The sequence below is a fragment of the Cygnus olor genome, chromosome 1 (genome assembly GCF_009769625.2).
Source record: "Cygnus olor isolate bCygOlo1 chromosome 1, bCygOlo1.pri.v2, whole genome shotgun sequence".
NCBI classification, from domain to species: Eukaryota; Metazoa; Chordata; class Aves; order Anseriformes; family Anatidae; genus Cygnus; species Cygnus olor.
The window spans coordinates 206,701,064-206,757,286 of NC_049169.1; the positions used below are offsets into that span (position 1 = coordinate 206,701,064).

Here is a 56,223-nt window from a genome sequence, read left to right on the forward strand (position 1 = left end):
TTCAACCAGTCTGGGATCGGAGCTGTAGCATTGCTCGGTGGTGATGCACGATGAAGGTGGGCTGGAGCAAAGGTGGGAGCTGAAAATAAAAGCAGGCGAAATCAGGCAGGGGTCTATGCCATCTTCACGGGTCTGAGTTTAGGCAGAAAAAGCTGGAAGGGAAGGGGAAAAATAAACCTTTGGAAAAGCTTTGTAACTGTGCGAACAGTGATGGGGACATCAGCAAAGGATGAAGTGAGAGCCTCTTGTCTCTCCCCATTTCTTCCCAACTCTCCCAACCCCATTTTTGTCTTAATCTGGGGCCTCCGGGAGCGTGTGGCAGCTCAGCTTCAACCTCCTCAAGCACCAGCTGCTTTCTCTAAATTCATACGGAATTTCAAAGGAAAGAGAGGTTTCCTCTCTCTTCCCCTCTGTCTTACCCTAAACAGTTTCCAAACTGTTTAGGATGAGCTGCTATAAAATGGATCATTATAAAAATCACTAATGGCAGGAACTGCACCAACAAAGAAAACCAACTGGTGGGCAGAGCTCAAGGCAGATTCCTCCCAGATCTGGGAGGCTGATCATGCAAAGGAAGATCCAAACCCTGCTTTGCTGAGAGCAGACTCTGCAAGCACGCACCACCTGCAGCTCCTTTCCACTCCACTACCTGTTCAATACGCAATTAACTTTACAAAGTGCTGCACATGTCAACCGGGGCCAAGGTCAGGCAGGAAAACTGTTTCCTTTTCTAAACTCCAGATAGACCAAATGCTCTGTCCAGGGCTGCTCTCCTCATCTGGCTTGGACAGATTAAAATACCACCTCCCCGCTCACCTCTGCAGGTGCTTCCTTCCTTGCTGCAGGCAGCGGGTGAGCTGTGGGGAGCACAAGCTGGAAATATCCTTGCACTGGAAGTGCAAAGAACCCCCCCTGCATACCCATGCTTGAGGAGCAGCCCTTGGCGTGACGTAAAAGTGTCAACCTGACAGCTGCAAAGAATTGCTTGATTTAAGGCAGTCACAGCTCCCCAGCTCGCCCTGACCTCCCCGCATAACTCTTCCTCTGCTGAACGTAGGGCTCCCCTCGGCAGCCTGCAGGGAAGCATCTGGTGCCTTTTGAGGCTTTGCAGGGGTCTGCAGGAGGGACCTTGGCCCCGCAGAAGACCCCTGTCCACCTAGGCTGGAAGAGGAAAGCCCAGGGGACACCCCAGGGTATTCCAAATAGCTCCAACATTCATGCAATTGAATTACATCCGTGCATCTGTGGATACTCAAGCACACTTTCTTCCCTCCATAGCACTGGTCCCAAGGGCTCTGACAGGCCCACCATGGACCAACGAGCTGGGTGACATTCCAAAATGAGCTCCGCAAAGTCATCTGTAAGCAAGCCTCAGGCTGATCCTGCCTGGCACAGGACAGGTCAGACCTCCAGACCACAGGATCCCCAAGTGGCTGATGCTTGCAGGCAGCTCCAGGTCCCTGTGGTGCCAGCCCTGCTCCAGCAGGGCCACCCCGAGCAGGGGGCCCAGCCCCACGTCCAGGCGGCTGCTGGAGACCTGGTCCTTACAGCCCCAAATCACCAAGATGGGCTTCTGAGTTAAAAAGGGCTTCAGCGCAAAGTCACGGGTTCTTCACCTCCTCTGACAGCATCCAGATTTCTGAGCAAACCATCCTCCATTCCCTGTGCTGTTCACAAAGAGATAATTCAGAGTGCTGGAGACCTGGTGTGTCTACAACGAGGGGATCAGGGGAAGATAAATGGTGCCCGCTGGTTAGTGTGACACTTTAGTGTGACACTTTTTATATAGCCATCCAGACAGCAGATGTGGGAAGTCAGAGGAGATTTATCCTTATCTGGAGGCTCAGTGTAGAGGTCCTTCTGTTCTGATGTTTGGTCTTGTTATGAACCAAGCAAATAAGATGTTAAGCCTAGTTGGACTATTAGAACCAGAGCATGATCCTAAATAGCTGCTGTGCCCAGGATGATTGCAGCTGACATCTGTTATTTTATATAAATTGCTTAAATATACTTCTAAATAAAACAACAAAACTCAGTGGGTAATATCAAGTACTGTAAACATCTAAATGTGGCTGGTTAGATTCACTTTTTCCTCTTCTCTCCATTAGAGGGAACATTTTCTTCTTGGGACTTGCAGATAATTCCGAGATAACAAAAGAAGTTAATTCTCATGGAGTTTACTAAGAAAAACAAACCATCCAAGCGCCCTGTCCACTTTGTGGTTGAAACCAAATGTCAGACTCGAGTCCCCTGAACTTGACCCATATTGTTAATTGCTCTGGTACAAAGCATCATTTTTTTTCCCAGCCATTAAGGAGACTATTCCCGATAATAAAATGTAAACAGAGAAACTTCAAAGAACAAAATGAATGCCATACAGTAACTGTGTTTTATATGAACACTGGATTGCTGGTAGAGGATTTCTCCTTGAAAAATATTTTCCATTACTCTATGTGGTCTGGTGAACAGCTTAAGTGCCCTGGCTTACCTTTAGGAGACTTAGATAAGCCGAGAGATCTCCCTGCATAGAAATACACTGATCCTCTTCTCAATTTCATCCTTTTCTCCTCAAAATGATCCTGGTCAGTCTAATGAGATTGACCTTGTTTCTTGTTACTTATATCCTGCTAATACTTTTGAAAGCTTCTCTCAATGGTGTGTATATTGGATAAAGTACAGAAGAATAAAGGAATCATAGAGAATAAACTGAAATGCTCCAAAGCCAAAAATCCAGCATGCAGGGGCTGGCACTTCAAAATGCCTTTCAGGCAGCTACATTCAGTAGTGAGACCTGAGCGTCCGAGTGACTGATATCTTTCTGTGCCTTTTATTCTTTTTCAGCCCAGAACAGATGTTTATTCCCAACTTTATAACTGACATAAATGTATAATTAGGGTAGATATAAATGAATGGGTCCAGGAATTCACCACAATTTTTCTTAAACAAAAATTCCACGGTCTCCTAGCACAACAAAAGAGATTCCACAGATCTCAAATCTCCTCCAAGCTTTCCTTCTTGCCTAGGTCCCACGTTATATCAGATGCTCCCATGCAGACAGGCACCTCGTTGGAGAATCATCTCATGAAACTTCAGGTGACTGCAATGAAGATGTCTACATCTGAGTTAACTTAGCATCATCTTGCTGATGGATGTGTGCCAGGAAGAGAAAAACGGCTGCATACCCTCTGTTATGCCGGTTTTTACCCTGGTATGGGGTACGAATATATGAATTGTGTTTTACCTGGCTTGCATCTGAGCTCCAACTAGACTAATTCTGGATTATAACCAAATCCAAAACTGGTTCTGCTGGGCTTCCTCCTCAGGGATTTTCCAATGTTTCAGCTGAGGCTAGGTAACAGAGCTATGATATGTCAGAAATCCAGTGGAGGTGGGTTTATATTTATCATTGCCCTGTAACTAGGACTGACACAAAAAAGATTAAAGTAATAAAACCCAAAATAGATCATTTCTTATAGGATTTTTTTTTTTTTAAGGACCAAAGTTTTCAACTAGGATTTGCCATGACAGGATAAAGTACATTTTCAGACTCAGCTTCTTAATGGGCTACATCTGCTTAATGTAATTTTGCATCTGAACTGTGTGTCTTGTCAGATGCAAGCACAGTCAGGGCTGCACTCAGCAGTACTCACTTTCTCTGGAATCAGATAAACTCAGCCCGATACATCAGTTTTACTGCTCTCAGTATCACCCTGTTATCATTGTGAGTGATTTAGTCTGGGCTTCCCAAACTTCCCTATTCCTTCCCAATGAAAGGAATTGAACCTCTAAAGTCATATATACATATATATATATATATATATCTTTCCCTCTCTTTCATTTTCTTTCTCTCTTTTTCTCTTTTTTTTTCTTTCTCTCTCTCTCTCTCTCTCTCTCTCTCTTTCTTCAATGACATGCTGTATGAAGTAGTTCGGTTACATTTTTTATAAGTGCAGTTTTTTTTGCTCAAAGGGAAGTTATTTAATTAAGAAATTGTGACTTGGTTCTCAGCTGGTGTAAATCAGCAGCAGTGATTTATACCAGCTGGACATATGAATTCTGGTGTTTGGTAGCAGATTTTAGAAGGCTTACCTTGTAAAGTGCATTGGACTGTGCATTATATTAGCTACAGGAGCATTATGTAAAAATGCAGTTATGTTTGACACCATCTTTTTTTCATATCCTTTATATCCCCACATTGTCTGCATGGTTAAACCAGAGGAAAGATGGACTTGTTGTTGCAGAACAGAGCAGGAACTGGGTGATAATGGTCTAAGCTCCCTCTTACATCATGGGCAAGTCTGGAAGCTGAGGTGCTGAATATCCCATTTGAGGTACTGACAGCTCACAAGCCCAGCTGGAGCCCACGGTGCTTTACGGGGATCTAAGGGGCCTCCAGAGGCAAGTGGAGCTGTGACAGATGCAGCCTACAGGTTGGAAGCTCAAGAAGGAAGGAGGTGGGAATAGGTGGGAATACATTTGGAAATGTATTTCATTTCCTCAGGAAGACCGACAGATCTGTTCCTGTGGCAAATGGATTAAAGGAGTGACAATAAATACGTGGACCTCTGATTAGGGGCATCTTAGATCCCGGAGAACATCTGCTCCTCTCACAAGGCTAGCTATGTCTGGCAGAGGGTTAGAAAAAGAGAGTACACTTGGGACTGGCAATGGCCTAAACCACCTGGTAAACTTGCCCAGATTTTGTCTATCAGAACTGAGAGTTGTAGGGGAGGTGGCAAGTTCTGGTAAGCTGTGAGGACTAGAGTTTGCACCCTGATTTTCCAAGCATATAAGCCTTTTGGGACATTCTTCTTCTGTCTTCAAGAATGACTGTAAATTTGTCCTCTGTCAATACCTTGTGATCTCAGTGGCCAGTTCCAGTGAACTTCGTCAGGGGATTGATGTGTCAAGAGCATCAAAGGTGGGAGATATCCCGTCTGCCTGGGTGTGCCAACTCTGTTGCTGACTTAGTTCACCCTGCAGTCCCTCTATAATCAGTTGTAATAATATATAATGTATAATGTATAATCAGTATAATAGCATTTGTGTGCCTGTTTCATCCTGCTGTAAAATAGCCCAGAAACGCTCCAAAACAGCACACTGTCAGAGTACTCCAGTTATACTCACTGTACTTCGAGGAAAAACAAAGTAACTGTACTTCTTGTAGAGAGAGGTAAATTCATTTAGTAATAATAACCCCATACTCTTGGAGCTGACGCCCTGTCTCTATTCTGGCTAAACTGTCATTGAAATATGGTAAATCATCAGCATAACGTGTCAAAGAAAGGCATTTCTCTATGAAACACCAATTCATTTTCCTGCTCTCCTTTATGTTCACTTATAACCAGGGCTTCTTAAGTGTGTGCTTGAGAGTGGAACACCATATTATTCTTCAAATGTGGAGTCTCAGCTACAGCTGAACTTTCTGTTTGGACTTTGACCAAGGTGCTGGGCTTAGATCCCAGTTCTGGAGCTACCAGATGGACCACATTACTCTCACTTACAGAACCCTATCAGACAAACTGTTTCGACCAGAACAGGTCTGCTGCTCCTGGAAGGTGTGAGGTACTAATGAGCCATTGTGTTCCTGCTGCCGGTGCCATGCTTCTTCTGGTACTTGTCCCAGCTGGCATTGTACTCGTTTCTTACCTTCCTTGGATCAGAGGAATGGGGAAGGGTCTAGCGGAGACACAGCCCTGCTAGCAGATGGGGTAAGGCCAGTTGGACGTGTCTAAATGAGGACCACTGGCATCTCAGCATCACAGCAGCCTGAAGGCTTCATACGGAAATGTCTTAGCCCAGCCAACAGGCAGTGCCAAAGGGAGAGACGTGTTGGAAATCACACTCCTTTCTTGGACTCAAGTGCCTAAGTACAGCCCCAAGATACCTGCATCTTTGTCTGCACTTGACCAGTAAATAGAACAGGCTGGATCCTTTTCACTGGCCCCCAGGGCAAGTGGCATAGGAGAACTGGCAAACAGATGGCTTTTATCCCCCAAATAGATGACTTCAATCATTCTGACTTTTGTCAATGATCCTTGCCCTTTGTTGGGATGACCAAGCCGGGACGTTGTCTGGTCTCACCAGCTGGTATGGACCTCAAACACAACAGGGAGAAAGTTAAGATTTGAGCAGTCTGGAAGATCATGGGACAGATCTGGAGCCATTGCTCTGGCTGTAGCTGGCTCATTAACACAGACACAGCTTTGAAGGCTTAGGACTGGGTCCCCTTTGCTTATTTTCCTTGTCCCAGTGCCTTCCAGGAGACCTACAGATTACATATCCAACAGACAGATCTCAGGCAGTGATCCTGGGCCACAACACGGTCACAGGTCTGTAGAGAGAGAAAAAACCTTTTCTTTGGATTAATAAATGAATAAATAAATAAATAAAAGTTTCTCTCACAAAAACACCGAGTTGTTGACCACAGGCAATGAACCACTTTCATCCTCACTGGTGACATCAGGTCAGGTTTGGCTTTACTCATTTACCTTCTCGCCTAATAAATTGAAGTCTGGGATGAGACTAAGAAGTGGTGGGTCCCATACTACCTTCAGGTTCTCCTGAGCTGCTGCTTTTCCTCCATAGGTTTCTTCCACCCATTTTGATGAACAAGCAGGGAGGATGTATGTCCGGGCAAACCCTGACACCCCATGGTAGGCCTACGAACAATGACTGGGGCTCAGCCTGCATGCACTTGGAAGGGCTACAGAAAGAAGAGCCAAATCCCCTGCCAGAGTAAAAGAAGCATGCATCTCTCTTGGGAGGTAGTAACAGAGGTCACAAAAGCCCCTTCCTGCTATATCTCCCATGGGACAGATGAATAAGACAACTAACCAGGAAGGGCTAGCAGCAAACTTCTGTTTTTCCTCTCTCTCAGCTATGGCAGGAAAACTCTGTACCTCCATCATACTTCTTTACCATGTACGAGATCCCTTAATATCCTGCTCAGAGAGAGGAGTGAATGATGAGGACCAGAGGCTGGCCCCAAATGCCTCAGGAGCTGGTAGCTTCACTGTCTTTCCAGCTCAGCTAGCTTTGGGCACGGGGTTTCAAGAATAAACTCCTGAGAGGTTCATTGCATGGGGCTCACCTCGGTCACAGAGGTCTCTACTTCAACTGGAAGCCTTTGCACCTTGTCTGAGACAGTGGAAACATGCTCAGGTATCGCAAGGTGAGGGCTGCAGGGGAAGCAGAAGCCTCTCTATCATGAGAAGCTGAATGGAGGACTGGGGAAACAGCCCACAAGACCTTCATGGCACCACCAAACCTTGCTAGTGTCCAGTACTGAATGCTGTGCAAAGAGGGTGCAAAAGCGTGTGTTTGATGGCGTGGCCACCCACCTCATCATGCTTTACATCCGTGGGAAAGTATCTGCAATGGGCTCAGGAGTGCTGGTTGGCTCAAGGCAGAGCTCATTGCACAGCCGTTGTGGGGTTTGTAAGCATATGAACTCAATCATGACCCCGGTGTAGAATTGAGTGGGAAGTCAGGGGCCTGACATGACCGTGCTGCTTTGTGTGTGCAAAAAGGCAGGTAGTGGGTTTAAAAGTGGGCTGGAAGGCACAGGGCTGGGAACCACCGAGAAAAGAAAGTGCAACAATCAAGGGAAAGAAGGGAATGAAGACACTGATTGCCTCTCAAGGCTGTATTTTAAAATGTCACCTGATTGGTTTTCAAGCCAGAAAGGTTTCAGGTCCAGTGAGTTTCCAGTAATGATGGTAAAATAGGGAGGAGCATTGAAAGGAATTTGTAAACTTTGTATTTCTTTCCCAGTATTTTAAAGTTTCATGAAAAGGACTTTTGTCCTTCCTGGCTTGAAATCAAACTTGGGAGTAAAACTTGTCTATGTTCAACAAGAGAAAAGATTATTTTTTTTTTTCTCGGCAAGATTTCCCATACTTGGGTTTGTGACACTGGATGCTTTTTTTAGGAAGAAACATTTCTCTGTGTTTATGCAAAATTTCATGTTTCACACATTTTCCGGTGTGGAAACAGCCCTTTTGTGGGCAGAGTCCCCAAAGCCACAGGCTGCCAGTCCCAGGAGGGAATGAGACATTTATAATCAAAATACAATTTTGCCACTTCCACCATTTGAAGATAGCATTGCAAAAGGCATGGCCATCTTCCAGCTGATACATGTTCCATCAGCTGGAGCAGCACAACCACAGGCCAAGGACTCTTTTGGGTCTGCTCTTCTCCAGCCACAGCTAGTGCTACCTGTAAGATGTGCAGTACCATGTTCATGAAGCTCCCATTGCACCGCATTGTTATAACATGACCCAGACCATGGACCATCCATTGCCACAGACTGCAGACAACTAGAAAACAAGAGGATGAGTTAGCAGGCTCATAGATAGGTAGGGAGCACCCTGTCGCTACTAGCACTCCAGCAAAATCTGGAACTGTCTCCTGGCCTGAAACATTTGTTAAAGAAGTTGTAATCAAGCCTGGGGTTTCTGTATGGTCGCACTCAAAGAGCTGTAGTCAACTGCTCAATGTCCAGGTGGAGATCAGTAACAAGTGGTGTTCCTCAGGGGTCAGTATTGGGACCGGAGCTATTTAACATCTTTGTTGGTGACATGGACAGTGAAATTGAGTGCACCCTCAGCAGGTTTGCCAATGACACCAAGCTGTGTGGTGCGGTTGGGACACTGGAGGGAATGGATGCTATCCAGAGGGGCCTGGACAGGCCTGAGAGGTGGGGCTGTGCGAATCTCGTGAGGTTCACCAAGGCCGAGTGCAGAAAAGCACCAGAAAACAAAGCATGCCCTGGGCTGCAGCAGCAGCAGCGTGGCAGCAGGGCAAGGGAGGGGATTGTCCCCCTGGGCCCCGCTCTCGGGAGGCCCCCCCTGCAGCGCTGCGTTCAGCTCTGGGCTCAGCACAAGGACACGGAGCTGCTGGAGCGGGCCCGGAGGAGGCCGCGAGGATGCTCAGGGGCTGGAGCAGTTCTACTGTGGGGCCAGGCTGAGAGAGCTGGGGGTGGTGGGCCTGGGGAAGAGAAGGCCCCGGGGAGAGCTGCCAGCGGCCTGCCAGGGCCTGCAGGGGGGGCAGGAAAGCTGGGGAGGGACTCTTGGTCAGGGCTGGGGGGACAGGACGAGGGGCACCGGCTGGAGCCTGGCAGGGGGGAGGCTTCGGGGAGGCGTTGGGAAGAAATTCTTCCCTCTGAGGGCGCTGAGGCCCTGGCCCAGGCTACCCAGAGGAGCTGGGGGTGCCCCAGCCCAAGGCCAGGCTGGGTGGGTCTGGTTGCAGCCTGGGCTGGGGGCTGGGGGCCTTGCCCATGGCAGAGGGTTGGAATGAGATGATCTTTAAGGTCCCTTCCAACCCAAGCCATATGATTTTATGATTTTATAGAGGTTTTTCAAGAGAAGGAGACGTGACTTCATCATGCTAGCAAGTGTCAGAGAAGGAATCATGCACCAGAGTCCCAGAGGCACTCAGGAATCCAAAATATGCAGAGCCAGTCAGTGACAGGACTGCTGGAACAGGGAAAGGCGTAAGTATAGCGTGGCAGCTTGATCCAACACTAGTCCTGGAGACTCACTGGCAATACAAGCTGAGCACCACCAGCTTTCAAGGGATTTGGTGAATCCAACTTAATTTCCATGTGTCTTCTGATGAAATCTGTATTGAAGTCATTATGATTGCATGGGCTTTTCCAGATGTGACAGTAAATGTCTGCAGGCACACTTTTAACAGTCTGCAGGGCTAGGAAGACATTTTATGATCTAGGTGGACGAGGCTGTTTAATGTCTGAGGAAAAAAAATAATGGCAAAGAGCTGCCTAACAAGCCTTTTTCTGAGTGATTGCTAGCCAGGCTAATGTGTATTTTGTCATAAACCAGCTGGGACATTTGGGATGTATTAGCCAACTTTTGCATAACATATGCACAAAGATCTTCAGAAGATATAACTGCTATATTATTATGTTGTACAAAACTATTGAGTTACATGGTAGAAAATTTGCGTTTCTATAACGAGGTAACCCTTGTCACTAGTGGGGACATGGTTCATATGAAATGCATAGGTTTTGGGTGTGACATTTGTTGATGATATTTCATCTGTATTTCCCTTTCTTTCCCATCTGCAAGATAAGGTCTTTATTCCCCTCTCAGCATGAGGATCATTCAGATATTACAGTAATGAGAGACAGACACTTACCTCCAAGAGACTGGACCCAGCCCATTTCCAGTGACATGAGACCAGGGGCTGTTTCCCTGTAGTCTTGGCAGTGCTGAGTCTGCAACTCCCTTGTGGAATAAGACAGTTTTGTAATAACCTTGTCTGGGAATGGCGTTGCCTGCATGAATGACCTATGGAAGGGGAAGCCAGAAGACATGGTGGGCTTCTCTTCTGGGGTGACATTGCACTTGGAGGTGGGCAATGCTGCTGCTGTTGCATTTGATGAAGGAGAGCTGGGCAACCACCTACTTTCAGATTGCATTATAAAGCTGAAGAAGGTCCTTGTTGCTTCTAGGTCATGCAGCAGAGCTGGTCTAAAAATCCATGATTTTTTTTTTTTTTCCCAGATTCTCAAGGAATACCTTCACTGCTAAGTCAGAGAGGTCCAGAGCACAAGCCTGAGCACTGGCTGTCCACACTGCCTCATTGTTAGCTCCCTCCCAAGCCCTGCTTTCAGGGAGAGGAGAGCCGAGGTGTTTGGACACAAGCCATCCTGTGACACTTGGCCTCAGGGCCAGCGAACAGGCCCCGGCCAGCTTTATTTAGTAGAGGAGGTGTCGGTGATGAGACTGCACCACTTTTGGCTCCCTCTGCCCGGCGCAGTCCTTCAACACTGTCCCGGCAGGCTTTGCACCTTCAAACACCCCCACAAGTCTTTATGCCACATCTCAGAGCTTGTAACACCTACCCTCACTTTCTTACTATAAAAACATTGCTCTGGCAGGCTGCAGCACAGCCCACTTAATATTTCAGACACTTTGAACTGAACCCCTCCAATAATTGCTATGAACTAGGGCCATGGGGCATCACACAGGGCCCAGAGGAGGCCCGAGGCCAAATGCCATGTACTGCGGACCCGGCAGTCTGCTGATGCAAACCAGGCCGTGCAAATGGGCTTCAAGGCTAGATTGGAGCACAACCCTCCTTGCTTTAATGCTACAGGGGAGTTCGTTGTGGATTAAGGGGAGCTGTGCCCTTAGGAGGCAAAAAGATCTTTGCCAGTGCAGACATTGGAAATACTTTGTCAGACATGCAGTCATCTGACCGACTTCCCTGCTTACCTTCATGGGATGAAAATCATGCCTCGGCGAAACCTTCCTTTGGAAAGACACGTGGCAATAGTTGAAACCCAACAAGTCCCCATAAATACCTCTGGTTAGGTCCTGAACGCGACAGAGCCATTTAATAGGGTTATCAAATGCAAGGTGAGCCATAGCAGCCAAATGTGAGGTCATTCACGTCAGCTCAGCTTACCATGCAGAAGTGTCCAACTTCTGCCTGCCCTGCATGGAGAATATGCGCTGGGATAGTTCCTCCATCTCACCCAACATATGGCAATGTGTGCAGCTGCCATAACCGGGCTGTGTGTTTGAGCCCCGGCACCCAGCTGCTCACAGATGATGGGTTGCATCTCCACGAAGGGCCAGCAGATGTTGACTGCTCTACGAGAAAGAAAACCCAGCTTGTCCTTAATCCAGAATGCATGGGTTCAGCATTCCAGGCATACTTTGACACTGCTGCAAATATTAGAGCAAACCTCTAGGTCCCCTACGCAGCATGAGCATGAGTATCTTGTTATATATACATAAAGATCTCATGCCAAAATACTTGTGGTCTAAATCTGTTTGATAGCCTGGATGTGGTCTATGGGAATATGAGTGACTTGACTGCGTAAGAAGGGGTAAATAGGTGCCTCATGCACCAACTTAGCATAAAATTATGGACACACCTTGGATTCTGTGCGATCAATAAATAAGTGTCTGAAAGGTCACTATGTAACAAGACATCCCTTGCTTTGACTTGAGGAATCTGCATCTCTTCATGCAGATCTCATTGCAAGAAGTTACTCTGGAGATGGCGGGTCAGGTAGGGCAAAGAAGGCAGGCTTGCCAGCTGAAATACCAGGTCAGATATCACCCTGCAAAGTTTGGAAGTGGTGTGCCTTGGTCAAACAATATGAGGGGCTTGTGAGGTCTTCAGACATAACAGAAGGGGAACCAGCCCTCAGTGAGCCTGGAGGAAGAAGCAGCTCTTTCACCACCCACCTCACTGATGACAAGATATCACGGGGGACAACTGTGGCTTGTGTAAGATGGACATAACTAAATTTACTGACTCCAGGCAGGGAGGGGATACCAGTTTTTCACTGCTGTCAAACCAGGCTGGAATTGAACTAGCATCTAAAGCATATCACAGCAGACTAACAAGCCCCTGAATGTCTCTCCTCTGTTGAGCACTCAGCTCTCAGAGGCCACAGGTGTTATTGCTATAATAAACATTGATGTTAGCTCTGTATCTGCCAGGTATGTTGTACTTTACAAATGCCACACGTATTTCCAGCCTTTAGGAATTTTCCCAAATCCTACCCATTCGAAACAGAGCCCACAGCTGCTTCCCCTGCAGAAATCCAGCTGCATCTTCTATTGTGCCTTCGCAGTGATTATCTGAAGATTTTCCTTCAGTTTTGCAGAGCTGCAGCTTATATTATCTTGACCTTTGAAGCACAAAGAGAAAGAAGAAAATAACAGGGCACAATGTCTCCTTTAACTATTATTCCACCAGGGCTAGCCAAGCTACTGAAAGGGAAATCCCTACACAAATTAAGGAAATTCAGATATTTCTTTCATTCTAAGAGGCATTCTTGACAGAGCCAGGGCTTGTTTCCAAAGACATGGCTGCATTCCAGCATCAGAGAAACTTTATTATGCAAATATTGACCAGTGTTGAAGGAAACAGCAATAAAAAACTGTCAAAGGTGACAAAAGTTAGTGAGTTTGGGCTGTAACATCTAAAGGCAAATTTTGGGAGCATTGTTTCACTGCTTAGATGGCTTTTGCAAACAGAGGGTAACAGTGGATGGTCTGTGTTCATTTCTTTCTTCCTTTCTTTCTTTCTTTTCTTTTTCTTTCTTTTCTTTTCTTTTCTTTTCTTTTCTTTTCTTTTCTTTTCTTTTCTTTTCTTTTCTTTTCTTTTCTTTTCTTTTCTTTTCTTTTCTTTTCTCTTCTCTTCTCTTCTCTTCTCTTCTCTTTTCTTTTTTCTTTTTCTTTTCTTTTCTTTTCTTTTCTTTTCTTTTCTTTTCTTTTCTTTTCTTTTCTTTTCTTTTCTTTTCTTTTCTTTTCTTTTCTTTTCTTTCTCTTCTTCCTCTTCCTCTTCTTTCTCTTCTTACTTCATTCCAATTAGGGAAGTTTTGGTCCTGGAAATGATGACGAAACCCCCTGTGAATGCACAGAATCCTGTTATTGTCCAGGACTTAGTCACATAATGATCCAAACAATGATCCAACACGTAGAACCAAAACTAATAAAGACCTACCTGGCAGGAACATGACAGGACCATTATGCATTATGGACCAGCCCCAGGAATGAGAGCGCTCGGTGGAAGAATATTGGAAAAAGATGGGAACTCCACCTCCAGTGAATCTGATGGAAAAGTCAAAAGGAGGCCCAGGAATGATGGAGCAGGAACTCGGTAATGATATACAAGTTGTAAGGTTTGAGGCAAAAGTCAGGGGTCACACAGATGAGGGTTTAAGTTACACATTGGCGAGGGCGAGCCAAGAAGTCTAAATATTTGCAGCTTATGTGCAGAGGGGCCGGAGAAGACACGAGGATACAGCAGAATCCCGCAGGCTGTGTAGGTGTGAGTCAGGGCAACATCTTGCCCGTAAAATGACTTCATCTGCCACCACAGCAGAACTGAATTAAATCTTCATGAGCTGGGGAGACACGCTTGAAAAGTCACCTCTATCCAGAATCCATTTGTCCGTACAAATGCACTGATGTAAGAATGACTACCTTAGACCAGGTCACAGATAGTGTCCTGTGCCCAGACATAGGCAGACAGAAATGTTTGAAAAAGTGTTTATAAAAGCAAGCAATGACTCCTCTTTCATTTGCAATACCCTCCTAGCCTCTGACACCAGCCTAAGGTACAATTTTATTGTATTCAAGTGCAAATATACAGGTCCCACATTTCATCCTTGGGAATTCCTAAAGAAGCTAAAGGAGAATTTGGCCCTGAGATGAAGGTTGTTTTAATTTATACTGTTTTTCTGGCTACTTTTCTCCTCCTGTTAGACATGCCAGCTCTAAGCCATGTCCTCCTTAGCAATATAGACACTATCTGATGGCTCTATATGATCTCCTTATTTATTCAAAAACGACTTCTCCCTTTTCCCCTCATTCTCCCCTTATCATACATATTACCAGTAGCATGGACAGTGTGGAAAATAAGATATATATCCCAGCTTTGAGTTGGCATATAAATCAGAGGACAAGAATGGTTATTGCTTCTAAATACTGTCACCTAGACAAAAGTAGTTGTCCATGCACCCTCAGCAGCTCATCTTCAATATCTGACTGTGGTGGACAAACTCTTTAGTTTTCAGTCTTTTTCCATTGGCTATAGAGACAGTATAGATGGGTGCTGCCCCAAATGCTGACTAATTTACCATAACAACTATTAAATTGGTCCAAAAGTTCACAGAGGGCATGGGCTTTCCATGACCCCTGTACTCCCTGTGTGCGCATAGGGTCAAATGGGTGTTCAACTATGTGATGCCACCTTGATCAACATATGATATTGCTCACAGGGTTTGACATCTGGGAGTGGTTTCAGTGAAAAAAAAAAAAAAAACACAATGATTTCAGAACATCACAGCTCCTTCAAAACCAGCCTGGAATTCATGGAGCCTAGCTGGGACTGACAAAACATGGCATCGTATTTGTTGTCCCTGCCCAAAAGCCCTATTAAGGTGCGAACCAGGAGCTTGCCCCTGAAAACTCCTGGTTTGAGGCTGTGATACTGCTATAGATTTGCAGTTTGCTTACTAAAGAAACGTTGCTCTGCCTGAGATGATGCTGGTCCCTGTGTCTCTGCAGAGGTGAGATCTCTGGTCTCCTCAAGGTTCAGGAAAATGGGGTGAAAAGGTTCACACTGAGCCTCAGCAAATGCAGTGAAATAAAATAGATGCTGGTGCTCCTTTTCCGAGTTTCTGTGTTTCCCAGTGCTGCACCTCGAGAACCAGCAACAGGAGAGAGTGTGCCAGTCCATCTCTCCATGGCTCTCTTTTCCCTTCCCCACCTGGTTTATTTAGGCAGAGGTGGCTGAGCTGGCTCTGAGGAGGACTCTGTCCAGCCTGACGTGGTCTCAGCAGAAAGGGGAATCAGCAAAAAAATGCTTTATATTTGAGGAGAGGCAGAGGCACTGAGTGAAACCCCACAGCTGATGCCTTCTCCAAACAGTCTGCAGTGAGTGGGGGCCCAAATCTGAAAGCATGCCCCCAGGAAGATAAGATTTAGAGAGGAAAAGGTAAAGGGATAGGGATTGCTTCTTCCTATGTACCAGGCACAACGTGGTCCAGGGAGCTTTAGGAATAAGAACAACACAGACATACACACAACAACAACAACAAAAAAAGATGAAGAGGAATTTAGACTTGTTAAAGCCTTTTCCTTGCTAGGCCTGTCTGGCAGAGCCTGAGTTTGAAAATACCAATGCTTTTTCTTGTCACTCTCAGCTCTAATTTATTATTTTTTTAAATCAACAAATATCCCTCCACTCCTCCATCTGGAAGATTCCTCCTTCATCCCACCACTGCCAAGCTGATCAGAGCCACCTATGCAATGCCATTTGATCCAGAACATATTTCAATCTTGGCCCGTTCTCAGCCTCATAAATTCCTGACATGATTCGGGAGGCGTTTCTGTTGGAAATAGCTCTCTGCTCCGCTGTCGTATTTATAGAGATTGCTGCTGCCTCTGATCCGTGGCCAAACATTAGGAATAATTGCAGCAGGAAGTAGGACAGAGCTCGACATATTGTTTGTCTGGATTGTTTTAATTTTGAGATCATGGAAGTACCCCCAGTTGCTGAAGTTAGGAGCACAAAAAGGAAGCATTGTTCAGGAATTTTCTCTATATATTTTTTTTTGTCTTTTTATTGCTTTTGTTAGAGGCAAAGAGGGAATCATTATGCTTGCTGCTAAGGACAGGGAGGTGAATTAGATGTTGGTGACTTATTAATTCAGGAATCCTGTCCCTGCAGATTAGAGCAGAGGTTCCCACTTTTATATATATTTATATATATATTTATTTTCTGCTTGTTGAAACAAAGCCAGGAAATGCACATGGCTCTGCATACACGTAGGGGTGTCTGTGTGTGCATGATGGGAGGGAGGGGGGCGCCGAGCTGTAGGTGGGCCCCCTGAAGCATCAGCCACAGCCACGCCGGTCAGGGCTGAAGCTGGACACGGACAAGTTGCTAATGCTGGCAGTCTGGAAGGAACCACACATCCAGCCGGGCGATGGTCTGCAATCAAGGCGTGAAGTCCTTGGCCATGCGGCTGAGAGCTGAGCAGGAAAGCTGCGGGACGTGCATGCCAGGAGCCTTCAGACACGCCGCGTCTGAGCCGGGGTAGCCGCGCTTGGAAGTGAGACACGTGCACACGCTGGGAGACGGAGCTGGGGCCCGTTGAAGTCGATGGAAAAACATTTTTCACTTCAGTGACACCTGAGGTGCAGCTGAGAGGGAGAATGGGGAAAAGGACAGAGCGAAATCCTCCCAATACATATGCCAGGCAGTCTGAGGTGGAGCTATGGGGCTCGTGGCTCTCCAAAACTTCATGCTGCATGGCAGGTTAAGGGATAAACACCTCCCACCCCTGTCTGACCATCAGTCATTGCCAAATTATCTGGGAAATCACTGAAGTGCAGTGAGCTGATGAAGTGGGACCTCACTGCAGAGAAGCACGAGGGTTGTCTTCTCCCACTGCTGTGCCTTCCCTGTACCATTACTCTGACACGGCAGGGATTTAGCTTTGCATCAAGTTTACTGCCTTCAGAGTGCTTGAAGACTTGCTCAACCACCCCCATTTTCCCAATAGTTTTGGGAAAAGAGGAGAATTGACCTGGGCCATGGTGGTTCAAGCCTACCCTTTTTGCTGGTTGACTTATCCAAGCTGCCACAAGTTCAGAGGACAAAATCATCCATGCTTCCAGCAAGAGCTACAATCATATTATCTTAACACAAGGGAATAATAAAGGGCTCTAGTCAGAGAAAAAAAAAAAAACAGCAAGAGCCAACAGCTGGGAGCTGCAGCCAAAAAAACGTTGGTTATGAGCAAGTGGGCCTTGTAAATTGGAGGGGGAGCTGACAGCCTGTGGCAATCTATCAAGGAATGGTTAAAGGGTTGGCCAATCATTAGGGTACCTTCAGGAAAAGGTACTTTAAACAAATCAGTTTAGTTACGAGGTGAAAGTGCCTGGTGTATGCTAGGCAGGAGATCAAATTAAGGGTGTTAGGGATTCTGCCACCTTTAAAATCTCCACACAATGCCAGGAAGCACTCGTCCACTTCTTAAGCTGATAGAGAAAATGGAAATTAAGCCATCCCAGATTGCTTTAGGATTTGTCAGTGGTGTTGGGCATTTGCATTTCACAAGCAGCATGTGAAATAGTTGAGACACAGTCCTGAAAAATATAGCCGAGGTAGGAAAGAGATATGGAATGTGTGTCCTGCTTGGTAGGGGCAAGAAAGCAACTGCCCTGTCTGGCTGCTGGCATGAAGGTGTCTTTGGTAGCCTCCATTACATTTCTAACAGTCAGCAACACCCAGCACTGCCATTGCCTCAGATATTGAGTCTACAGCCTCAATAAAAAGTGCCAGGAAATGAAGGAGAATGGAAAATAAATGTCTTTTAAGGTCCTGGAACAGAACAAGGACAGATCTGAAACTGGTCTTGCTGTATGCAGGCTCATTTGTTCCTTCCTGAGCTCCTGCATCTTCTCAGAAGTAGAACAGAGAGGCTACCTCTGGGCTAACCCAGTGCAGCCTTTCCTAAATTATTGCATGGGGAAAACTCATGGACATGCAGTAAGAGATGCAGGTCTAAGAGTGGAATAAAAAGGATGGATTCATTGTGTTTTGCCCTCAGGGGGCTGAGACAGAGAAGGCTGTAAAGGAGGGCTATAGCAAAATGGGGAGGAAAGCAATTATTTTGAGTCTAACCACCTATCTGTCATTCCAGTAGCACCTTTCCATGCAGCTGACCACCTTAACCCATAGCTGTGGCTGGACATTGTGTCAACCTGGAGTCTTTGCCACAGTTAATTCACAATAACCTCCCTCCAGGAGAAGTAACCCTGAAAAATTTAACAACCTCAGCATTGCCTTGAATCTTTTGAGTGCCCCCTGATGTATTTCAGTCTCCCTCAAAATCCGATGCTGGTCAAATATATTCCTTTTATTAAAAAATAAATAAATAAAAAAAAAATAAGAATAATAGCAAAAGGGAAAACACAGAATGGACAGAGAAGAAGACTGGGACAGATGCCAGAAGATCTGATGCTAATCAGCTCCAGATAATGTTAAAAGTCCAATATCGCCCTCCCGGGGGACGGTACCCAGGACACAGCGCCAGGAGGATGTCAGTGCTGAGACTCCAGTGCGCTGCCGAGGAAAGGGAATCTGCAAATATTTAGTCTGTCGGAAAGACTATTCCAATTAGCGGATGTTAGATCAAGGCCTGAAGGATTCTGAAACATGTAAGGGTTTGGACATGGCTTACCTAAGTCACACTAGGGTCGTCATTTACTTAAAACTATTAGTATTTGACAAGCATGTGCATCTTCGGGCACTTAAACAAGAAACTGCTTAATTGAGGCTAACAGTCATGGGATGGATCCCATTTATTGTGGATTCCTGCATCCCCAGAAAGCTGGCTGAGCCTGGGCTGATTTCATTGCTTCTCATCCCCTGGAAAATGGCTTATTCATAAATAAAACCCACCGTCATTATCTGAAATCAGGGAAGGATCCTTTGTCACAGAAGACAAGGTGTCATCACACAGCTGCGTTATTGCTAGCTTCAGTCTGTCTGGTGGCCCTAATACAGCTGTGGTTAATGCTTACACCACCAGCCATGGACAAACAAGGGAATTTTTGGAAATAAAGGGAGAGGGACAGCAGAGCCCCACGTGAACATTGAAGCGAAGAGAGTTGTGTCAGCAGATGCAGCAGCACTGGCATCGTGCTGGTCGTGGGAAGGGTACTTTAATTTTCCATGCTGCAGCTATTATTTATTCTTCAGATGAGGGCAGGAAAAACTTACAGGTCAAGACAACAAGATGCATTTTCAGCACCCCCTGTGCACCTGAGTTGGTCACTAGGTCTGCATGCACCTCTCCTGGCTTCTGCTGTCTCTGAGCTCAGCTTCTGGCCAGGCTACATCTGACCAGGTGAGGAAAGCAGGCCAGGTTTGCTGGCAGATCGTGCCTCATATCCGCACAATTAAACTCCCTTTCTTTCGCACCCAGACTGTGCTTGGTGAATAGACTCTGCTCGGTGCTCTGACAATGCTGCCAAAACCATCCTAGGATGCCAGCAGCTGTGAGCCCATGCACCAGGTCCTTTGGCTGTGCAGATCCTAAATGCTTCCAGACAAAGTGGAAAGGGGCAATGTCCCATCCCACTGCAGGAGATGAAGGCTGGTGGGATGAACCAAGCCTTGGATGTGCCCTGGGCTGTCACAGAGTCCTGCTCTGAGAGCTTCAGGTGGTAAACCCTGGGTGAGGTGAGCCCCTGCCAATTCTACCTGGTGCCTGGGCAAGTAAGGGGCAAGAGGAGATGGAGAGCAACTCTCCAGTCCTCAGGGAGGCACACGTTTTGCACTGTAAGAACAGCGGGCACTGGAGCTATGTTCCTGAGTCCTTATGCGACCCCAGCTCTGCAAATACTGAAAGTTTTGGCTTTTATTTTTGTTGTCCCAGTGGGGGGACTGGGACAAAGTGCTTTGATCAAGGTCACACCTAGGTGAGTGGCTGGTGGGCTGCTGGTACACCAGGCTGGTCCTCACACCACCCCAGGTGCCGTGGGGAGATGGAAGGAGCCCTCTGTTTTTGTAGGGAGGCTCTGACCAGACCACAGACACGTGCAGTGAGGCACTGTGTCTGCTGAGCTCCTTCTCCAGTGACCACATTTCAGGCTGCTCGTAGCCACATTTTTTTTTAAGAATAGAAGTTTTAAAGAGGCTTATAGCAAATACCTGTTGTGAAACGGGCTTTTAATAGCTGAGGCTGGAATAAAACCCTTCAAAGGTGACAGGAGAAACTGTTCAAACAGGACCAGACCTGGCTGTACGTGGTGTAACCCCAGGGTGTAGCTCCAGGACCAGGCCTGGCTGTGTGTATCTACAGGGTGTAGCACCCACCACAAATGTCAAAGCTTCATATCAGCTGGGATTATGGCCAAGTTACAGACCTCTGCAGGCAGCCACAGCCAACTTTTCCCAGCTTACAGCTCTCTAGAAGTGTTATCTTAAACACTGACAGGGGCAGCAATAGACCCCATTTCTCCCTGTGGCTGTGTGCTTAAGTCAAAGTTGGGTGCACGTCCGTTTCTCAAGTACTCATCGGTCCTCTGACAATGACCCTCTGACTTAGGAAAGCAGGAAATTTGTACGATAGAGCCCACCAGTTTTAGAAAAACAGAACCCAATGGATCTTTTGTGCCAGATTATGTCTCAAAATATCGGGCTCAATAGATTTGCCCTAAGGTAAGTGTTGAGATGTTTGGAGATGAGCTGGGGAATCTGAGACACACCGGCCTGGCAGGGACAGTGCCATCTACCTGGCAGCCACGAGGAAGACCCAAAAACATCACAAAAAAACACACTGTACCAAGTCCAGCCAGACAAAACCAACAAGGGAAGGAGGAAAACCGAAGCACCCTGTTATATGAAAGTTCGAAATAATAACTCACAGTTTGGAAGCCCTTGGCCTCTTCGCTTTCATGGTAGAGTATACACAGCCCTATAGAGAAGGACTTTCTGAGCAGGGTGTTTATTAATTGAGCTAAATCCAGCTGTTTAATCCTCATGCTGCATAGCAGGGGGAGTTTCTGGAGGTCTCCTCGCCATGCAGGGCTTGGGTGTTTATGAAAACGAGACATTCTGAAGGGAAACTTTCATCTGAATTTCTCAACAGGTGAGCCCCAAATGTGTTTTATGTTCCATTACTACTAAACACACAGCCAGGCCTGATTGATTTGATATCCTTTCTGGTCCATGAATCTGACAGATTGGAAGGGAAAGGAAAGGGATTTTTTTTTTTTTTTAATGCCATCTGTGCTTTCAGTGCCTTGCAGATGAGCACTTTTCTAGTGCACCCCATCCTCTGAGTGAATTAGGAAATAAAGTTTAGATATAAAGACAGCGATCCACAGATCAGACAGACGCATTTTCTAGTAAAATACCAGTTAGATAGCAGGACTATTTTTCTATACCAACTTCCAACAACCTACGCTTGGTGTAAGGAAATTCAGGGGAGGAATCAGTCCCATCTCCCCAGACTTAAAACACTACCAAGAAATTACTCCCAGACCACACATTTTTCCCCTGCTTTCGTGCTGCATCCCCCTTCACTTACCCTCAAGCAAATCTGCAGAACCAGATGCCAGAGCTCAAGCATAAACAGGGAGATTCAACACTCAGACCTGGTTCCTTCCTTTCCCATTGCAGTCCTCCCCTATTGACTATTTCCCACAATTAGGGGTCCCTGCTTTCCCCAAAATGCTTTAAACATAAGCAGGCTATCATATTACCCTCCCCTGTGTGGATGCTACCTTCAGACCTGTCCCCTTTTCCATGTGTTTTTTTTTTTTGGTTTTGTTTTTAAGAAGAAAATTAAAAGCACAAATAGCTAATGGTAATAAATCTCTTTCCCCTTTCACATTCCACCACTCTCCTTTTAATATCTGTGTTTATGTTACATATTATTTACCAGTTTCACAGCAACACTTTCTGGAGGAAGATTGGCCAAATATTTACTGGTTTTGAAGAATTATGAGACTAACTTGGGTTCGGAGAGGTTTCTTCATCTCATTCTAGTCCATAGCTTAGCTCCTGAATGTGTAGGCAATGTAGGGACCACGGAGTAAGAAAAGACAGAGACGAGGTCTGGTTGTGGGCTGGACCAGAGACCTCACCCCTTGACTATTTTTAAATTCCCATGCACGTCTCACAGTGAACTGGGGCTGACCTTTGTTTTTAGAACAGGAAACCATCCAGAATGTATTTCTTCTGGGGGTATGTGATATTTTGCATATATTCCAGTATCTGCTGCAGGCTCATGGCCCGTGTTCCTTCCGTGTCCCTCTGGTCAAGTCTCACTGGATCTGTAATCTCTTACATCTGCGGCTGGAACTCGTACTCGCAATGGGCAAATGCACTTGTGGCTTCAAAGAAATGCTTTCTCTTCTATGTCTTTTACTTCTCAGTGCACGGAACTCCCTTCCACGTTCACGTTTTGTTCCAAGGAAATGGTCCAGTCCTGAGAAAAATACCTGGAAAGTTATTCTACACAGTCTCTAGCTTGTAAGAAAGGTAAGCTCTGGTCTTTGGCTTTCTTCCTTCCCATCTTGTGTTTTCGTTTATTTGTTTTGTTTTGTTTTGTTTTTTCCACTCCTTTTGCTTCTTTCATGCTGTGCAGCTATTTGGACATGGGTGCTTGAATCAGAGTGTCATGCTGGTCTTCAATGAAAGCATTTTTCCCTTCGGAAACGTCTTGCCAAGCGTTGTCTTTGCTTCCTTCGGCACAGTCTTAGCAAATAAAACTGCTGGTTCAGCTTTGCTGCTTGGTCACGGTCAGAGGGCGACACGCTGGGACAGGATTTCTCTTCCTGGGTAAATCATGCAAAGTTACTGCAAGTCAAACAAGGTGCCTGCTGAAATGCTGCTTTGCTTTATTGCATTTCATCTGACAGTTCATCTGCCTCCCCTCGGCCTGAACACTTGTCTGCAGCGATGAGGTAGTTTGTGTGGTTTGCGATGAAAAGGTCCTTTCCTAGTTTGTTCCAAAATCTGCTGGGGATGCTGTATATTTTCCTTGTCTCTGTTTGTTGCTTGGCCAGCATTTCCTTGCCTGTGCAACATCTGCTCACCAGACCTCAGATATCCGTGATCATGTTTGGCCAGTACGAGGCACCTCTAGCTTTCATGGTGTGTCCTTGAGAGTGCATCCGTTCCCAAAAATCTGGGTGTTGTGATTCAGCTGCATTTCTGTCCAGTCCATCTATCCCATGCGACTAGATCGTTCCTGTATTTCCAGCTGGTAGAGCCTCTCTGTGTCTTCATTTCCATGGCTTTTCATGTGTCCTGTTGATATCTGGGTGAACTTTATGTCTGTCCTGAACTTTCTCTCTCACAGAGCTGCTTTTTCTACGCTCACAGACCTTGGTAGAGTTCTTGTGGGAGCATAAGGGTTGATGATTTACTGCTTTGGACAACTGGGGATGGCTGTGAATAATTGCTCTCATCTTTTCCAAGAATTCACTAAAGGAGCTGTTTCCTGCCTCTTTCCCTCCCCAACCCCATTATCTTCCTTCTTCTGACTTATTTTACCCTATCTGCCACTTAAGGCCTCCACTTCTTCCAGCCACATGGTGCGCACCTCCACCTCCTTTTCTTTACCTCCACTCTTCCCCGTAGCTTCTTCACCTACCATTTTTTAGATCTAAAGACCTCATTTTACCTAACCTCAGATAGCCAAATGAGGTCCTGAGGTCAGGAGCATCCTCAACACACTGCAACCAGTGGAGACAACTTCAGAGGGCATTTCAGCCCAATTCTGCTGGAAGTAGCCCTTTCTTCCCATTGACCATAAAGGGGGATGTTTGGGGAATACGATCTTTTGTGCTTTGCTTAGGCGCTTAGAAAAAAATCCAGTCCATATGCTGCAGTGCCTGGCAAACTGGATGCAGTGCTGTGTGTGGCTTCTTGCAGTATCTTTGGGGCAGTGTCCTCAGCTTTTTCACCTGCTGTTCATATTTCAGAAACCTACTTCTGTCCAAATTCTACATGCTGGGGAACAACAATAAAATCTGCACAGGCTGGAGGAAACCCTGACAGTTGGTAAGTCTAGAGAGCCGTTTTGTTCGGACTCCCACATCTTTCATTCCTATTACAAATTTTGTGTAATTTGGCAGTGGTCTGATCTATTGTTTCTCCAGATTTTTGACCTCCACCACAAATCTTTCATACATGACATTTTCTGTGGGCTGCATGTGATTTTCGAGAACAATTAACATTTATTTGGGTCCTCTGGTGAGTTGTTGATGCATCCAGATGAGGGGTGAGCAAATGACAGCCACTGCCTACTACAGCTAGTAATGCAACAGCTTAAATTTAGCTTTATTTTTAACCATTTTAATGCCAGGGCAAAAAGTCTCATGCTGCTAAGCAGGGCTTCATGACAGCAGGACTGTAATTTAGTGCCAGGAAATGATTTCTCTCTGCTTGTTGTTCCCTTTTGCAGTAGTCTACACTTTGGATTTCCTAGATTTGCTCCTAGGACGATGGTCATAAAGTAGAAAAACAGTGACCCCAGACATGGATTCATCTCTATTTTATTCCTTTTGCCTCAAATACAGGCCCATCTCATGAAACACTTCCCCCAAGGTGAGCTGCCTGCATACCCAGATGTTGCCTGAGCATCAGTGTGCTGCAATGGCCCCACTGGGGAAAACACGCATCATAACCCTCTAGAAGAGAATTTCCCTTCCCTTGCCTTCCTGCATCCTGACATCACTCCTTCCCGGTGCACCACAGGACTGCAGTGGCTGCTGAGTGCTGGGAGTGTGTCGGAGAGGTCGGAAATACCCCCACAGGAGCTCTCCCAGGGAACAGACCTGGGCTCTGGGTGGACAGCCAGCCTCTGGATCGGCTTGTAGCTGTTTGGAGGGGATGAGGGAAAGCAGCTGCACCCCTTGGTCCAGCCTTCTACCAGAACAGAGGTCAAGAGGGTCACTGAGCCAGACTCGGGAGACCTCAGCTTATTGCTTGATCTAAGGCAGAAACAAAAGATGAGAGCAAGCAAATCTCTTCCTCCCTTTTTCTCCCCTGCTGTTAGTATGTCTTTTCCATTTAGAGATCATCTCTTATTACACGTATGTGCAGTGCATGAGGGGCCTGTGCTCTCCACTTCTAAAACAACTTAAATATAAAGGAAATAAGAGGAACCATTACCCAGTGCCTAGGGCTGTGTTTGCATGCCTCATCACCTTCAAAGGTCTGACTGACAGCTTGCGTTTGGGGTTGAATCCTTTTCCCCCTTGCAATACTTCTCTTTATGGGATCATACTTTATTGCTTTCTCTCCAAGTGTTTCATTACGAACTCTATTAATGAACCACTAGGGGTAGCCAAATGTGTTTGGTTGCATGCAGAACCTTGAGAGGGGATTATGGAGCAAGTTCACTGCAGAAAGCCTCAGCTTGCTTGCAAACAGAGCAGGATAGTTAATCCTCCATCCTGCCCGGACAGATGGGCTCTCAAGACAGGGACCTCCCCGAATTCAGGACCTGGGGGACACCTGGAAGGACATCAGAAGCTCCGAAGCTGAGAAATCTGTGCAACAGCCCGACCCCACCCAGACCCAGCACACGTCTGGCAAGATAAACAAATGATGCTTGCCACATGGCTGTCACACAACTCAGCACAAAAGCCACCCGTCTCCCACTGGGACTGTAAAACATGCACCGGAGAATAGTGGGAATGAGAAACATCTCCCTGGGTTTAAGTGAAAATGCTGGGAGAATGAACTGCAGAAACTACTGACGTGGCCAGCTCTCGTGATGACTTCCCCTCTCGTGAGATGGTGGCTTACAAGGAAGAAAGAGAGCTTTATATAACTCATTGTTTTCCATCTTCACCCTGTTTCAGGCTCTCCTCACGGCACTATTTGTGTAGTCATTAACTGCTGTAACATCGATGGGGAAACTTCATAAACTTAATGATTTTCCAAGGCCAGACAGGCCGCCGGTACCTGTACTTCAGGCAGGAGATGCACAAAAGTCCTCCCGCGTCCCACTTCAACGCCTTAGGTGGGCTTTTTTCCCAAACTTCTCACTACAGGGACAAAAGCAGAATTAAATGGAGCCGTGTTAGAAAACAGACCCAAGGCAAGTGGCTATGAGGGTCTCGGTGGATATGCATCTGCTTGCTATTAGGCCGGAGCTGACCTGCAAGAGACCTTCAGCAGGCTTCAGCCGGGGCTGTCGGTTTTGTACAAAGCGTGGGCTGAGCTACTTCAGCGTGAGTTAGACTAATGCATCCTGGAATCAGAAACTTTTCTCAGATGGCATAGGTAAAACATGATGTCCCCATTGCTGCTAGAAACCCCAAGCTGAATGCTGGGCCTTGATACACCCCGGTCATGTTGCCGCTGTCTTAGTTAGGCCTGTAGGAACCCGTGTGGTGGATGGGTTCTTCCCATTCTTCCCTTTCCAGACTAAGTGCCTGAAGAGTTATCTGTCCTAGCCACTTAAAAACTTCTCTTTGGCACCCAAATCACGAGATTAAGCAATATAATGTGCTTGATGAACTCTTTGTTTAGGCTCTTAATTTTGAGCCATTATGGTTGGTCTTCTAAAGCTTTTTGTAGCAACCATGAGGACAATCAGCTTTGGAATAATATGAGTTGACTCTGTCAGAATCACATATCTCTGGGAGAGGTGGCAATTTCTGAGGGAATCATTGCTGTTCACAGAAATAACTGTGTCATTGGGTCACTTTAGAGGCACAGCACGCCATGCACTGCAGAGCCGAACACAAGACTATGCACAGAGCATACTTTACACTTAAAAATTTGTATTTCCTCCAGAAACACATGCTGCTGATCAGCCTGGCAAAGGAACAACACCCCTGTGATTAAGCTGGCTGATGGTAACAGGAGTAGTACAACCTGACTTTCTGAGTCCTCGTCATTTACCTCTTGACACGTCGCCTTTCTCTGCTGTCAGCCTCTGGATATGCAAGATGTGGTTTGGATCCAGGTCTAAATCCAAACCCCTCCAAGGTGTGTGAGAGTTCAGATTTCAGCCTGCGCCTATCTCAAACGTGATCCCTTTTTAATAAAACAGAAATCTCCAGATGCACCTAAACAGCTGAAAGCCATCAGTAAGGATAGTGCCATTTCAGTTCGGTCAGAGGAACCTCTACTCTCCTCCTTACAATTATTTTTCACCTCCCCAGTCTCCATCTTGCCATCTGTTATCTCATGTCAGTAGATCATTGCTTTGTATCTTGCTCATGCCCTTCACCTGACACAGCCTGTTCCCCCTTTCCAATAAAGGTAGAAACAAAGAGGATGTTCCATGTGCATTAATCCTGCTTCAAACCCGTCCCATGCTGGGGGCCCCATGCAAACCACGCTATCAATCTGGCAGTCTCTGATGATGGAGCCCACATGGGAACCTCAGATAATGGATTACAGTGGAGGACATGTATTTTTAAATGTGTTTAAGATGTCTGGCAGTTTCTTAAGAAGCAAGAGAAAACAAAAAAATAAATAAAAAAATTTAAAGGAGAGAAATAGACCCCAGAACAGTGAGATCTTTCTGGAAAGGGGATGAGGGAAGTCCTCTGTCATGCTGTACTGCTTCACCCATCCCAGCACAAGAAGTGAATGATAAAAGTATCCTTAAGGCAGAACTCCCATAGCTGAGGGCAAGGAGGCAAACAGGTAATATGGTAAAAATCGCACATGGTTTAAATTATCATTGGTAATAAAACCATTCATCATCAGCCTCCAAGCTGAAGACTGAGATAGCTATTGCTCCTGAGGACCGAGTGACTGAAAGAATGAATCATTTGCTTATTTTCTCTGACCTCCATGGCCCTGGCTCAAGGTCTTGCTGCAGAATGACAATTCAGCTGCTCTGAGTTCAGTATCCAAAAATTATAACCTAGGATTCAAAGGTAATTGTCATCACTGGTGTGTCTCTCTGCTCACCAGTACAGGGCCTCCTCTGGTATGAGGACCAAATTGTCTTTTTGCCTCAAAGGCTTTAATCAGGTAACGTCATAGCTGAAAGAGGGATGGAGATGTTCCATGTGTGACCCCACTAAGGGCTGGTGGTTATAGCATGTCCAACCCCAGAAGGCTTGGTGTAGGTACCTTGGTGAGGTTTCTTAATTTGACCCCATTAAAATCCTGACTTTTATGGTGTTATTGCATGTTATCAGGGTTGCAGTAATGTGAGCTTCTCTCCTGCCTCCCTCTGGAGATGGACACAGCCATTTTCTGCACATCTCCACAGGGTTTCTCAGAAGCCTGGAAAGTGGCAGAGTCTTTGCAGCCCTCTGCTTAAGATCCCAATTAAACAACCAAGGATTTAAACGAGGACCTTCAAAAGCAAATAGGAAGAATCTTCCATACTGCCCCCCAAAACAATGGACTGTGGTCCAGCAGGCCAAAAGGTGCTCGATGCCTTTTCCTGCTACAGTCAGTAGTTTTCCCACTTGCTGGGAACGGGTGCATGAGTCTGGGCAACAACGTCCGGCACTTGCAATGCATTCATTCCTTCAGATTAACACCAAGAGCAGGAGCCAGCCCATTTCTGGTAAAGCACTCATTCTCCCTACAGGCCATGGGTGCACGAGCCAGGATTGCAGCTCGCTCAGCCCCTGCCAAGGCACAGCCATCCTCACGGGGCTGCGACCCATCCGCCCTTCCTGGCGAGGCGTCCCACCCGGCTGGTGCCCTGCTCCTCGCCTCCCCGACATTCCTTCCATCGCTTCTCTTCCAAGCAAAATCTCCCCACCCATAAATCTGCAGATTCAAGTCTCCTTTGCAGCCCCGCCAACCTGTGCCTCTGTGCATGCCGAAGCAAAGTCCTTCTGATGCAACGTGCAGTGTACGTGCGGCTCTCCTCCCTCGTCCCAAAGGCAGGTCAGGGTTGGCGCTGTGAATTCAGCGCATGTGCTCCATCAGGGCTGGAGAGGGAACGAGATCCTTCCCTCGGTGTTTGGCCTGGCTGATTTCAGAAATCATTGTGTGTTCCTCGCTTCACGCCGTGCTTTCTTCCAGTGTTATTGAGCTGTGTGAATAATAGGAAAAGCAGGTAGCTCTCCCTGACACATTCCTTTTCAGCCAGCAATGCTTTTCAGGACCCACTTACCTCCTGGTCCACAGAAAAGGGGCATGTCCTGAGCCGTACCATAGAAAGAAAGGTGAAAAATGTGGTATTTAATTGCACCATGTGACAGTGTGGGTGTGGTGTAGACACAAAAATCAGTAAAACTGGCTAACAAGAAATGCAGCTCAATAGGTGTATCTGTGGCTTCAGGCCATTTTTACACATTTTGTATTACGGGAAATGTTATTGCAGAAAAATAAACAAGCTGTAGGAGCCAAAAGCTCCATGCTGACCTATCTGCCTTTATGAACACGTGCCGGAGCCCTGGCACAGGCTGCCCAGAGAGGGGCTGGGGGCTCCTCCTTGGGGATCTCCAGCAGCCGCCTGGATGTGGGGCTGGGCCCCCTGCTCGGGGTGGCCCTGCTGGAGCAGGGCTGGCACCACAGGGACCCGCAGCTGCCTGACACCACCAGCCATTTGGGGATCCTGCAAAATGTGACCCTGCACATTCCCATCTCTCTCCCCTTGTTCTCATCTCTGTGGAGAGGCTGCATGGACCAGGCAGAAGCCCAGGTCCGTGCCTGCGGGTGACCAGGAGCCCGTCTCACCTCTCTAACTTGCATTCCCTGGAGAGCATGAAAGGTGTTACTTTCCCTCTCATTACCCCACTTCCCAACACCTTCAAAACATGGAGTTTGACAAAGCAAAGTTTCAAGCTTAAATATTCCTTAAGCCACTTGGGTTCCCCCGTTGCTCTCCAGCTGCATTCCTGAGATTTAATTATTCTCCCCTCTCCCTCCCTTTGTATTGTGTGCATTTTGCCAGAGGGTAAGGCACTGGTAGCTTATCACCAGATGATGTTACCTTTCAACTTTCTCTGCGCAGACCTTAGGAAAGAGCTCCCCTCCCATGGCTAGCCATGACCTTTCTTGTCCCATATGGGATATTGCTGCCAATCTGCCACCAGGACACACACACACCAGATGTTGTTGCAATCGAGATACATTCTGCTCCAAAGCCCCTTTTTATTGCTATTATGATTATATTAGAAACTACCAAAATTTATGGGTTGGAGTTTGGCAGGTGAGCCCACTCCCCAACTTTAACCACCTCTCCTCTGATGCTTTGATTGTCGAAAAATCAGGACTATGTTTGCAGAAGGAAGGGGAAACAGAAGAACTAATGAGGGAACCATTTGCCAGCTTGTAGGACAACAAGTCCAAAAGTTTTTCTCTGAGTCTGTACTGGCATTTATGGGACTTTTGCTGTTAACTCTATCCCTGAGACTATCTCTGAAGAAACAGGGATTCCTGGAAAACAAACAAACAAAGAAAAAACAAACCCAGACCTCTTTACTCTCCTGAACTTAGATGCTTTTTAAGTCTGTGTCCCAACAGACTGCTTTTCAGGGATGCTCATTCCTGGTCTTCTCCACTTCTGATGCACTCTGGTCATCTACTTGCTGGACCTGGACGTGGGCTTCTTCATGGCCTCACCACCACCTCTTCTCCCCACCTACCTAAAGAGTTTGCAACCAGTGCATTATCTCCTCTGGGAGCATTTTCACCTTTGGGTGAGAAAATAAGGTTTCCATCAGTGTGACAATATTGGTGCTTGCTTAACAAGGAGTCAGAGCTTGCGGGACCATAAATCAGTATCCAGTAGGTGCAGATTACTTGGGGTAATGAAGGTTTTCTCCTTCCACTTTTTATTGCACTGATCAGCAGCCCATCTTGAGACTCAGGGACCCAGGGAAGAAGGGAATGGCGTGCAGAGTAGAAGCACCAATAGATCCTTGGGAATGGCTCAGATTTGGCCTAAACCTGTGTCTTACTGATGGAAAGTCCTGGAGGACGCTCTCCCACTACATGTTGGCATTTCAAAGAGGAGGGAACCAAAGCTTCCTGGAGTTTAAAGCAGTGTGGAAAGACATGATATCACATCTCCCAAAACAGCACACGTGCCTGTCCTTCTCTTTCTACCCTCCTTCCCTAGCTCTACCAGAGCACAAATGGCTCTCCAGGCATAAAAACTGCTCCTTCTTTTGGGGTATTATCTTGTTTTTCTCTTAGAAGCCCCGTGGGCAAGTCCCATTCCCCACCACCACCACTTTGTCTTCCTGCTCTTTCCTGCAGTCATTCAGCCAAGCCAGGTATTCCAGCAGAAACCGCTCATCAGAAATGCAACATAAAGTGGAAGTGACCCCTGACACTAGCTTAAAATTAGGCTCGATGAGCCTACAACCAGGAAACTGTTCCCCCAGCCCCCTTTAAAATGTAACAAATGAAAAACATTTGGTTGCTATTACCGGTGATTATGATAAGCTATGTTAAAATATGAAGTGGGGGAATTTATCTTTATTTCCTGGGATAGCATTGATGAAAAATATGCTGCTCCATCTTGATTTTCAATCACTTGAATGAACTCTGTCATGCATTTATCTTTATTTGGCTTGATGTGTGTAACTGATCTGGGGAGGGAGGGAGGGCAGGCAGGGAGAGGGAGGGCAGAATCAGCAATTTAATCTGATGCAGATAAGTTTATTAGCTGCCCTCAGATCTGTTCCTGACCGAACACGAGGAACAAGGCTGCATGTCAGATATCTCATCGTGGTCCTCTGGGGAGAAGGCACAGCCTCCATCGCGGCGTAACCTTCAGCAAATGGTTTACGTCAGTGTTCATTAAGGTGAAGGTCTCTCTGTAATCACCCTCTGCCAGAGCCTGGGGGCCGGGTGAGTCCCCCTGCCCATCGGGACTTTCCGTCTGCGGAATGAAAACAGACTTGGACAAGAAACGGGGTCAAAGCTAGCTTCCCTCCCCGCCTCCCCCTTTCCTGTAGGTGAGATTAAAACACTCTCACTTACATTTCTTGCACCTAAAGCGGCGTTAGGAGACTTCAGATTTTGGCAAGATGAGACGGGAGAGGTTCTTTTTGTAGGGCAAAGTTTTTGCAAACTTTTCTGTAGCGCAAGCTGTTTGCTGAATTGCAATGCCAGAGCTTGATGCTGCACCAGGAACCCACGGAAGAGCTGGCAGAGGTTCACCTGTGGAAAACATGAAGCAGCTTTCTAGGAATAGCACTGAAGTGGAAGGTAGCAAGCTTGCACTGCCAGACTGCCTGTGAAATCAGGAGCTTTGCTATTGACTTTCAAGGGAATAGACTCCACAGAGTTAATTTTATATACGTATATGTGTACGCATATATATTTCTGATTCAAAACTGCTCTTTTTAAGCAGTCAGGGTGAGCGTTTTTCAGCTGGTGCAAACTGTGGAAATTTCTGCTGTAGTCCTGAGGGCTAGATTGAGTTTCACCAACTGAGAACCTGACCAAGAGCTTTGGGGACTTTGTGGCTGAAAAACCCCAAACCATCAGAAGGATATTACATCTCAGAGCAATTAGCACTCATTGAGCTGTCCTGAAAAATCAGCTCTTCCCAACAGCTCTCACTGTCTGTCTTGTAAAGAGCTGAGCTGCAATGAGGATGTTTCTCGCCGAACAAAGCTTGACCCAGGCGAAGAACAGATCGGTTCAGCCTGTTTTTTTCCCCCCTTCTGTTTCAGACACTTAACCAAAATGCACTGCAGATTATAAATCACCCAGATAGTTCCCTACCTTCACCTGAGTGTATCCTGCTGGCCACACTCTACAAGAAACCCACTTGATTTTCTTTTGTGCTTTTTTTTTTTTTTTTTTTTTCTTTCTGAGCACCCTCTCACAGAGTACAGCTCAATTTAACAGATGTTTGCTCATTTACGACAAAGTCCTGGTTACAAGATGCGGTAACTCGTCTGGTTCTTGAACAAAAGCAACTATATTACCTCGCTGCAAAGCCCTGCTCGGGCTGGGGAAGAGGAAACGTTAGAAATAACAACAGGTGAGACCTGACAGAAAAGACGTAATGGCTCGTTTTGCAGAAAGTGTCAGAAACCATTTACTGCCCGTGCCTCTGAGCAGAGAGGAAACTTCTCCAAAGCAGAAATGATTTCTCTCACTTGCTCTCTTGTTTCTTATTTTTACAGGAGGCGTTTGTATTTCCGCTGCTGGATGTTTGCCCTGCTTGTGGCGATGCTGTGCAGGAGCTTTTCTTCCACAGGGCCTTCTTCATCCTATGGTTTTGCAGATTTCTACTCCCATGCGAGAAGGAAGGAATAGCAGGATGCCTTGCATGGACAGACCTTGAAGGAAGTTGTCTCTATTGAGCAAGAAGGCACTGATGCATGTTTTGGAGTCACCCCACGGCCAAGCACCTGAGCTACCCATCCTGACATAGGGGCACAGAGCAGAACCCCATCTACCACGTGAAGTGCCTCTAAATCCCAAATTCCCCTTAGCCCGAAATCACCTGCTCTGGCATCTAAACTTAATTAGCAAAAGCAACATCAGCGGTTTCCCCGAGGTTGTACACGTGGAGCCGCACTGATTGAGGAATTTAGATGGTAATGAATGGTCCCAGAGTGAGGACGAACGTGCCCAGCGCAGATTTAGGGTGAGAGGTCGGGAATTCAGCAGCTTGTTTGGTATCAAGAGCACTGCTCTGGTTTGTGTTAAATGCCTGGCCAAAGCCACCTCGAGCTGAAAGTGCCTGCACGTAGTGGGGCTCCTCCAGGGCAGGTTTGGGTTTCAAGGCAGAGCCCAGAGACCGGAGCCCCAGCCCCCAGGGAGGAGAAGCAGAGGCCAAAGGGTATAAGAGAGGGCATTAATGCACAGCAAGCTCGCACTGCTCATTTTGGGGCCTTTCCAATGACCTTTTGCAGCAGCAAACCCTCAGCAGATGCATTAACATGCTGCCTGTGTCCTTTTGCTGTTGTTTGCTCTTTCTCACTGCCTGTACTTGGAGGTAGATGCACATGGGCACACTTGCCCACCTCTGAAAAACAACTAAAACCCATCAAACTCGGCACACAGTTTGTCTCATTTCTCTTTAAGTTGCTGATAGATTCAGTGCCGTGTCTGCGGTCTCCGGGGATTTAAATCTGGCAGCCTGCTCTCTCAGCTCAGCTCTCCCCGCTAATTTCATTTCAATATTTTACTGTTTCAGTTGTAGTGTTTATTTTTTCTTTCTATTAATTAGAGTGTTTCTAAAAGCTTGCATGTGTCGCAAATGCTTATCAGCAAAAATGAATTCCAGGAGACCTAATGACGTGGGCGTGATCCATGCACAGAAATGTAACTCAGGATATCACAAGCTCTGAGAGCATCACCTCCAGAAACATCCATAAGGCATTTATTTTTCAGCCCAGTGGCCAGAGCTGAAGCCCAGGTGGATGAGGGTCAATGATACAACACCTTCCCTCCCCGCGCCCAACCTCCTGGTGATGGAAAGCTGGGAAAATCCCTTGCTGTGCCCATCGGTTGTGCATGGGACCTTGCCTCATGGGCAGGACTTCCCTGCCACGTCTCGTAGCACGTGGGAGATGAGGGGTGCAAATCCCTCAGTGCCTCCCCTTGTCATGGCCCCTCCACCTCCATGTGGTGGGGAAGAGACACCTGAGGGAGCTGGCCAGGCACCAACGAGCTGGCTGGATTTCAGCAGCCTGCAATGATGTCAAGTAACACAATCTCTGCAAAACAATGGCATTGCAGAGCTCATGTTTGTTTAAAACTGAAGGATCGGTGCTTCGGCATCCCCTGCTGCCGGTCTGCAGCCTGCCCTGACCATAGCTCTCCCTCTTGCCCTCCTGCAGATAAAGCATTTCCAAACGTGCTGTCACCCAACCCAGCCCCCTGAAGCACTTCACTCTTGACCAGAGGCCAGATACTTGCACATTTTGGGTCTAATTCTTGTTTTCACTCAGGCTTGATAAGGCTTCACGTAAATAAGGACCCAAATCCCTTATTTCTCTGTGTGCTTTACTGTGAATTACCAGAACCAGTGAGCAGCACGTTTCATGTCCTCCGTAGATGTCAGGGGAGGTTGCACAGCCATCAGCAATGTCACCAGATGCACCGGCTGGAAGCAGAGAGCAGATAAATCCAAAAGGGTGATGTGATAAGGCACATTTCTTTTTTCATGAGAAGCATAAAGAACCCTTCGGGTGGTTTATCTAAAGACGTGCCGAGTCCTTCATCACATCAAGTCCCTAAATCAAGATTGAATGCCTTTCTAAAAATAAGATCTTAGCTAGCAAACGAGTTGTAGGCTTGGTGCAGGAATTGCTGCTTGAAGTACTTCTGTCTGCACTAACGGTACAACAGATTGAATGACTTCTGCAATCTCTGGTAGGCATCTGATTTTCAAATATGTAGATGTAGCTAGGGGAAAAGATCAAGCCAATATGTAATTATGATTTAGAAATGACAAAATGCCTTTCTTGTGGTATCTGTGATTGTGATCTTTTGGTAGAAATCACAAGATATTTGCTTTCTGTGTGTTTGATTTGCTTTGCTTTGTTTTTCCAGAGAAAATTTGTGGGTGAGGAAGAAAACTTGACTGCACTTTTCAACACTTTGCTTTCTCCAAAGAATTATTCATCATCTTCCTTAGAGTATAATGAACTCCGGGGCAACGACCTGTAATTGGGTTGCCAACTCAGGGCATGCACCATGAGCCACAGAGCATTATTTACCCAAACACACTCCCACCACGGCACCCACTGCATTGGCTTTTGGGACCTGATGCACAGAGGACAAGAGAGACAACCAAAGTCATCACACACCTCACAGATTAAAGGTGAGAAGGCAAAAACCACCAGGATTTGTGACGCGAGGGTAATACAGACTTTCCTACTCCTCCCTCATACTTCATACTTACAAACAAGCCCTTTTGGGGGTGTTGAAAGAGTTGTGATCCCCTGCCTTTAGCAATTAGCTGTTCCGTGGCTCTGTTCAGTGTCTCGTATGGCAGGCAGAGAACGGAGCCTACTTTTGAGAGACCCATTAAAACAAGGATGTTTGAATAAGGGGCTAGGAAAGATGTTATGTAGAAATGGAGCCGCAAGGAAAGTTGTCAGAAGTAGCTAAAGCAGAACCCCGTCATTTTACCACCCATACACTGGAGGTTCGGGGCTGTTAATTACTTTTGGCTGCTGGTCTCCCATGGCCCTGTCCACTTATCTCCAAGATGTGGAGGTGTTCACAGTGCTTGGTCACCCCCTGAGCACTCCTTTGCATGCAACAGCCGCACACAGAGCACCCAAACCCTCACCATCGATCTCAGCATCACTTGAAGTGTGGGAATACCAAAGAGGAAGACTGAAGGATGTAGGTCTTCTCACCCTGGAGAAAAGAAGGCTCAGGAGAGCCCTCACCACCGTATTTCCAGTACTTAAAGGATGGTATCAAAGACTTTGGAGGCTCTTTGTCCACAAGAACAACCTCCCCAGGGACATGGTAGAATCCCCTTCACCAGAGGTTTTCAAGATGTGACTGGACGAGGTGCTAGATAGGCTAGCATCTGGGCTCCCTTTTCCTACAAAAGGTCACACCCGATGATCTTTTGAGGTCCCTTCCAACCTGGGCTGCCTCATGATTCTGTGATTCTCGTCTGGGGGTAAAGCCAGATTTCTTAAATTTTCCAGCCATACCCGAAGATGCAACCAGCATTTCGGAGCAGCCACCTTCCCAGCATGAACATGAGGAGTGTTTCTTCCCAACGTGATGGAGTGCTGTTTAATTATTGCCAACTTCAGAGACAGAGGGTCAGGCCACTTTCTGCAAGGCACTTAGAGGTGGGTTCACAACGGGAATCGCCCTCAGCAGTGGCTGGCACAGGAGAATTTAAGTTCCTCAGTGTCTGCTTTGGTGGTGACTTGCTCCAAATTTGACCCCAGAAACAGGCAAATTTCCTCAGTCCAACTCACCAGGAGCTGCAAGGGTGGTGTTGTGAACGGAGAGACTGAACCCATCCACCACCACCAGCTCGTTTCCATCAGCTGCTCCAATAATCTGAATTTTTAACGTATTGCTTCGGAAGTGACGATAAATACAGAGACTTCTTATGCAGCATATTTTTCACCCACTAGTCTTGAGAAACTCATAAACACTCAGTGCAGCATCCAGACACTTTACAGGAAAAAAACACCCCTCTCCTTTACTGGATACAACCACCCCTCTCCTTTTCTGCAGCCCAGAGGGAACAGTGGATGAGCTGATCCTACGTGACCCGTACGATCCCTGCAGGGTGATTCACAGAGACCCAGGTGTGGCAGCAGGATCAGTCCCCAGGTCCGTCTGCTTGGAAACACCCCTCCAGATCCTCTGCTGCCCTTCGTGTCATTAAAGAAGCCACCACAGGCAGCAGAAACATGATTTTATTTCAGGTTTGCAAACTTCTGATGTACACCACACTAATAGAGTAACCACTCAGCAAGGAGGACTACCCCATGTGGGTAATTAACACGTTACAACCCTGACCCCGTGCCTGCCTTAGAAACTTATTGGCTGCAGCTAATTCTTTACTGGGTCCAGTCATTAATGCCTTTATTTGTCTTTCCTGGAGTGTGTGAACTGAACTGTCTGACCTTGCATGGGACACAGGGATTTTAATAGGAAAATCTGCTTAAAATTAGCACATTTCTTGAGCCCTGCACAGGCCTAGACAAGATTATTTTTAACAGATGACACACAGATATTTGCAATGAAAATGGATATTTTTTAGGCTGAACAAAGCAGAGCAGAAATAGCGCATACAGGTTGACTGGGCGAACAAAAGAAATGAAAGGGCTGCTTGGGAAAGGCAAACTCAAAAGTTACCCAACATACTGTCACTGAGACACTTCTGTCACCCATGTGCAAGTCCAAATCCTGGCACAAGGGGAGCCACACGCAAGGTAAGGTCTGTATTTTGCTGATGAGCCAGATCTTTCCCTGCAAGGACTTAGGTGGAGTTTCCTCTGGTGTTTGGGAGTCCACAGAACCTGGGCTGAGAAAACATTTCTTGGTAAAGATGTTACACATCAAATTCTGGGAGAAAAGGGAAAAGACACTTTAAATGAAAGCTGTGAGTAAAACACAAAAAATAAAGGTGCACTCAAGCAAAAGTCATTCACATGAGACACCCCACCAGCTCTGAGACCTGGAGCATCATGCAGAAGCACCCAAGCATCAGCATTGTGTTGGCAGTGTTTGTGCCCAACCTGGGTCAGACACTGGCACATGACAATCCCCAGCTCTCAGGCTTTGCATCACACAGTATGGACCTGAGGTCCATACTGTGAGGCAAGCCCTGACTCACAAAAGAAAAAGAAAAAAAGTCTCACGCCTAAATGAGAATTAACAGTACCAAGAAAACTTAATGCTTTCTGCACAGACTGCAGTTTGCCTAGATAGCAGCAGCAGCTGGCTTGGTACACAGCGGTTGTGAACTGCAAACACCAGCTGAGAATCTGACCCTGAGAATTAAAAAAGGTGGAAAAAAAAAAAAGAGATGTTGGCAAGGCCACTTAATGTTCACAGGCTGAGGAACGGGTTTTGTGAAGGCTTCACACCAAGAAACCAGCCCAAGGCATAGGAAACGTCTCGCTGAATTGCTGAAGTGTGACTAGGTCACATGCAACTTGAAAGAGGTTTGTAATGGAAAGGCAGAACAAGCTACACACCGTGGGTTATGCTCCATTGCAGATGAACAGTCTCAGAGACCTCTAAATTCAGGCTCAAGTGCTCCAGGGCTATAGCGAGCTGTAACGGGAAGAAGGGCAATGGTCTGGCTCCTCATCTTGTAGCACTGAGTGAGCGATGGATGGGACAGTGCTAAGAGGGAAGGGATGATGGATTTTCCCAGCCTAGCCAGTAAATCCACTCTTGCACTTAGCATCTTTTCTGAGACGTGCAAACTCCTCAAGGCACCAAAGCTGGGCTAGCAATCATTCGAGGGAAGGCTTTCTGATCTCCTTGCATTGCCTTGCTTATAAACATCCCAAACCACCTTCCTACATTTAAAACTAGACACACAAAACTCCATGAAGCTACCAAGGTGGTCAGAGACCTGGAGTGCAAGACCTACAAGGAGAGCTTGATGGAGCTGGGCTTGTTTAAGGGTGGATCTAAGAGCAGATGTCAACTACTTGGGAGCAATAAACGTAGGCAAAGCTAAACCAGTTTCTGTACTGGCAAAGAATACCACAGATACTAGATTATGGTGTTTTGGTGGTCATCTGGATGGGAGACCTCCAGAGGATCCTTTCTACTAGTATTTCTTGGACTGTATGAATAATATTCATCAGCTTTTGTTTCGTTTTGAAAGTTAGGTGAAATACTATTGAATGTACCTGAGAATTACCCAGTCGAATTGGAAATGGTTTCCCAGCATACCTTCTCTCTCTCTATTTTCCCTGCTCTTTATTTCTTTGGTTAACTTGATTGAAGTGCTTTTAGTGCTAATTGCCGGTCCCACAGAAGTAAATTACCACCAATAGTAAAGTTATTGCAATCATCTAAGCATGCATCCAAGAGAGAAGGCAGGCACTGTTGTATCCTTGAGAACCAAAGGCAAGGAGGTCACGGGCTGGCAGAGCATTTTGAGCTGGAGGAGATCTGGAAAACAAACAGTTTGGGCATTTTTAGGCACTGAGATACCTAGAGGACCCAAGTGATGAAAACAAGCCTTATGGGACACATCACTGTTGTAAGACAGGAGGTGAGATGCTCTGGGATGTCCCCTGTCCCAGATGCAGCAACATCAGGACAGTGCTTTTGGCTGGGTGACTTTCACCCAACATGACCACAACAAGGCAAGGACCAGCCAAAAATGCCCCCATTTTGCAATCTAGACCTAGCATGGGATGATTAATAGGACTTCACCATCAGCATGTGGTGAAGGGATGGACTGAAGCCCTGAGACATCACATCACGGAGCCATAGAGGTACCATTTACCATCTCTCCTCCTAGCTGACTCCTGCACAATGTCCCAGGTGAAGCTCTCACCACAGCCTGAAAATGGTGCTTTGCAAATGTCTGGCATGAGACCTTGTACTGCAACAGCAGATAAAAGAGATGGGCTTCTTTTTGTTATTATCTCTGCAAGCCAGCCGCAATAAATTATTCCAGCGGAGTGGTTCAGTTTTCATGTAGTCTCCCCACAGCTGTTCAGCTTGGCTGATGGGCCCAACCCCTCCTGTGATGTTTTGTCAGATTTCCACCCAGATGGCAACCCCTTTCTCTTAAGAAACCTGTGCAAACAAAAATGAGGTCACCTTTTATTCTCCGTGTCTTTTGTTTCTTAATGTGCAAAAAGGCCATGCCTGGGGCAAAGAGCTGTTGCAATACTTCTGCTGGGCAGGACACATAAAAAGAGATGGGAATCACAGACTGAAATGAAAGTGGAATAATATCTTGATTCCAAAATTTCCTGAAATTTTTATCAAACTCTTCCTAATCAAGCCTGACACAAATACCTTTAACATGCAAGACTGACAGGGAAGGACATTTGGAATATTATACTGAGGTGCAGAATTATTGTAAATAATTGTCCATCCCATACCACCACAGAGATCCAGGACAAACACCTAGTCTTTTCCTTTTATTTGTCTGAGCTGCTTCTTATATTCCACTGCACCCCTGCCAATCATACAGAAATGATGAATCATGAAGCAGCAGGCTCATAAATTCTGAGATTGGCTTAGAAATAATGAGAATTAATGTACTGTGGATTCTTTTCCATTGAATCCCAGCTTTTGGCACATTTAGGCACACTCAGGACATATATTCTAGCTTTTTCAACATTCACGAGGACTAAAATAAACTCTTTTTTTTCTTTATATTTTTTCCCAAGGGAGTGAGAAATGAAAGCCCAGATTATATTCTTCTGGAACTGGGGCTTTAAGAAAAACAATAAACATTGTGACCCACATAATAAAGTCATGAGAGTTGGCAACTGTCCGGACTTCATGTTTCGAAAGTCATTCTGCCCTCATTAACTTATGCTATCTAATGTGACACATGGTGTTGCTGGAAGGGGAAGTAAATATGAGGGTCCTTCCCCCACCATAAGCATCCTCTTACTGATTTCCTAGGCAAACTTGTTTCCTTGTGGCCCCTTCTTCTGCCTTGGTTTGGGGTGTTGGAGGGCTCTGGATCACAGTCATTTGGTGAACAGTAGATCAGTTGTCATAGCTCTTGCTCCTACTCTAGTGTGGTGCACCCAAGTTCCTCTTAATTCTCCAGGTCTCTTAACACTTTGCATCTTTTGGTGGCAGGATGCTGTCATTCTTTTGGAAGAAGAATGGATACCACTGGGCTCTGGGCTGAACTGCATCATCTGGGTTAAATAAAACAATACTCCAAAAAAGAACAAGTCAAGATCCCATGATAGAGCACAGTGAGATTTCCATCAGATGACGAGATGGCTTTGCAACACTGAAGGCCCAGAGCCACTCAATATTAACTTGCCCTCACTTCCATGAGTGTATCTGACTTCAGTGGAAATCGAGAGCTGAAATACCTTCCTGGAGGTGGGCCAAAATTGCTATTTTATCATTATCCCCTTCTGTGTCTCCCTGTAGAAATATAGGATTGCTGGGGGGCGGGAGGAGATGACACATTTTCTTGTCACTGATGAAAAAGGAAATTATTTCAACTGGACACAGAGAAAAAGAAAACTTTTCTCCCTGCGGTAACAATAAAAAGTTCCAATTGATGCTACAGCATCAAGCAAGCATCGGTGGGGCTCCATGGGTTCATAAATGGACACATTTGGCGTCATGCAGGTTCCACGGATTTCTTCCAGGTTTTCGCTACCACAAAGAGACAGATCCCAGGCCCATCTGCGAGGATAGTGATTAAGAAAACAATTTCCTAAAAGAGAATATATATTTCACACCTTCCTCGCTATAACTTAGCAGATCAGCTAATTCCCCCACCCAGTTCTTGTGCATTGCTGATCATACATGCCTTTTACCAGGTGGTACATAAGTAGCTGATCAACGTACATTCTCGTTACTTGAACTAATGTTTCTTTATGCAATGAGGGTCCCTAATATGTTGCATGTGGTTTCCATTTGGGGCTTTTTGGGATCTTTTCCAGGAAGTTTCAGGTCATTACCTCAAACCTTCCTCAGCTGAAAAAGGATTGAGGTAATAACCCACAATATCCTGGAGGAGAGAAAAAAAAAAAAAGAAAAGAAAAAAAAGAAAGAAAAAGAGAGAGAGAAAGAAAAACTTCTATAAAGCATTGAAGACAAGAGAATGAAAATTGCATGCAGGATGGATAGAAGGAATGTAGCCTTTGGCCCTCCAGCAAAGGTGTCATAAAATGTACTGTATTGAAGCAATATGTCAAAATGCAAGATCTTGAGCAGGGAAAGCAAACCACGCAAAACTGAAACCACTGGGACCGCCGCAAAGTGGTGGGCCTGATCTCCAGCCTCTGATCGACTTTCACCTCACAGAGCTGAGAGTTAATTAGTTAAGAGGTTCCATTGGAATAATGGCTGGCTTTTTAGGATGAAAGTGCTGCGTGCTGAGAAACCCCTTAAAAAGCTTCCGGCGTGATGGAGATGACTTAAAAAGATCATAAGGAATCACTACCAAGGGAAGGTCAGTTTTAAGTTTAAGAGTAACTTATCCAACTTAATTCTCCACCTCAGCTGACACTATACCTCATTCTGTTATTCATTTGTTTTTTTCTCTCCCCATCTGAAAATTGCCTTGGCTATCCAGAAATTACCATTTTCATCTACTCTGTGTTTTCTGGTCAGGAGCCAGCTATCTACTGACCAAACTAACTGACCCCAGGCCTCTGCCAAAACTTTTCAGTGCCTACAGTCCTTTTCAAGGAGGGAGAAGGAGACAAGGGCTGTATTTATAGCCCCAATGTGGGCAAGTAACTTTAAAAAGAGACTTGTGCAAAGTACTGAGCATTCCCTGTTTCTCCTGCCTTCTCTTGGGGCTAGGGGCACTCAGCACTTTTAATGACCAATGGTGGGTGCCTCAAGTGTCCTGAGTATTTTATGTAGCTTTAACTCAAAAATATCTGCAAAGCACTTTCAAGTGAGGTTCGAAATGATCTGAGATGATAGAGACTGGAGAGCCCCTGAATGGAAAATTTTTGGTGGTGCTCTGGGTGGAATAAACTGTTCCAAAGCAGCTTTGGAAGCAGCTGGAACTACTGACTCTGCCAAATGATGGATGGAGCTATTCTCTTTCGTTGCTTTGTTTTCTTGTTACTAGCCTGCTGCAGTGAAAAAGGTTTCCATTACTTTAAAGGATGGAGTCTGCTGACTGGATACTGGGGGTGTTCCTCAGGTCATCCACAGGCTGGCATGCTCCAAGCATTCATCAAGGCATTAAAACAATATCATGTCAACAAGTAGAGGTGGGGAGTGGGTTTTGCCCTGCAAGTCTACAGTTTACGAAACCTCAAAATGACTCTAGCTTTATAGATCAAAAGACTTTTGGTGGACCTTGTATTCAGGAGGTGTTCAAGAAGCTGTTTTTGACTGACCCCTCTCGCTCCCCCAACAAAATCAGCCAAAATCCAGTTTGAAGCCCTTTGCCTCTGTTTTTGTAAAGCAAAACTTCCTGTTCAGCCAAGCACTGTTATCTTGTCTGTGGCTCTGGAGTGAGAGGATAGAATGGTTCAGTTAGAATGGACCTAAAAGATCATCAAGTTCAACTGCTTGACCACTTCAGAACGTGCTAAACATTAAAGCATATTAATTCAAAGGCATTTTCAAAAGCAACGAAGTCACTTCTGAGCCTCCTGTTCTCCAGACTGGACAACCCAAGGGTCCTCAGTCCTCTGAGCTCCAACACACTAGGGATCTTCACACTACTAAGATTTTGTAAAGATGTCTTTCTCTTCACTCCTAGTCCAGGCTCCGTCTTTACATCTAATACATTTTCTGAACATCCACAAATAACTGACATAGTTTTCCCATATGTCCAGGGCACCATCTTAGAGTTTTTTAAGACTTGAGACAAAAGACACTGTTTATCCAAGGACAACATGCATTTTCCTTCCACTTCTCACTCCTCCTATATTTCAAGATGCTGGTGTCATCACCTGCCAGCACTATCCAGCACAGCCATCCAAAAATAAACCATGAGCCCACCCTAGGAAGTCATGAAATCAACATAAGATTTGGGAGGTGTTTTTGAGACAAGACACGTATTGCTTTTCTTTTGCCTTCTGGTTTCTACAGAGCATCAGCTGACTGCAGACTGTGATTTTGTACCTCTGCCATTATGAATGCTTGGTTCTGTTTGAGTGAAGAGTGATTCCCACAACAAGCCGTATTGACGGCACCTCTATACTTCTATTGACAGAAAATCATTTAAATCAGTCTTTGTTTCTCATTTTAAAGCTCTTCTGCCCAGAAATGAAGGCCTGAGATCTCTTCAAACACAATATATTTCAAGAAATGTCTCCACTTTTTCATCTTGGACTTCAGAAACACTATATAACAGCACTGAATTCACAAAAAGAAAAAAAAAAATCTGGAAACTACTAAAGTCACGTCCCAGACTGAATACTGTGCTTTGTAGTTCTGAAAAGAGAATATTTTGAGGGTGTGGGATATTCTACATTTTGGAGCAAAACGAGAAGGTTTTTCTGTTGTGCACTGTGTACTTGTAGGGGAAAAAAAAAAAAAAAAAAAAAGCCTCTATTTCTGGTTCTGGACCCTTTCAACAATCGTAATCAAATCCACACGCTTTGGGCTAATATCCCAAACCAGAAACCCGCCAAAAAGCCTGCAGACAGACCGGGTTTAGATTAACAAACAGTTTTAGATCATAGTGTAACTCCAGGAGGGACTATTAGCTCATCTGACCTGTGTATTGCAGCCTATTTAATGTTGCCCAGTTACCTGTATATTAAGTCCAATAACTCGTGTTTGAACACATCTCATCCTGAGTAGAAAAACTTGTCTGTTTTCAAAGACACATGAATCATAGAACCACAGAAGGGTTTGGGTTGGAAGGGACCTTGAAGCCCACCTAATTCCAGCCCCTGCCCTGGTCAGGGCCCCCTGTCCCCAGCCCAGGCTGCCGCCATCCAGCCTGGCCTTGGGCACTGCCAGGGCTGGGGCACCCCCAGCTCCTCAGGGCAGCCTGGGCCAGGGCCTCAGCACCCTCAGAGGGAAGAATTTCTTCCCAAAGCCTCCTCGAAGCCTCCTCCCTGCCAGGCTCCAGCCGGTGCCCCTCGTCCTGTCCCCCCAGCCCTGACAAAGAGTCCCTCCCCAGCTTTCCTGCCCCCCCTGCAGGCCCTGGCAGGCCGCTGGCAGCTCCCCCCCGGGGCCTTCTCTTCCCCAGGCTGAAAACATGAGCTATCTTCCACGTCCTTTGGTGTACTTCCCCAGCAATAAGGACACTTCCTTCCACATGTCCATACTTAAAAATTTTAATTTGCCATGCCTTGTCTAGGAGACACCTGCTCTTGTTAGCTTTGCTCTTTCTCCACCGCTAGAGAGCCCCTGGCAACCTGTACTCTGCTCTGCAAGATTCCTTACATGGCATCCAAGTCACACTTGTGTTTGCTTCTGAATGGATGAACAGATCAAATATTTAAGTCTCTCTTTGTAAGATATTTCCCTGTTCTCCTGCTTTTTCAGCATTACAAGAATAATTTCTTTGTTATCTTCAGCCATCTCTACAAGTCAAGCCTCTATTCCATTCGAGTAGTCCAGGCCCTTTTTTGGACAAAGAGTTCATCTCCCAATGGGGTGATTTTTGTCAGCTGTATATGTTTATCATTACTTGTTCAGGACAAAACATTTGCCTGCTGTGTGGCTAATGTTTCTGAGGCTTTATGAAATGCCCTGCAGGGCTGAAAAAGGCAAGTAATGAAGAAAATGCTTTGTAGTGAGAGAGTCAGGATACCAGTCTGCTCAGTTATCTAGCACAAATAACACTCGTGATGTTGGTGATGGAGAGAGAAGAACCTAAAAACCTCATATAACAAAATCCACTTGGGGTATGACTTGCTTATCAACACGCTTTTGGTTTCTCAGACAGAAAGGAGCAAGGCTATGCCAGAGAAATACACCCTTTCACATCCCTACTGAGTAACATGCCACAACAGTTACTTCAAATGTGGCTAGATATCTAATGTCCAAAGAAAGAAGGAAATCACATCTCCCATCTTCCGGTCCTTCATCCCTCCTCATTTTCCTTGGCACCATTTTCCAATCTGCTTGACGCATGACAGATTTGAAAGAAAGCACTACAAAGATTCATATTATTTCTCTTGAAACCCCAGATCTTCAGACAACCAAAAAGAGTCCTGAACCCAATCTCGCTGGAATGACAAACCCCAGAAGTGTCTCACTATGGTCTAGTCAGACCTTTCCTCATGGACAAGGAAGCTTTGAGATAAAGCTGTATTTGAGGACAAGTGTAAGCAGGAAGGCTTGACAGCATGAAAGGATGACTTCTTGACCAGGAGGATCTTTGTGAAGAGGACCATTGGAGGTCTGCAGCTTCCCACTGACCTTCTCCAGACATGAGGGGCCTGGACCTCAGAAGTTTTGGTGAATCAACAAGAAGCACCTGCTGACATCTAACAGACTGTATAAAAGCAGGGGGAAGACATGAGGCTTTCCATCCCCATGATCCCGAGAAACATGCCTGCTAGAGTATCCCCAGTACCTGACTCTTAAGGAGTATTATTCTTCTGTCTTTCCTTCCCAAACTCAGACCTTTATAAAGAGACCCCTGAAGCCCACTCAGGATCCCCCCACACTGAGAGAACCTATCCATCTGCCTTCGCTCATCTTAAAATATTCTTAAACCATGTGTTTCCCTCAGTGGTCTGTGTAGCACAGTATTATTTCCTTTTTCATGTAGTTCTGCTCTTTCCCTCGTGTATCTCTTTATTTGTTTATTGAATTATCCTTTGAACTCGCTTCTGCTTCTTTTCAGAGACCTCCAAATTATTCTTCCTATGCTAATCTTCACCTTCCTTTCAGGCCCCATAATGGCCTGTGCTGCCCTTCAATCCTACTGAGGCTTTACAACAATGAATTTAAATTGCAAAGTCTTCCAACTATTACTAGTTTTCTGCAGTAAAAATCTCCGTGCGTTCTAAGATCACAATCAAGGTTCCTCTGGGCGTTTTACGTTCCCTCTGAGTCAGCTGAGCAGAGGTCAAGAACATTTAGCATTGCCTCTTCCAACATTTCATTCCTCCCATGCCTTGCAAATCCAGTCATGTTGTGATTTCTGTTTGTTTGAGATGCATTCTGCCTTCAGATCTTTCCTTTTGCTCTTTTGTACAGCTTTTGACCAGACCTTGGCTGTTACTCAAGTGGCACCATACACAACAGCTTCTACTTCTCTGCAACCTTGCTAGAAATCAGTACCATCTTTTGCTCTCTCCCGAGTTTCAGCTGATTTCAGTCATTCAACTTTCAGTCTCCCTTTATATTTCTTGTCATCTGAGTGCCATTTTCTGTTATGACTAAAGTCACAAAGGAGATTAAAAGAAGGCCATAAACCATCATTTTTGGCACTTTGGTAGTTCCTTCAGTCCAAGCACTTGGCAAACAATAATTCAAGCTTCAGCATGAATGTCCTGTCTACTTACATCAAGTAGAGTTTGCTGCAATGTGAACTAACTTTCCATTGTGAATATTTCAACTCTGTGTGCTATGACAGGAGCTGGCAGGAGCTATCTTTATCTTTTAATAATTACACTGCTGTACTGGCCAGAGGTCCCTATTAGGACCCTTCCACAAGAACGTTTTGCAAACGTGGGCTGATCTGAAGCCCGCTGAACTCAGAGGGAGTCTTCCAGTGATGCTAGTGCAACAGACTCTACAAAGCACAGTAACAGTTCCAAGGCAGGATGCACAGGTAGAACTGCCTTTTCATTCACTGGTCCCTACCATTCATTTTCTCAAGGGCAGCAATGTCTAGCAGATAACCCGTTTCACCCAGCGTTGCTCTTGAAGGTGACCTGGTTTAAATCTTGATTCCTTGTGGCCATGAACATTGCAGTCTTTACTTAGAGTTTGAAAATAACAGGCGCTGCCAAGTCTGGTAGCCCAATAGGGGTGAGAGTGCTGCAACTCCATGTCTCCAGGTCCAGCATGCACATATACACACAATACATTGGTATGTATATGCATATATACACATAAACATATCTAGATCAATAGATGGAAAACAAAGCATTCACACGAACATGAGCAATGTCAGTGGTCTTATCTTATGTGGCTAATCAGGGTGAAACCCCATTAGTGGAAAATATACACATATATATGCATATATACTGGCCTTAGGCACTCAGTCTGTCCAGTAGCTACCTCTGGTTCCTCTGGTCTTCCAGTCATCTTGTGCACAGACACACATGTGCAATGGGTCTTCTATCACAGTTGGTCCGGACCTGTGGCCTTAGCAGCAGCTGACCCCAGACCTCAGGCTCTGCCCAGTAGCTGCATTGGATCCCCAGTTTCTTACATTAACCAATTCACAGAACCCCAGGTCTCTCAAGTATCTGGTCCAGCAAAAAAAATGACCACTCCAATATATGGCTCCCAGTCCTCTTCTCCTACTTGGTGTTCTGGTCCGGTTCGAAATTTGCCATGGTTACAGACCACACCTACACAACAGTCATGCACCCAGTCTCTGCAGTTGCCAGTGCCTGAGCCTACAGACCCCTAATATTGATGGCCCCCTGGGCCAGGGCCTCAGCACCCTCAGAGGGAAGAATTTCTTCCCAATGCCTCCCCGAAGCCTCCCCCCTGCCATGCTCCAGCCGGTGCCCCTCGTCCTGTCCCCCCAGCCCTGACCAAGAGTCCCTCCCCAGCTTTCCTGCCCCCCCCTGCAGGCCCTGGCAGGCCGCTGGCAGCTCTCCCCGGGGCCTTCTCTTCCCCAGGCCCACCACCCCCAGCTCTCTCAGCCTGGCCCCACAGCAGAGCTGCTCCAGCCCCTGAGCATCCTCGCGGCCTCCTCCGGGCCCGCTCCAGCAGCTCCATGTCCTTGTGCTGGGCCCAGAGCTGAACGCAGCGCTGCAGGGGGGGCCTCCCGAGAGCGGGGCCCAGGGGGACAATCCCCTCCCTCACCCTGCTGCCACGCTGCTGCTGCTGCAGCCCAGGGCACGCTTGGCTTTCGGGGCTGCCAGCGCACGGGGCTGGCTCGGGTCCAGCTTCTCACCCACCACCGTCCCCATGTCCTTCTCTGTAGGTCTGTGGGCTGACCCTCATCTTTTGCAAACTTTTAGCGTTGCTCTGATGGAGCTCTTGAGGTTTTTCTGCACTTCATCTTCTCCTCTGAGTTTACAAAGATGAGCTTTTAACTGCATGGCCTAATAGAGAAGAACATGACAGGCATGTTGGTCATTGGTGGACCATAAAGAAGTTTATGGGGTGGAAAGGTCTGAAGATAAACACACCAAAATGAGACAAATCAGTACAACTAGGACTGGAAGGTTGTCCTTGGAAGCAAAGCTCTGAGTGCAATGTTTAGCCAACACCCTGTTGTCAGTGGTGCCAACCTCTGGTGCTTGTCTGGCAATCGAATTCTCAGCAAATAAGGTTTCAGAACATGAAATAGGAATAAAATTACCCAGAGATGCCCTTTGGTGATTAAAAACGAACAAACAAAGCAGCAAATCCATGGAAAGATTGTCTAGAATACCTAAAATGCAGGATTTTTTTGACCTCTTGAAATTAAAACTCCCAGCCTTGGAAAAATCCAACTGAAACAGAAAAATTCCTCTAACCTTTGCAAAAATATGTTCCTTTTTGCCAGTAAAAGCCATTCCTTCACAGCACCATTTGGATAATATGCCTCTACATCTTGTTCATCTGTCACCTCATAGGCTTCAGATTTTTTTGTGTTTTCATCACTGGTCTGTATATAAGAAAAAGAGTGGGGGGGGAAAAAAGAGGCACAAATTTTGGCAGGAATCCCTGCCTGGAATGAATATAAAACTTTGTTTTATTTAAGTGATCTGGTTGTGTGTGTGTGTGTGAGAGGGAGAGGGAGAAGGGAAACAAATAAAGATAGTTTTTAAAAAAGTGAGTGTGAAAGAAATTCCCCAGAGAGACAAATAAAGGACTTTTTTATTGCTAATAACACATGTTCTGGCATGTGCTTTGCACGTTGTTAACCCACCTTGAAACCGGTAAGTTTAGTTGTTGTTGATATGGGAGCTCTGGTTATTTCTTTTTTTTAATCTTTCTTCTGTTTTTTGAATTGTTGCAGTAAGGGTTAAAAATCATTTAAAAAAATAGAAAAAATTGAAAAAAAAATCTTTGTTCTTGCTGTTTACTTGGAAACCCTGAAGGATGAGGGGGTGATTTCATTCCTTCCCCTCATTATATTACTAAGTCTCCCTGATGGACTGGGGTGGCTTTACGCTGGCTAATGCATGTACATTTGGGCTAGACAGCCCCATTTGGGATGGATGGTTTCAGCAGCTGTCATCTTGGTGGTTGCTGTTCACTTGACCTGGGTGGATCTGATCTCATAGAGCAAAGCAGAATGGAATTTCATGAAAAAGAGGAATAAAATTGCAGAGGAAATAAAAAGGAAAGGTCAAATGCATTCTGGCATTAACTATGTTCCCTGCTCATGTCTACCAACAGATAGTACTTAACACACCAATTTGAGACAGGAATGTATGCAAACCTACACTTAGAGCATATCCCTAACCGAGGAAGGATGAGAGCACATGGCTAAATGTTTTCTTCAATGTGGCTTAAATGCTTGTGACTTATGCATGACATCCAGGCCTCTTACTGGTGGTGACCCCAGGTGTCGAACCCAGCTCCCAGCCTGCTCTGTCATCTTCTGACCATCTCCTTGTTCAGCACATAGGGTGCTCCTATACAATCTGTAAGGTCCCAGAACTGAACCTATTTGCACCCACCCAGGGAGAACCTCCTGCCCCCTCTATGCCAGAACTGAACACAGCAAGCTTCATGCGGTGGGGAGAAAATCTCAATTGCAGAGTTTTGGTCATCTCTGTCCCACCAGATCTTCTCCAAAACTACTTGGCAGCAGGATAAGCAGTTTCTCAGGCTGGGGATATTGCTCCAGTTGGGAACCTGTTTTTGTGGCCTTTGCTTATTGACCCCAAATCCTACAAAAATTCAGCCTAGATGAGCTATGCAGTCAGTGGTCTCCAGGAGTCTCATGTTCATTGCTCAGCACAGCAAGATTCAGGTAAATATGCAGGAGTTCTCAGTGCTTTTCCGACCCGTACCACTTCCCCTCAAGCCAGTTTGAGCCTTACCCTACACCACTTCAAATCCTTCAGCCCCACTTATCGCAGGCCCATGGGGATTTCTCTGAGCAGGAGCTGCCAGACCAAGATGGTGTCTCTGTCATGATGACAAACGTCTGGGAGAGGATGAAGGAAAGAGGCTGCCAAGTTCTCTCTCCTGGGATTTGAGTGAGACTTGGACTTCTCCCTACCATAACCCAGAGCTTTCTCTGGGTGGTGAAAGTAACAGCAGACATTCAGACAAGGCCCTGTCCTCCCTTCCCCCAAGGGTACCCAAACACTCAACACTCTGCTGTCTGATGGAGGTTGAAATCACAGAAATGCTGAACCCAGAGGTAACCAGCTCTTGTACAGAGCACCATAGACAATGGCTGCATGAAGAATGTTGACACTGATTTGGGGCTATGTGCTGCACTGCCTAGAGGGTCCCTGTGCAAAGAAACTTTATCTCCTAGCTATGCCCAAGAAGACCCAAGAAGTCCCACCGTGTTTCACAAACGATGACCTGGAGATACATTTCAGTCTCACACAGTGGACAGAGATAGGGGTTACCTATGAATTTTAGTATTTAAAAACAGAAAGCAGAAAGGAACCTTCTCCCCAAGAAGAAGGGAATTTTCACTCCGAGAAAGGGAGATAGCCCCAAGGGTTTTCCCTCAGCAACCTGTGCCACACATCACGATAATGAAGGTACACCCTTCAATCAAGGGGACACCTCTCTCAGTTATGGTTTCTGCACATGCCAGTGGATGCTTGTTTTTTGCAGGCATCACATTTTACCTCCCATCAAATACCATCTCATAAGTATGTGAAGAGCTAGAAACAGGTTGAACATTTTCTTCTGTGTTAGGTGACACACCACCAAACAGCTCAATCCTTGAAATGAAGAAGGGACTTTGGTTAATGGGGTTGTTCTTCAGTCATTCATCTGCAAGGGGATTTCTCACTAATCCCTGACCTGCTTGCAAATAACTTTCTGGAGAGGCAAAATTCAGAAAGAAAACCACTTTTTCTCCATTGCTTAGCAAGGAAAACCAGACAAGATCAATGGAGGAACCTCTGCAGCATTTTGTCAGGCTGGCTGGGGCTCAGCAGCCCCAGTGGAAGCAGCTCAGCTACTGTCTTGTTATGCCTTCATTTTCTCCCTCCAGCCGAAGGCAGACAAAACACAGGGCTTTTCAAGCTGACAGACAGCCAAAGTGCTGCTTCTTCAGCTCTTGGAAATGTCTCTTGCTAAAGCAAAAGCCATAGGTTAGTCTTAGAAACTGTGAAATGATTCCAAAAGCCCCATGTGTCGAGGCCCAAGAGTTTGGCGTGGCTTGTTAAGAGGTATGGCCCCGTCACTTTATTTTTGACCCAGCTCTAGATCTGATCTGCCGTAGAACTTGGTTGTTTCGAAGTCTGGAGATCACTGTTTTCTTTCCGCCCAAGAGAAAACCGCTGTGCATTTGAGGGAGCTTCTCTGCCTTTTGGTATGACATCAGGCAAATTGTAAAAATGGGCAAAAGATTGTATTGTCAGGTAAGACGGTGGCCATCGATATTTCAGAATTACCTCCTCCATACCAAACTACACCTTTCTAAAATGCCTTGCAAGGACTCTTGCTTTAGCTATGCCATACAAAGGAGACAGTAAACCAAATTACCTTTCACCTTTTGTGTTGCTCTTCACCTGCCCATGCTGCAAAATGAGATGCGGTAACTTGTTATGTGCTTTATATCACAAATGGGTGATGCAGTAATGCAACACCTTCCCCATTGCCACCATGCCAGCTGGGACACCCCAACAGGAGGTCACTCTCCCCACAACTTGCATTATTCAAGACAGGGCTTCTTCTCTTTGCAGTCATGAGATTTATCTCACAGTTCACTGCCCGAACTATGCTTCCTTTTTGGTTCTTAAATCTAAGCCAAAAATGTGACCTGTCCCTTTCTTATGATCTCGTTCCTCACTGTGATCCCATGAGAGAGTCAAGCATAATCCTTTTTTACTAGGGAGGATACTGAGGCAGAAAAGGTAAAGAAAACTTTAAACAAATTCTTGGAAATGCTCTTGGGCACTTGGTTCCTACATTGTTTCATTACAAAGGTGCCAAAACAAATGAAACCTGCTGATTACTCAGTTCCTTTGAAGTCTGAGGCATGCCGTACTTGCGGGGCTACATCTTAAGCTGTCAGCTTTGAACATTTTTGCTTCATTGATACATCCATGGCTGGACAGGGAATTGCCAAAGCTAGAAGGAGTTCTTGACTCCTAGCACAGTGGTTTAGCAGATCAGAACATGCTGCATCTATTCTCGGGCCAAAGCAGTGTGCTCGCACCTCCCTCCCAGCTGTCCTCCCTTGCAAGGCAACGGGAACCGCTTGTAAATCTGAGTCTTGCATCTGGCCTCATCCACCTGGCTGACACCCACCAGATTGGAGTGCTCACTCCCACACACACTTATGGCTGGAAAGACAACTTTTCGAACCATCTCCAGTGAAGGCACTGGTGAAAGTGAAACTCAATACAAAGCAGATGCTGATCATAACTGAATTCCCCCAGACGACATTATCTCAGCTCACAGCCAGTAGCTTTTATTTGTTGGTGATGCTCCGGTCTTCTGCTCCTTTCCTTCCTTTTCCCTGTAGATCCATAATCAAGTCTTGTCCCTGTTTTTCTCGTAGATGGAAGCCAGTTACCTGACTTCACATGCAAAAGACATTTCCATCCTCACCTTTCCCCATTCCTGCTTCTCATCTGCTTGATCCTCAAGCAGTCTGGCTCCTGCATTTCCTTATCTCACTGTGGCAACAACGGCACATCTAGCACTGACACAGTCACCATACAAAGTGGACAACAGTCTGAAGTACATTGCTGCAGAACTCTAGAAACTCTTGTAGAAAGTAGAGGGGAAAACTGGGGTGATGCATCAGTAACTTCATTTCTTTAAGGTGAATATGGCAAGTTTTTTCAGGGCTACTTATCTGGCTTATCAACTTTGCCTTTCTTCCTCTATTTGTGTCTCCCCAGTATAGCTATCACCTCATCAACATCTCACACTGCCATAGGTTTTATTTTGATACAGAACCCCCTCAGAACACACGTGTGACCTCAAACCTCAATTTCTGCAGGGATATTTATGCATTTGAGTTTCCAAGCAGGCATCAGGAAACGACTTAGTGAAGTACACCAGATATATTCCATCTCAGAGGTAACCCACTTGAACATCTTGCTGTCTTGCCCAGCTGAGTTCCTAGGCTCTGGTCCCTTTGCACCAGCTGTTGAGATGCTAGGAGTTTCCTGACAGCCCATCATCTGGGTCTACAGTGTCTCCAGTAATGTCAAACCTTGTGCTTGCCTGTGTGCTTCCAAGCCAGACCTGATTCCAGACATTAAGGTACCATCCTCTGAGATGGTCCTATTAGTACAAAGCTGGAGGGAAACCTCTTTGCTCTCCCTAGCCAACATTTTGATGAGAGACAAAATATTTTTTCCTAATCTAGTACTGTTTTTGAGACATATTTGGAAACTTTGGAGTTTCAGCTAAAGTCTATGTACTCTTCCATGGAGCATGCTGCCCATGAGACTCTGAGGGCATGGCACAGTGAAGAAGAGGAGTTTTACTAGGACCAGTTCTGCTCCACAACGCAAGTTGTAAGGGGAAAGGGGGAAAGGTCTGTATTACATGCGGAGCAGAGGATGCCTCAGTTCCCACATGCATCACATTTTATTGAATTGTTTCAGTAGGGTGCTGATAGAGGTTAAAGGCCTGGGTTAGAAATTGTTGGTTCAATAGGAAGCTGACAGTCAATGCAGATTTTGAGGGAATGCTTTTTGGAAGGAGGAGTTTTCAGCCAGATGTTCTTGCAGGGAACCTGAGCCCCAAGTTACTCCTGTGTGAGGAGGAGGGTACATCATCTGTCTGTATTAACATTTGATTTGTTTACTGAACCCTGACAATATTCCACTTGGCTTTGGACTTTCCTTTGTCTTATTTGCAAATTCGGTGCCTGCCAAGGGGCATTTGTCTTGCAGGGTTGCTGCAATGGGGTCACATCTTACAGGTGATGGCCAGAGGTGCTGATTGAAGGACAGCAAGAGGGTGCTGGGAGGCTACCTGCTGCTGACACCACCTGGCTGAGGCTTGTGCTCAGAGCTTTCCCTCCAGCTACTAGACCTCTGCCCTTTATGAAATTACTGATGACTTGCTATTTTTGCAGCTGATTTGCTGTTGATTTCCTCTTGCTCCAAACAACAAATGATAGGAGGAACCAAGTTCAGCGTGGAAATGCATGGCCCTGAGCCTGCTTCCAACTTGTCCCCTAGGAATTAAGATGTCAGAGAAGGCTGGATGGTAAAAACTGAAACACTCCCTAGAGAACATCTCCTGCCTGTCCAAGTTTCTTCTGTCTTTTTTTTGCCTTGTTTTTGTCTTCTGCGGTCTCAACGCACACTTGATCTCCTATAGCTGATCCTTTCCTCCAGAGCCACATAAAGCTGCTGTTAGAGAATTCATCCTAGTGGTTTTTTATGTTCCTCTTTTCTCGGGTTCTAATGCCCGAGAAGAGGTGTTTGGGGGGAGGTTTCCCATCAAAATACCCTCTGTCAAATGCACTTCACATGTAACTTTGCTGACACAAATCAGGGCTGGAGGAATGTCATTGAAGTAAATCCTTTTGTTTGAGAGGGGAAATCCAATAAATTCTCTGGCAGCTAGGCTTGTTCTTCAAGGATGATTTTTTTCCATCTTTGTTTGAAATACCATCCCCTCTTTCAGCTCCATTCAAGTCCAATAGCAATTTCTTCATTTTACATGGTCTGTTCCTATCATGTTTGCTATGGGAGGAAAACAATAGCAAACAAACAGACAAACAAACAAAAATCCTTTGGAGTGTACTTGATGGACCCAAATTATTTAATTTGGTGCGGAAGCCTACTGCCAAAAAGAAGTTCAAGAAGCTAACAACTAAATTGGTGTTGACCCTTTTAAGTAGCTTAGTTGGAACCAGGGCAAAGCAAGGTTGGCAAGAGACCGGCC

The 56,223-nt window shown here is 46.0% G+C and overlaps 2 long non-coding RNA genes across 2 annotated transcripts; one reads left to right on the top strand and one right to left on the bottom strand.

Moving 5' to 3' along the window:
* Positions 1-22,386: 22,386 nt before the first annotated feature.
* LOC121063751 lies at positions 22,387-33,994 on the top strand. The gene is made up of 3 exons (XR_005816188.1): positions 22,387-22,560; positions 24,009-24,087; positions 33,114-33,994. It is a non-coding gene; the product is annotated as an uncharacterized LOC121063751 (long non-coding RNA).
* A 133-nt stretch (positions 33,995-34,127) lies between these two features.
* Positions 34,128-48,731, bottom strand: LOC121063750. The gene is made up of 4 exons (XR_005816187.1): positions 48,244-48,731; positions 39,300-39,564; positions 37,795-37,995; positions 34,128-35,044 (listed from the first exon to the last, which is right to left on the bottom strand). It is a non-coding gene; the product is annotated as an uncharacterized LOC121063750 (long non-coding RNA).
* Positions 48,732-56,223: the final 7,492 nt, after the last annotated feature.